Below are 72,089 nucleotides of genomic sequence, written 5' to 3'. Positions count from 1 at the left end.
AACATGAACAGGGACAGATCCTACAGAAGTGTCACTCCGAGGCCTACGGAGGACACCATGCAGGAGATAGAACTGCACACAAGGTATTGCAATCAGGTTTCTAATGGCCCACTCTCTTCAAGGATGCCCGTAAGTGTGTCTTGTCTTGTGACGAATGTCAAAGAATAGGTAATATTAGCAAACGTCAGGAAATGCCTATGAACTATTCACCTGTCATTGAACCATTTGATGTCTGGTGCTTTGATTATATGGGACCTTTTCCAAAATCCAATGGGTACACGCATATCTTAGTTGCTGTAGATTATATCACTAAGTGGGTAGAAGCTATCCCCACTAGTAGTGCTCATCACAACACCTCTATCAAGATGCTGAAAGAAGTTATCTTCCCTAGATTTGGAGTCCCTAGATATCTAATGACCGACGGTGGTTCACACTTCATTCATGGTGCTTTCCGTAAAACGCTTGCTAAGTACGATGTCAATCATAGAATTGCGTCTCCCTATCACCCTCAGTTCAGTGGTCAAGTAGAGCTAAGTAATAGAGATATTAAACTGATTCTGCAAAAGACTGTCAACAGGACTAGAAAGAATTGGTCTAAGAAGCTCGATGATGCACTGTGGGCTTATAGAACTGCCTATAAGAATCCCATGGGCATGTCGTCGTAGAAAATGGTGTATGGGAAAGCATGTCACTTACCTCTTGAGCTAGAGCATAAAGCTTATTGGGCAATCAAAGAGCTCAACTTTGATTTCAAACTTGCCGGTGAGAAGAGGTTATTTGATATTAGCTCGCCTGATGAGTGGAGAACTCAGGCATATGAGAATGCCAAGCTGTTCAAAGAGAAGGTTAAGAGGTGGCGTGATAAGAGGATACAAAAGCGCGAGTTCAATGTAGGTGATTATGTCTTGCTATATAACTCTCGTTTAAGATTCTTTGTAGGCAAGCTTCTCTCTAAATGGGAAGGTCCCTATGTTGTTGAGTAAGTATATCGTTCCGGTGCTATCAAGATCAACAACACGGAAGGTAATTGTCCGAGAGTGGTAAATGGGCAGAGAATCAAGCATTATATCTCAGGTACTCCCATAAATGTTGAAAGCAATATCATCAATACCATAACTCCGGAAGAATACCTAAGGGACATTTATCAACCTGTTTCAGACTCCTAAAATGAAGAGGTATGTGATTTGGTAGGAAAACAGAGTCCAAAACTTTTCCAATAGGAAATTTTCTCCGTTTTGGAATATTTGAAAAAATAAAAAAATTGGAAGTAGTACGGAAAGTGCATGAGGAGGCGACAAGCCTGCAAGGCGCGGGCCCACCCCCTGGTCGCGCCGTGAGGGCTTGTGGCCACCTCTTGCGCCTCCCGGACTCCGTTTTCGTGCACGGGACTCCTCCTGGTCAAGAAAAAATCATTATATATACTTCTGTTTGGTCTGACCCCTGCATCATGCAGATTTCCTCTGTTTTTTGTTTCGAGCCTGTTTTCTGCCGCAGATCTAGGTCAAGATGTCTTCTCAGGATTCATAGGGGGAGAGCTATGTGGCTGATTACCTTGCTAACCCCAAGGTCTATGGGGACTTGGAACCATATGGCTGGACCATTGATGAGGAAGAAGACTATGATCCCATGGGGAAGGAACAAACGAGTTCCGATGAAGAGGAGGCTCCTCTACCTCAACCTGGATGCACGCATGTGGAGTTCAAGAAGTCGAGCCTCCCTGACTCAAGGAAGAAGCCTAAGACCTTGTTTATCCCTTCTCGTTTCTTGCAGGAGAGTAAGTAGGAGCTTTGCCAAAGAGTATTGAAGTTGGAGGAGGCAAATGATGATCTGAGGGAGCAGAACTTTATGCTCAAGTGGAAATTAGACAAGCTCAAGACCGCTTCAACAACTCCTCCACCATCACCACCAAAGGAAGACAACTGAGCATTGGTATGGGCAATCCCCTTCGCTTTTGCCAAGCTTGGGGGAGTTGGCCCGGTATCGTATCACCATCACATCTTTTGCCTTTACCTTTGTTTTAGTTTTCCTTTTCAGTTTTTTCTAGTTGAGTAAAAGTCTGAGTGTTTTAGTCTTTTTGTGTCACCCCCGATGTATTCTTACTCGTGAGACATATAATAAAGAGTGTCTTAGTTGAAGGGCTTTCCCTCTTGCCATGATCAAAAGAGTGAGAATAGAACAAAAGCATGAAAGATCATGTAGTGATCTTATGGGAAGTGATGGCTTCACATATAAAAGGAATGAGGATTGAAACTTCTTGAGGATAGGCAAACGTAGACCTTGGTCATTATTGCAATTAATAGGAAGTGATAAAGAAGGAGAGGTTCACATATAAATATATCATCTCTGACACCATCTATGATTGTGAACACTCACCAAACTATTGCATGCCTAGAAGTAGATGTTGGATCAGGATGTAAATGGACATATCGCTGGACTATATGGGACTTGCCCGTATCACCCATGAGTATTTATACGGGATTATGACAAAGATCTTTTAACATTTATGTGGCTAATGTGGCATCCACATATGACCACTTAATATACCGAGTACAAGAGTAGTCATCACTTGTTTCCAGTGCGTCTCCATCCCCCACTATGCGGCAACAGCTCGTCGTGTTCCCAGTGCGTCTCCATCCGCCACTACGCGGCAGCAGCTCGTCGTCTGGGCAGCACGGCAAGCAGGAGCTGCAGCCGGAGGTGGTCCTCTACACGGCGTCTGCATCGGCGTCGCGCGGAGAGGGCACACCTCGGCCAACTGCTACGCCTTGCCGCCCTGCTGCGGAGGTACAGCCTTTTCGCTCCATAGCTCCTCATGGGCGGATGGCTCGTGGCCTGCCCTGACGATGTTAGGCAGCTACACTATACCGGCGGGCTGCGGCCCCTCCTCGACGGCGCCCCAAGGCCGTGTCGCGCCTTCGTTTGCCAAGCCCGTTGATCTGCTGGACCTGCGAGATGCTGGATCCGTTGCAATCCTTGTCGATCTGCTCGAAGTCGACGCCATCGCGGACGATGTGGCGGGGGCAGGTGAGGAAGAGCATGTTGCCGTAGGAACTCCAGAGCTGGTAGGTGAAGGCCCTGAGTGCGAAGAGTGCCAGCAGGAGGCAGAGCCAGTGGTCGGGGCTCGCCAGCTCCCATGCCCGCGACGCCAACGCCTTGCCCACCAAGCCAGTGTTCTTCGCAGGCTGCATCCCCGCCTCCACCGCGGTTGCCGCTGGCGGGGAGGATGGGGAGGAGGAGGAGGGCTCCACCTCAGTGTCCCCGTCCGCGTCGGGCCGCGATGGCGGTTGGGGCAGGGACGGGGCGGGGCCGGGGCTGGAACGGCACCGTAGCGCAACCAGGAGGCTGTGGAGGAGGACATGGTGAGGGGAGGGAGGGAGGGACGAACCATAGGTGGAAGGGAGGGGGGCTGGATCTGAGGATCGAGCTGCTGTTGTTGGGTGTGGGCTGGCTTTGGTGTGGCGGCCACTGGCTTATGCGGGCTTAGGTGAATTACCCATCTATTCCACTTAATCTAAATGGGAGTCCAGATATGCCATTTAATCTTATTTAAATGGATGGCATATGTGGGACAAGTGGTCACCACCGCCATTTACATCCTGAATGTTGGACAAGGAAGACAACATAATGAATTGTGATTGCTTGGTTCTGAACAATGTTATATGATTAGAGATCCCTTAGCATGTGATGATTGCTTCCACCTCATATTAGCCAAAACTCCCGCACCAAGTAGAGATACTACTTGTTCATCCATAAACCTTCAAACCAGTTTTGCCATGAGTGTCCACCATACCTACCTATGGATTGAATAAGATCCTTCAAGTAAGTTGTCATCGGTGCAAGCAATAAAAAATTGCTCTCTAATATGTATGATCTATTAGTGTGCGGAAAATAAGCTTTATACGAACCTGTGATGAGGAAGACATAAAAGCGACAGACTGCATAATAAAGTTCTTTATCAAAGGGGGCAATATAAAGTGACGTTCCTCCGCACTAAGAGGACACGCATCCAAACCTCAAAAGCGCATGACAACCTCTGCTTCCCTCTGCGAAGGGCCTATCTTGTACCTTTACTTTTTGCCCTTGAAAAAGTCATGCTGATCTTCACCAATTCCTATTTTTCCTTTGTCTTGGCTACTGTCACATGCTTGGGAAAGATCTATATTCATATGTCAACTTCGAGGTAGGCATTCATGAATTATTATTGTTGACATTACCCTTGAGGTGAGCAGTTGGGAGGCAAAACTATAAGCCCCTATCTTTCTCTGTGTCCAGCTGAAACTTTGATCTCATGAGTACCACGTGAGTTGTAGCAATTGTAGAGAACGAAAGAATGATTGAGTATGTGTATTTGCTTTACAAGCTCTTATTTCACTCATTTTGATGTTGTGATAAATTGCAATTGCTTCAATGACTAAAGGCTATCGGTTGTTACTTCTCGGTAAGATTCTTGATCCATGCTTTACTTTGTGAAGGAATTATCACTTTAGTATGAGAGATTATATGTTGGTATTGCTGTTCTGATCATGATCATGATGCATGCATGTTCGTATCTCGATTTGTCGATACCTCTCTCCCTAAACATGTGGACATATTTATTGAGCTCGGCTTTCGCTTGAGGACAAGCGAGGTCTAAGCTTGGGGGAGTTGATACGTCCATTTTGCATCATGTTTTCATGTTGATATTTATCGCTTCTTTGGCTATTATTCCACTTCACGGTACTATTCTTATGCCTTTTCTCTCTTATTTTGCAAGGTTTACATGAAGAGGGAGAATACCGGCAACTGGAATTCTGGCCTGAAAGTGGAGCAAAGTTAAGATACCTATTTTGCGCAACTCCAAACGCTGTGAAAATCAACGGAGATTTTTTTTCCCCAATTTATAAAAAATACTGGGCCGAAGAAGTGCCGGAGGGGCACCAGGGGGTGCCCACAAGCCTGCACGGCGCGGCCACCACCCCAGGTCGCGCCATGGGGGCTTGTGGGCAGCCCACTGTCCCACTGGCCCCCCTCTTTTGCTATATGGAGGGTTTCGTCCAGGAAAAAATCAGAAGGGAGCTTTTTCGTGGTTTCGCAGCCGCCACGAGGCGGAACTTGAGCAGAACCAATCTAGAGCTCCGGCAGGACGATCCTGCCGGGGAAACTTCCCTCCCGGAGGGGGAAATCGTCGCCATCGTCATCACCAACACTCCTCTCATCGGAGGGGACTCATCTCCATGAACATCTCATCAGCACCATCTCATCTCCAAACCCTAGTTCATCACTTGTAACCAATCTCCGTCTCCCGACTCCAATTGGTACTTGGAAGGTTGCTAGTAGTGTTGATTACTCTTTGTAGTTGATGCTAGTTGGATTATTTGGTGGAAGAGATTATGTTCAGATCCTTGATGCTACTCATTACACCTCTGATCATGATTATGATTATGCTTTGTGAGTAATTACTTTTGTTCCTAAGGACATGGGATAAGTCATGCTAATCATAGTCATGTGAATTTGGTATTCGTTTGGTATTTTGATATGTTGTATGATGTTTTTCCTCTAGTGGTGTTATGTGAACGTCGACTATATAACACTTCACCATTATTTGGGCCTAGAGGAAGGTATTGGGAAGTAGTAAGTAGATGATGGGTTGCTAGAGTGACAGCAGCTTAAACCCTAGTTTATGCGTTACTTCATAAGGTGCTGATTTGGATCCACTAGTTTAATGCTATGGTTAGACTTTGTCTTAATTCTTCTTTCGTAGTTGCAGATGCTTGCGAGAGGGGTTAATCATAAGTGGGATGCTTGTCCAAGTAAGGGCAGTACCCAAGCGCCGGTCCACCCACATATCAAACTATCAAAGTAACGAACGTGAATCATATGAACATGATGAAACTAGCATGACAGAAATTCCCGTGTGTTCTCGGGAGCGTTTTTCCACCTATAAGACTTTGTCCAGGCTTGTCCCTTGCTACAAAATGGATTGGGCCACTTTGCTGCACCGTTGCTACTTTTTTTACTTGTTGCTTGCTATGAATCATCTCCCCACACAATCACTTGTTACCGACAATTTCAGTGCTTGCAAATTTTTCCTTGCTGAAAACCACTTGTCAGATCCTTCTCCTCCTCGTTGGGTTCGACACTCTTACTTATCGAAATGACTATGATTGTTCCCCTATACTTGTGGGTCATCATCTGCCCGTCAACAGGCACCTCGGCAAGCTCGCTGGATGGGGTCACCGCGAGGGTCACCGCGAAATGCATGTCGACTTCAAGGGTCGACTCGCCGACTTTGAAAGAGCAAACCTAGTCGCGCTACAACACATAGACTTGGTCGATCCTTGGGTGGTAGAGCACAAAACCTTTATTGAGAAGATGTACAAGGACCGAGGCTAACAGAGGACAGATGGAGATATAATCAAAGAGCACAACTCATGTTTCACGCGTTGGTTCAAGGACAAGCTTCTGTCGTACCCTTTACACGAGGATTCTTCCACGGAAGAAAAACTCATATTCGCCTTGTCACAGGGCGCCGAGCACAACCTGATGACCTATGAGGCGTACGATATCAACGGGTACACATTCTACACCGAGGAAAAGGACATGAAGAGCGATTATCAGAACTCCGGGGTAACGATGGAATCCTACACCGGTAACGACAAGGACAGATACTACAGAAGGATCGAGGAGATGTGGGAGCTGAGCTACGCTGGAGAGAAGGTTCCGATGTTCCATGTCAGATGGGCCAAGAGCGTCCTAAAATAAGACCGGTATTTCACCACCGTGGTTACACACGAAGCCAAATCGAAGACCGCAGGCGCAAACGTCACCGCGAAAAATGAGCCATGGGTACTGGCTTGCCAAGTGGACCAATGCTTCTTCATTACCGACCCGTCAAAGCCCAGTCGTGTTGTCATGAGGAGAGGCAAAAGGAACATCATCGGAATGGATGGAGTCGCCAATGAGCAAGACTTCGACAAGTACGGCGACCCGAAGATGGAAGATGACGACGACGATGAAGTATCACACAACACAAGAAGAAGCAGGACCACCCTACCTAAAGGACGTCCGTTCAAGAGAAGAATTCAAGGGGTTCCGGGGCTAAATTATTCAACCGTGAGAAAGAAGGGCAAGAAGATCATTGTGAAAAGATAGCTAATTAAGATCGAATAACGACGTGTCGGCCGTGTGCGTGTGTGAGTGGCAAGCTCAATCTTTGATGACTGTTATTTCACGTAAGTTGATTTCAACCATGTCATGTAATTCTAAATCTTTGCACCATGTCATGTAATTCTAAACCGTTGGGCTATTCCATTACTTTTCGATTATTACATGCAACTAAAAAGTGATAACCAGAATTATTACATGCAACTAAAAATCCAAAAAAATAAAAAAAAGTTAGTAATGGCACACCAGGAGAAGGTGCGCCATTGCTATCCCTCCCCACTTATGGCGCACCACTAAAAGGTGGGCCACTGATATGCCACTTATGGCGCACCCCTAAATGGTGCGCCATTGCTAACCCTCCCTCGTTCTATCCCTCCCCGCACTCCCCTCTCCCCCGCATCTCCACTCCAACCGCACCCCTCCCTCCCTCCCATCTCCCCTCGTCAGCCACCACCGCCGCCCTCCTCGTCAGCCACCGCCGCCCTCCTCGTCAGCCCCCGCCGCCCTCCTCGTCAGCCACCGCCACCCTCCTCGTCACTGCCCCCAGGCCCCGGCCACCCCCACACACGTCGCCGCCGCCGGATGGGTCAGGCTGCCATCACCGCTGCGGAGGTGAGCACCCCCGCCCCTCCCTCTTCCCCATCTCTCCCCCACCCCTCCCTCTTCCCCATCTCCACACCGTCCTCCCCTCCTGCCACCTCTTACTTCCGCTGGCGCGTCACCCCCTGCAACCCTAGCCGTCCATCTTCGTCTACCGGCGCGCCTCCTCGCCGCCATGGAAGTACCAGTGACTATGTAGAATATATTGAATTTTGAACTGGGTTTCAGTCAATCAAAAACCACTGAATTTATTAGCACACACATATGCCCGGCCGGCCGGGGATTACGATGAATTAAACAAGAGCGGTGCACACACTGAATTTGAGTTCAGTCAACCAAATACAACTAATTTAAGTCAAATGGCATGTTGTTGATGTTGTGGTAGAATATAATTTAGTTATTCTCTATAAGGTTTGCTTTTTTTTGAAATAGTCATGACATCTAGTTTTCAGGAGACAACCAAAAGGGGTTGTCACATTGCAAAGCACATCAGGTTATTTGGGCCAACTTTTCATTCACCGCATTGCTATGAGACAGAATTAGGCAACTACTAGAACATAATACAACAAATCTTTGTGCACCTTGTATGTTTCCTCGTAGACCAAGAAAACAGGGTCTCGAAACGGGGTCTAGGAATATTTGGAGAATGAATTTTATTACTTGGACAATGATTTTTTTATGTTGATCACTGATTTATGCCTTTTGATTGTAGTGGTTATGTTAAATTTATTTCTGAAGTATTTAAATCTTCCATCTTACTATTTTTTGGTATCCTGCTTGTGCAGTAAGGTTGTAATGACTCATATTTGTTACCCCTTTCTCCTCAAATGTAGATTAATTTACGTTTCAGTTGAGAATTGGGCACTCCTAGGTCAAGAAAATTAGCAAAGGTCATGCCCAATTTTCTTGACCTAGAAGGTGCCCGATTCAACCCCGTGCAATAACTCTAGTAGCCTTTTTTCCTATTTAGAGCGAACATGGCCAACAACGATGAGGCCGACGGTTCGGGCAAGCAATTCTGGGAGCTGTCCCAGGAGATGGAGGAAGAACCTCACCTCTATGAGGACGCCGCAGAAGACACCGATCACGATTACACAACCCCTAGTGGCGTCGGGGATGACACCATTGATGGTGCCGTCGGGGATGCCACCACTGATGATGGCAGAGAACGCACAGATGGCAGCCAACTGAAGAAGCAACGGAAGGACCGGCGCCCGAACGTGCTCGGCACCGTCAGGGAGGAATTTACTGAAGTGTCCTCCAGAGGGCATCCAACGGCGCCCAAAGAATTAGTCGGTGGGTACGCGGGACAACTCGGGTGCATTCTCCGGAGCACCGTCTCGATCAACACCGAGAACCTAAGGCATCAAGGCCGAGCGAATTTGCGCAACCTCCTCTTCACGAAGTTGCACGTACGATACAAGTTCCCCGGTGACGTCGCAAACACACGCCTCACAGCGAATAAAGTGAACAGTGCCGCCCTCACGAAGATGAGAACGACCCTGGCTACTTGGAGAGCCTCGGTGAAGATAAGGATTCTAAGAGGTGATAGTTATGAGAAGATCAAGGAGACAAATCCTTCGATCAGCGAAGCTGACTACCAGGAGTTCAAGATCAAGTGTGAGAGCAACGCATCCACGGAATCTAGTCAGTGGGGGAAAGATATGCGGGACTTGAACTTAGGGGTCCACAAACTCGGTCCCGACGATTACAGAGTGGCGGAACCTAAATGGGACAAGGAGGACGCGGAGCGTGCCGAGCAAGGCCTACCGCCCCTCTTCGATAAATACCCTGAAAAGAAGACGAGGAACTATGTCAGGGTCAGGTACAAGGTGGACCCGGTAACAAAGGACCTTACCACAGATCCGAAGGTGAAGGAGCTTGAGCGTGTTCTGGTAAGGAATACACCCCCGCGTAATTAGCTCCATATGGTTGCATTCTAATTAATGAAGCCAAATTTCAAAAATGGTTCACGTTCCTTCCGCAGGAAACTAAAAGCAGTAGCGCGGGGTCTCAGAGCTCCCCGTCTGCCCCTTGGGACAACACTTTAAATAGGGCGTTGAACGTAATGAAACACAAGGATAGACTCAGTAAGCCGTCGTCAGCTGGTCGTGTGGCCGGCGAAGGCTTGTCCACGAAATGGTTGGAATACTATAAGGCTGGGCGAAAGGACAAAAAGACCAGCTCGGAAAACCAGGAGCGCGAGGTTAAAGAACTCAAGGCACAAGTGGCGCGGATTCCAGAGATAGTCCAAGAGCGAGTGCGAGACTAACTTGGAGCGACGACCACCGCCATTATGCCTTCCTTGCTTGAGGGGCTGCGGGGGTGTATTGCGAGCGGCCCACAGGGGCCGCCCCCGATTCCCAGCTTCACGGGCAGCAACTCGCACAAAACGCCGGCATCGGTGTCTCTCACGGAGGCGGCATTGCAGGTGCCTCCGGCGTCGGCGTCGGTATTTGAGGTTAATGCACCCGTGTGTGGGAAGAATACGCCGGCCGACACCTCGGCATCAAGAGGCCCCTCCGTCACTTGCTCGGCCGCCGTTGGCGGTGCCTCAACATTAGCCGAGCTCGACGCCATCACGGTAACTATAAGCCTCGGCCGATGACTTCATCTCCTTGCCTTTTTGACTGGGCATCCCTGACGCCCTACATGTTTTCGCAGGGCGCCGCCAACATTCCATGCACTCTCCTGCACTTCGTGGACGGCGAATTGATCGATGTCTCCAAGGCCAAAATCGTTTAACTGAGCAACCGCGTGTTCCACGGTAATCCGATGCCACCCACCGTGTATAGGGTTCAACTGGTTCGGGTGCTACGGGGCTGCGACGACTTGTTACCTTCGTATCGACCCGTTGGGGCCGACGAACATGACGTGATGACCCTCAGCGCCTGCTTAAACTGGTCCATGCTTTGGCCGAAGAGCCAGATTCGTTTGGGGGCGGGGGACACCACCCCACAGACAACACCGCCAGTCGTGCCGGCGCCAAGCCATGGCAAGACCGCCGCAACGCTACCGCCGTCAGCTGATCCGGACATGCATATGGCATAGGATCCGGATGACGACGACTATACAATTTCCAACGTCGATAAGTACATCAACGAACATGGGTATGGTGACGATGACGCCTTGTTCGGGCCTCCTTCTCAAGAACCCAACCGTGCAAAAGACGATGGCGATCTAGTTGGTACTGCGGAGAACCCAATTTCAACAGGCGTCGGCTGTTCAGTTCTCAGGAGACGCCTCCAGCTCCTGCCTTCACCGAGACTGAAATAGCCGAGGTGCGAAATATTATCAGCCCCAACACACTCAAGAAGGTGGTCTCTGAGCAGAATTCGATCCCATTACAGCAGAAGAACTAGAAGGGACGGAAAAGAAAAACTAACAAGGGTGCGAGCCAGCCGGCACCGAGTACGATCCGTGCTCAGGACGGGCCACCAATATCTAAGGATATTGAGAGGAGGGTGCATGTGACGGGTAGGCCGATGCTACCGAATAATATGCTCAATGCTGCAACCGGTGCTATGCGGAGTCTGCATGATGCAGTTCTTTATATGGAGAAGTGGCGTCTCTCCGAGAATGATGGGGCATACCCGGTTTTCGTGGCCAAGGTGCCAGAGGGCAAGGGCTTTGTCGATAGCAACATCGGGCGTATGATCGTCCTGCGGTTTGATGACATCTTTGCTATGCTTAACCTTTATCCGCTGCACTACACCTTCATTCGGCTATTTTCGCTCAGTATGGAGATGCGGATCATTAGAGACAAGACCCCGGACATCGTGATAGTCGACCCCTTCTACATGCGCGCCAAGCTCTTGGACGGTGCTGGGGACCGGCAAGTCGCGAGTTCATACCTCGAAAACGTCATTCTGGCGAACGCAAATAAGGATAACTTCCTCGTGCCTTAGTTTTCTGAGTAAGTCATCCCCTCATCGCCCCGTAACATATGATTTCTTAGATTTTGATCGTTCTGTTTTTTCTAACATTCCGTGTTTTGTCTAGTGACACACATTGCACACTCATCCTCTTAAGCCCGAAATATTCCATGGCCATGTATTTCGACTCGGTCCGTCAGTCGAAGAAAGACTACACAAATATCAAGAAAGTTCTTGATGATGTCCTCCCCAGCTATGCCAAATCTGGAGGCACCTTCAGGAGGCCAATTCTTAGGTATGGCAAGCACGTGTTCACCCATGTAATGACGTTCCCCTGCGTCAAGTAGCCGCCTGGCAGTCAGAAGGATGCCTACTACGCCCTCCATCACATGCGGGCGATCGTACGGGACCAGCATCACCGTATGCTACCAAATGAGCTCAAAGATTGGGCCGCACGCTTGTCGGCAATCCAGGACGAGGACATCCAACAAGAATTCTTTCGCATCAAGTCGTAGTTGGCGGAAATCATCTATCAAGATGTCCTTGCTAGATCGGGGCAGTTCTACCTAAACTGTCCACCGTCCAACAGTGATATTGACACAATGCTACAAATGCAGGCTGACAACGACCGCACATTCATGACCATCACGAAAGACGGCGGCTTCATCCATGCTCCTGTCCGTGAGTCGAGTCGAAAGTACTGATGCTATGTTGTAATTAAACTTTAATGAACTTGTATGTCTCTTTAGTTTGGACAGTCGTTGAACTTATATGTGTAGTCGGTGCTATTTATTAGTAGGACCATGAATCGTGCTATTAATGTGTTGCTTTTGTTTGTCTAGTGCATAGAGATGCCGTCGTCTGACATGTACAAGGGTGAGGTTTCCGGAGTCCACGACGACTGGGAGGAGTGTCGGAGAGAGGTTCACCGTTTCAGCGGTAACAGTTACGAAGGGTACACCACTAGGGCGGAGGCGGAAGGTAGATACGCGCGCTATCTAGCGGAGAGAGGAGGGAGCGGAGGAGGAACCGGATGAAGATCAGTTTCATCGCGATGATGCTCATCGTGACCGCAACCCTCTTCTATGTGATGGTAGTTTAGATATCGACTTGTAATGTGAAGACAAACTCGCTACTCGCGAGACTTGTAATGTTCTAACTTTGTTTGGTATTTTGAATTCGGAGACTAATATGATGAATTGTATTCGGAGACTAATCTTCTATTGTATTCGGTAAATCTGTTGTTTATATATATGTTGTGCTATTTATATTCTGTGCTATTGTGTATATTTTTATCAGAAAAAAAAATCCTAATATTCATAGTAGTGGCGCACCTACGGGAGGTGTGCCATTAGTATCTGGGATAGTAATGGCACACCAGATGGTGCGCCATTATTGTCTTGGATAGTAATGGCGCACCAGGTGGTGCACCACTGTTATGTATATTAACAGTGGCGCACCAGGGGTGCGCCATTACTATTTATTAGTAGTGGCGTGTGATGACCCACAAGTATAGGGGATCAATCGTAGTCCTTTCGATAAGTAAGAGTGTCAAACCCAACGAGGAGCAGAAGGCTCTGATAAACGGATTTCAGCAAGGTAATAACTACAAGCACTGAAAGTAGCGGTAACAAGTGATTGTGTAGCAAGGTGAAACGTAGCAAGCAAAGAGTAACAAGTAACAAGTGGTAGCAACGGTCCAGCAAGTGGCCCAATCCCTTTTGTAGCAAGGGACAAGCCTGAACAAAGTCTTATAGGAGGAAAAACGCTCCTGAGGACACACGGGAATTTCTGTCATGCTAGTTTCATCATGTTCATATGATTCGCGTTCGTTACTTTGATAGTTTGATATGTGGGTGGACCAGCGCTTGGATACTGCCCTTACTTGGACAAGCATCCCACTTATGATTAACCTCTCTCGCAAGCATCCGCAACTACAAAATATGAATTAAGACAAAGTCTAACCATAGCATTAAACTAGTGGATCCAAATCAGCCCCTCACGAAGCAACGCATAGACTGGGGTTTAAGCTTCTGTCACTCCAGCAACCCATCATCTACTTACTACTTCCCAATGCCTTCCTCTAGGCCCAAATATGGTGAAGTGTTATGTAGTTGATGTTCACATAACACTACTAGAGGAAAAACAACATACAACATATCAAAATACCGAACGAATATCAAATTCACATGACTATTATTAACATGACTTATCCCATGTCCTCAGGAAGAAAAGTAACTACTCACAAGACATAATCATAATCATGACCAGAGGTGTAATGAATAGCATCAAGGATCTGAACATAAACTCTTCCACCAAGTAACCCAACTAGCATCAACTACAAAGAGTAATCAACACTACTAGCAATCTTACAAGTACCAATCGGAGTTGCGAGACAAAGATTGGTTACAAGAGATGAACTAGGGATTGGATAGGAGATGGTGCTGATGAAGATGTTGATGAAGATGCCTCCCCTCCGACGAGAGGAGTGTTCGTGATGACGATGGCGAAGATTTCCCCCTCCGGGAGGGAAGTTTCCCCGGCAGGATCGTCCTACCGGAGCTCTAGATTGGATCTGCTCAAGTTCCGCCTCGTGGCGGCGGCGAAACCACGAAAAAGCTCCCTATTGATTTTTTTTCCAGACCAGGACGCTTCATATAGCAAAAGAGGGGGGCTAGTGGGCCTTCAGGCAGCCCACAAGCCTGCCCTGCGCCACCAGGGGGGTGGTGGCGGTGGGCAAGCTTGTGGGGCCCTGGTGTCCCCCCTCTGATAGTTCTTTCGCCTAGTATTTTTAATATATTCCAGAAAAAATCCACGTAATTTTTGAGGGCATTTGGAGATGTGCAGAATAGTGGACTAGGATTTTCTCCTTTCCCAGTCCAGAATTCCAGCTGCCTGAATTCTCCCTCTTCAAATAATCCTTGCAAAATAAGATAGAAAAGGCATAAATATGGAACCACAAGTAATATAACAGCCCAAAAAGCAATAAATATCAACATGAAAGCATGATGCAAAATGGACGTATCAACTCCCTCAAGCTTAGACCTCGCTTGTCCTCAAGCGAAAACCAAGTTCCATAAACATGTCCACATGTTGAGGGACGAAGGTGTCGATAAAACATAATACGGACATGAGGGCATCATGATCACACATAGGACATCAATATATCATAAAGATTCTTATGGGAAAGTAATAATTCCTTCATAAAGCAAAGCATGAAGCAAAAACCTTACCGAGAAGTAACCAACAATAGTCCATGAAGCAATTGCAATTTATCACAACATCAGAAAGAGTCAAATAAGAGCTTGTAAGGCAAACCCACATACTCAATCATCTCTTTTGTTTTCCACAATTGTTATAACTCACGCGGTACTCATGGTGTCAAAGTTTCAGCTAGACATAGAGGAAGATAGGGGCTTATAGTTTTGCCTCCCAACGGTTTACCTCAAGGGTAAAGTCAACAACAATAAAGCATGAGTACTCAACTCCAAGTTGATATATGAATATAGATATTTTCCCAAACATGTGACGGTAGCCAAGACAAAGGCAAAAAGGGAATTGGTGAAGATCACCATGACTCTTACAAGGGTAAAAAGTAAAGGTACAAGATAGGCCCTTCACAGAGGGAAGCATAGGTTGTCATGTGCTTTTGAGGTTTGAATGCGTGTCCTCTTAGTGCGGAGGAATGTCACTTTATATTGCCTCGTGTGACAAAGAACTTTATTATGCAGTCTGTCACTTTTATGTCTTCCTCATCACAGGTTCGTACAAAGCATATTTTCCACACACTAATAGATCATACATATTAGAGAGCAATTTTTATTGCTTGCACCGATGACAACTTACTTGAAGGATCTTATTCAATCCATAGGTAGGTATGGTGAACTCTCATGGCAAAATTGGGTTGAAGGTTTATGGATGCACAAGTAGTATCTCTACTTGGTGCGAGAGTTTTGGCTAATATGAGGTGGAAGCAATCGTCACATGCTAAGGGATCTCTAATCATATAAAATTGTTTGGAACCAAGCAAACACAATTCATTATGTTGTCTTCCTTGTCCAACATATACTCCTAGGCATGTAATAGTTTGGTGAATGCTCACAATTGTAAAAAGTGTCTAAGATGATATATTTATATGTGAACCTCTCTTTCCTTATTACTTCTTATTAATTGCAACAATGATTAATGTCTATGTTGATTTATTCTCAACAAGTTTCAATCATCATACGTGTCATAAGTGAAGTTATCACTTTCCATAAGATCGTCTCATGATCTTTCATGCTATCGTTCTTTTCATACTTTTGATCATGGCACAAAGCAAAGCCCTTGACTAAGACACTCTTTATTATATAGCTCGTAAGCTCGAATACATCGGGGGAGAGACAAAAGCAAAAGACTCAAACTAAAAACTAAAGACTTATTCTTCTAAAAGAAGAAATAAAAACTGAAAAGGAAAGAACTAAAACAAAGGTAAAAGCAAAAAATATAAGGGTGATACGATACTATGGCAACTCCCCCAAGCTTGGTAGAAGCCATGGGGATTGCCCATACCAATGCTTAGTTGTCTTCCTTCAGTGGTGATGGTGGTGTTGTTGTTGGAGCAGTCTTGAGCTTGTCTAATTTCCACTTGAGCAAAAAGTTCTGCTCCCTTAGATCGTCATTTTCTTCCTCAAGTTTCAACACTCTATGGCAAAGTTCCTGCTTACTCTCCTGCAAGAAACAAGAAGGGATAAACAAGGTCTTAGGCTTCTTCCTATGGTCAGGGAGGCTTGACTTCTTGAACTCCACATGGGTGTTTGCAGGTTGAGGTAGAGGAGCCTCCTCTTCATCGGAACTCGTTTGCTCCTTCCCTTTGGGCTCATAGTCCTCTTCCTCATCAGTGGTCCAGCCATATGGTTCCAAGTCCCCATAGACCTTGGGGTTAGCAAGGTAGTCAGCCACATAGCTCTCTCCCTCTGAATCTTGAGAAGACATCTTGACCTAGATCTACGGCAGAACAAGCTCGAAATGAAAACAGAGGAAAACTGCACGATACGGAGATCAAAACCTTCAGGCGACTATATATTGATTTTTTCTGGGCCAGAAGGAGTCCTCCGCAAGAAAACGGAGTCCGGGAGGCACACGAGGTGCCCACAAGCTTGCCCACCGCCACCAGGGGGGTGGTGGCAGAGTGGGCCCTTGTGGCTGCCTCGTTCGCTCTCCGGACTGCTTTTTATTTTTCTAATTTTCCAAAAATTCCAAGACTTAGGAAATTTCCTATTGGAAAAGTATCAGAGTCCAATTTCTTGCTGAAACAGATACATCTTCGTTTTCAAGGTCTGAAACAGGCTGATAAACATCCCTTATGTACTCCTCTGGAGTTATGACATTGATGATATTGGTCTCAACATTTATGGGAGTACCAGAGATGTACTGCTTGATTCTTTGCCCATTTACCACTCTAGGAAAATTTCCTTCCGTGTTATTGATTTTGATGGCACCGGAACGATATACTTCCTCGACAACATAGGGACCTTCCCATTTAGAGAGAAGCTTGCCTGCAAAGAATCTCAAACGAGAATTGTATAGCAAGACATAATCACCTACATTGAACTCTCGTTTCTGTATCTGTTTGTTGTGCCATCTCTTAACCTTTTCCTTGAACAACCTGGAATTCTCATATGCATGGGCTCTCCATTCATCTAACGAGCTGATATCAAACAACCGCTTCTCACCGGCAAGTTTGAAATCAAAGTTGAGCTCTTTGATTGCCCAATAAGCTTTGTGTTCCAGCTCAAGAGGTAGATGAGAGGCCTTACCGTAAACCATTTTATACGGTGACATGCCCATGGGATTCTTATAAGCAGTCCTATAAGCCCATAGTGCATCGTCAAGTTTGCTAGACCAGTTCTTTCGAGATCTATTGACGGTCTTTTGTAGGATCAACTTGATCTCCCTATTACTCAACTCAACTTGGCCACTAGACTGAGGGTGATAAGGAGATGCAACTCTATGGTTGACATCATACTTAGCTAGCATCTTGCGGAAAACACCATGAATGAAGTGTGAATCGCCATCAGTCATCAAGTATCTAGGGACTCCAAATCTTGGGAATATGACTTCTTTAAGCATCTTAATAGAGGTGTGGTGATCAACATTTTTAGTGGGGATAGCTTCAACCCACTTAGTAACGTAATCCACAGCAACTAAGATGTGAGTGTACCCATTGGAACTCGGGAAGGGTCCCATATAATCAAAGCCCCAGACATCAAATGGTTCAATGACAAGTGAATAGTTCATAGGCATCTCTTGACGCTTACTGATGTTCCCTATCCTTTGGCATTCGTCACAAGACAAGACAAACTTACGGGCATCCTTGAAGAGAGTGGGCCAATAGAAACCTGATTGCAATACCTTATGGGTAGTTCTATCTCCAGCATGGTGTCCTCCGTAGGCTTCGGAATGACACTTCTGCAGGATTTGTCCCTGTTCATGTTCAGGCACACAACGTCTAATAACACCATCTACTCCTTCCTTATAAAGGTGAGGATCATCCCAAAAGTAGTGTCTCAAATCAAAGAAGATTTTCCTCTTTTGCTGATAGGTGAAACTGGGTGGTATGTATTTGGCTATGATGTAATTTGCATAATCGGCATACCACGATGCACTAAGTGAAGTGCGGATGACATTTAATTGCTCATCAGGAAAGCTGTCATCAATAGGTAGTGGGTCATCAAGGACATTCTCTAGCCTAGACAAGTTATCTGCTACAGGGTTATCAGCACCCTTTCGGTCAACGACGTGCAAATCAAATTCCTGTAGCAGGAGAACCCATCTGATCAGCCTAGGCTTAGCGTCCCTCTTCTCCATGAGGTACTTAATAGCAACATGATCAGAGTGAATAGTGACTTTGGAGTCAACTATGTAAGATCTGAACTTTTCACATGCAAACATGACTGCTAAAAATTCCTTCTCTGTAGTGGCATAGTTTCTTTGGGCATTGTCTAGAGTTTTACTTGTGTAGTGAATGACATTCAACTTCTTGTCAACTCTTTGTCCTAGAACAGCACCAACAGCATAATCACTAGCGTCACACATGATTTCAAAGGGCAAGTTCCAGTCAGGTGGTTGAACAATAGGTGTGGTTATCAAAGCCTTCTTAAGTATTTTGAAAGCTTCCTCACAATCCTCATAAAAAACAAAAGGAACATCCTTCTGCAAGAGGTTGTTAAGAGGCCTAGAAATCTTAGAGAAGTCTTTAATGAACCTTCTATAGAAACCAGCATGACCTAAGAAACTTCGTATACCTCTGATATCTGTGGGGCAAGGCATTTTCTCAATTGCATCAACCTTAGCCTTATCAACTTCAATGCCTCTTTCAAATATTTTGTGTCCTAAGACGATACCTTCATTAACCATAAAGTGGCACTTCTCCCAATTCAAGACGAGGTTGGTTTCTTCGCATCTCTGTAAGACTCGATCAAGGTTGCTGAGGCAATCATCAAAGGAAGACCCGTAAACGGAAAAGTCATCCATGAAAACCTCGACAATCTTTTCACAAAAGTTAGAGAATATAGCCATCATACATCTTTGGAAGGTGGCAGGTGCATTACATAAGCCAAAAGGCATACGTCTATAGGCAAAGGTACCGAAAGGGCAGGTGAAAGTGGTTTTCTCTTGATCAGATTGTGCAACAGGTATTTGCGAGAAACCTGAATAACCGTCTAGAAAGCAGAAGTGTGTGTGTTTCGATAGCCTTTCTAGCATTTGGTCGATGAACGGCAAAGGATAATGATCTTTCCTAGTTGCCTTGTTCAGTTTCCGGAAGTCTATCACCATTCTATAGCCGATAATAATCCTTTGTGGGATTAGTTCATCCTTATCATTAGGAACGACGGTGATACCTCCCTTCTTAGGTACGCAATGTATTGGACTTACCCAATCACTATGAGCAACAGGATAAATGATTCCTGCTTCCAGAAGCTTTAATATTTCCTTTCTAACGACCTCTTTCATCTTAGGATTTAATCTCCTTTGATGATTCGCAACTGGTTTAAAGGTAGGATTGGTTTTAATCTTGTGCTGACATAGAGTAGGACTAATACCCTTAAGATCATCAAGAGTATATCCAATAGCAGCGCGGTGCTTCCTCAGAGTTTTTAGTAACTTCTTCTCTTTGCTCTCTGAGAGGAGAGCACTAATAATGACAGGATATATCTCCTTCTCATCAAGATAGGCATACTTAAGAGTATCAAGCAACTGTTTAAGCTCGAACACAGGATCACCCTTTGGTGGGGGAGGATCCCCAAGCAGTTCAACATGCAGATTATTCTTGAGAATAGGATATTGTTCTAAGACAATTTTATCTATCTCATCTCTCTCCTCCATATGCATATCATTTTCATGCTCAAGCAGATATTGCTCTAAAGGATCCGTAGGAGGTACGGAAATAGAGGCAAGAGCAATGATTTCATCTCTACCAGACGACTCTCTTTCATGGGGTTGTCTTCCAAACTTGGAGAAGTTAAATTCATGAGACACACCCTCGAAACTTACTGTGACAGTCTGCTTAATGCAATCAATGTGAGCATTGACAGTGTTGAGAAAGGGTCTACCAAATATGATGGGACAAAAGCTATCTTGTGCAGTACCAAGGACGAGGAAATCAGTAGGATACTTCGTCTTACCACACATGACCTCTACGTCTCTCACAATTCCCAGAGGACAGATAGTGTCTCTATTAGCTAGCGTAATAGTGACATCAATGGGTTCTAACTCAGCAGGTGCAATCTCATCTTCGATTTCATCATATAGAGAACGGGGTATTGCACTAACACTAGCTCCCATATCACATAAACCATGGTAACAGTGATATCCTATCTTAACAGAAACAACTGGCAGGCCAACTACAGGTCCGTGTTTGTCTTTCGCGTGACGTTTAGCAATTCTAGCGGAGTCCTCACAGAATTTGATAACATGCCCATCTATGTCTTCGGCTAAGAGATCTTTGATAACAGCAACACTAGGTTCAACTCTAATCTCCTCAGGGGGTGCAAGTGGTCTAATGTAACCCCTACGTATCACAGTTGGAGCTTTAGAATAATCCTTTATCCTAGCAGGGTATGGTGGTTTCTCAGTGTAAGCACAAGGAACAACAGGATCACTAAAAGCTATGATTTTCTCCTCAACTAGATTGGTTTTGGCTATGTTGATTTCTATAGGAGGATGATATTTAAACCACTTCTCTTTGGGAAGATCAACATGATCAGCAAAAGATTCACATAGAGAAGCTACTATCTCAGAGTCAAGTCCATACTTAGCGCTAAAATCTCTAGAAGTGTTTGTCTCAACAAAAGATTTAACGGAATCAAACTGGAAATTCATACCTGAGTCCTTACCTTCCTCCAGCTCCCAATCTTCAGAGTTGCGTTTGATTCTCTCCAATAAATTCCACTTGTGATCAATATCCTTCTTCATAAAAGAACCGGCACAAGAAGTGTCAAGCATGGTACGATCTTCATGAGAAAGCCGAGCATAAAAGTTTTGAGTGATGATTTCTCTCGAGAGCTCATGATTGGGGCATGAATATAGCATTGATTTAAGCCTCCCCCAAGCTTGAGCTATGCTTTCCCTGTCACAAGGCCAAAAGTTATAAATAAAGTTCCGATCACGATGTACTAAATGCATAGGATAGAACTTTTGATGAAATTCCAATTTCAACCGATTGTAGCACCATGATCCAGTATCATCACATAGCCTATACCATGTCAACGCCTTATCCTTCAAAGATAAATGAAAGAATTTCTTCTTTACCTCATCCTCGGGCAAACCTGCAAGCTTAAATAAACCACAAACTTCATCTACATAGATTAGATGAAAGTCTGGTTGTGAAGATCCATCTCCTGTGAAAGGATTAGCCAGCAGTTTCTCAAGCATACCCAAAGGAATTTAATAAAAGATATTTTCAGTAGGTACCTCAGGTTGAGGAGTAACTCCTCGTGCTTCCATTCGTGGTGAAGATACCCCGAACAAACTCCTCAAAGAAACAGTTTCCATAGTGACAAGTGACAATAAATTTCAGCACAGTATAAAAATGTTTCCTTACCAAGTTCCACTTACCAAAGGCGCTTCACTCCCCGGCAACGGCGCCAGAAAAGAGTCTTGATGACCCACAAGTATAGGGGATCAATCGAAGTCCTTTCGATAAGTAAGAGTGTCGAACCCAACGAGGAGCAGAAGGCTCTGATAAACGGATTTCAGCAAGGTAATAACTGCAAGCACTGAAAGTAGCGGTAACAAGTGATTGTGTAGCAGGTGAAACGTAGCAAGCAAAGAGTAACAAGTAACAAGTAGTAGCAACTGTGCAGCAAGTGTCCCAATCCCTTTTGTAGCAAGGGACAAGCCTGAACAAAGTCTTATAGGAGGAAAAACGCTCCCGAGGACACACGGGAATTTCTGTCATGCTAGTTTCATCATGTTCATATGATTCGCGTTCGTTACTTTGATAGTTTGATATGTGGGTGGACCGGCGCTTGGGTACTGCCCTTACTTGGAAAAGCATCCCACTTATGATTAACCTCTCTCGCAAGCATCCGTAACTACAAAAGAAGAATTAAGACAAAGTCTAACCATAGCATTAAACTAGTGGATCCAAATCAGCCCATCACGAAGCAACTCATAGACTGGGATTTAAGCTTCTGTCACTCCAGCAACCCATCATCTACTTACTACTTCCCAATGCCTTCCTCTAGGCCCAAATATGGTGAAGTGATAACACCACTAGAGGAAAAACAACATACAGCATATCAAAATACCGAACGAATATCAAATTCACATGACTATTATTAACATGACTTATCCCATGTCCTCAGGAACAAAAGTAACTACTCACAAGACATAATCATAATCATGACCAGAGGTGTAATGAATAGCATCAAGGATCTGAACATAAACTCTTCCACCAAGTAATCCAACTAGCATCAACTACAAAGAGTAATCAACACTACTAGCAACCTTACAAGTACCAATCGGAGTTGCGAGACGAAGATTGGTTACAAGAGATGAACTAGGGATTGGAGAGGAGATGGTGATGATGAAGATGTTGATGAAGATGCCTCCCCTCCGACGAGAGGAGTGTTGGTGATGACGATGGCGACGATTTCCCCCTCCGGGAGGGAAGTTTCCCCGGCAGGATCGTCCTACCGGAGCTCTACATTGGATCTGCTCAAGTTACGCCTCGTGGCGGCGGCGAAACCACGAAAAAGCTCCCTATTGATTTTTTTTCCAGACCAAGACGCTTCATATAGCAAAAGAGGGGGGCTAGTGGGCCTTCAGGCAGCCCACAAGCCTGCCCTGCGCCACCAGGGGGGTGGTGGCGGTGGGCAATCTTGTGGGGCCCTGGTGGCCCCCTCCGGTAGTTCTTTCTCCCAGTATTTTTAATATATTCCAGAAAAAATCCACTTAAATTTTTAGGGCATTTGGAGATGTGCAGAATAGTGGACTAGGATTTGCTCCTTTTCCAATCCAGAATTCCAGCTGCCTGAATTCTCCCTCTTCAAATAATCCTTGCAAAATAAGAGAGAAAAGGCATAAATATGGTACCACAAGTAATATAACAGCCCAAAAAGCAATAAATATCAACATGAAAGCATGATGCAAAATGGACGTATCAGCGTGATAATAATGGTGCACCCATAGTGCGCCATTAATAGCTAAAGTGGGTGCGCCACTAATAGGCCTTTTTCTAGTAGTGATGTGTGTGGTCCGATGAGTGTGGAGGCATGCGGCGGATATCGTTATTTTCTCACTTCACCGACGATTTGAGTAGATATGGTTATGTCTACTTGATGAAGCACAAGTCTGAGACGTTTGAAAAGTTCAAACAATTTCAGAGTGAAGTCGAAAGTCATCGTAACAAGAAGATCAAGTTCCTACGGTTTGATCGTGGGGGTGAATATCTGAGTTTTGAGTTTGGTGTTCACTTAAGACAATGTGGAATTGTTTCATAGTTGACACCCCTGGAACACCACAGCGTAATGGTGTGTCCGAACGTCGTAATCGTACTTTATTAGAGATGGTGCGATCTATGATGTCTCTTACCGATTTGCCGTTATCATTTTGGGGTTATGCATTAGAAACAGTTGCATTCACTTTAAATAGGGCACCATCAAAATCCGTTGAGACGACACCATATGAACTGTGGTATGGCAAAAGACCAAAGTTGTTGTTTCTTAAAGTTTGGGGATGTGATGCTTATGTCAAAAAGCTTCAGCCTGAAAAGCTGGAACCCAAAGCGGAAAAGTCCGTCTTCATAGGTTACCCAAAGGAGACGGTTGGGTATACCTTCTATCTCAAATCCGAGGGCAAAGTGTTTGTTGCTAAAACGGATCTTTTCTTGAGAAGGAGTTTCTCTCGAAAGAATTGAGTGGGAGGAAGATAGAACTTGATGAGGTTGTCGAACCTCTAATTCCTCTTGATGGTGGCGCAGGGCAAGGGGAAACCCCTGTTGCTGCGGCACCGGTTGAGGAACGAGTTGATGATGATGATCATGAAACTTCGGATCAAGTTACTGTCGGACCTTGCAGGTCGACAAGATCATGTACCGCTCCCGAGTGGTACGGTAATCCTGTCTTGACGATTATGTTGTTGGACAACAATGAACTAGCGAATTATGAAGAAGCAATGGTGGTCCCAGATTCCAACAAATGGCTGGAGGCCATGAAGTCCGAGATAGGATCCATGTACGAGAACAAAGTGTGGCCTTTAGAAGTACTACCTGAAGGTCGCAAGGCTATTCAGAACAAATGGATCTATAAGAAGAAGACAGACGCATACGGTAATGTGACCGTTTATAAAGCTCGACTTGTGGCAAAGGGTTTCTCACAAGTTCAAGGAATTGACTACGGTGAGACTTACTCACCGGTAGCAATGCTTAAGTCTGTCCGAATCATGTTAGCAATAGATGCCTTTTACGATTATGAAATCTGGCAGATGGATGTCAAAACGGCGTTCCTTAACGGATTTCTTAATGAAGAGTTGTATATGATGCAACGCGAATGTTTTGTCAATCCTAAGAATGCTAACAAAGTGTGCAAGCTCCAGCGATCCATTTATGGACTGGTGCAAGCATCTCAGAGTTGGAATAAGCGTTTTGATGAGGTGATCAAAGCATTTGGGTTTATACAGGTGGTTGGAGAATCTTGTATTTACAAGAAAGTGAGTGGGAGCTTTGTGGCGTTTCTAATATTATATGTGGACGACATATTGCTGATTGGAAACAACGTGGAGCTTTTGGAGAGCATAAAAGGTTACTTGAATAAAAGTTTCTCTATGAAGGACCTAGGAGAAGCTGCTTACATTCTAGGCATTAAGATCTATAGGGATAGATGGAAACGCCTGATAGGACTTTCACAAAGCACATACCTTGATAAAGTTTTGAAGAAGTTCAAAATGGATCAGTCCAAGAAAGGGTTCTTACCAGTGTTACAAGGTATAAAATTGAGTAAGACTCAGTGCCCAGCAACTGAGGAAGATAGAAAGACAATGAGTTCCGTCCCCTAGGCTTCAGCCGTGGGTTCTATCATGTATGCAATATTGTGCACTAGACCAGACGTCAACTTGGCCATAAGTATGGCAGGCAGGTTTCAGAGTAATCCCGGAGTGGATCACTGGACGGCGGTCAAGAATATTTTGAAGTACCTGAAAAGGACTAAGGAAATGTTTTTCGTGTATGGAGGTGACAAGGAGCTCGTCATAAAAGGTTACGTCAACGCAAGTTTTGACACCAATCCGGATGACTCTAAGTCTCAAACCGGATACGTATTTATTCTTAATGGGGGTGCGGTAAGCTGGTGCAGTTCCAAGCAGAGCGTCGTAGCAGATTCTACATGTGAAGCACAGTACATGGCTGCCTCGGAGGCAGCAAAAGAGGGTGTCTGGATGAAGCAGTTCATCACAGATCTTGGAGTTGTGCCAAGTGCACTGGATCCATTGACTCTCTTATGTGACAACACTAGTGCCATTGCCTTAGCAAAGGAACCAAGGTTTCACAAGAATACCAGAAAAATCAAATGACGCTTCAACCTCATCCACGACTAGGTCGAAGGAGAGGACGTGAATATTTGCAAAGTGCACACGGATCTGAATGTAGCAGACCCGCTGACTAAACCTCTTCCACGGGCAAAACATGATCAACACCAGAACTGTATGGGTGTTCGATTTATTACAATGTAAATTCCATGGCGATGCGAGGACTAGATTATTGACTCTAGTGCAAGTGGGAGACTGTTGGAAATATGCCCTAGAGGCAATGATAAATAGTTATTTTTATATTTCCTGTTTAAAGATAATCGTTTATTATTCATGCTATAATTGTATTGAATGAAAACATAGATACATGTGTGGATAAATAGACATAACAATGTCCCTAGCAAGCCTCTAGTTGGCTAGCCAGTTGATCAAGGATAGTCAAGGTCTTCTGACTATGTGCAAAGTGTTGTTCCTTGATAACTGATCACATCATAAGGGGAATCATGTGATGGACTAGACCCAAACTATGAACGTAGCATATTGACCGTGTCATTTTATTGCTATTGTTTTCTGCGTGTCAAGTATTTGTTCCTATGACCATGAGATCATATAACCCACTGGCACCGGAGGGATGCCTTGTGTGTATCAAACGTCACAACGTAACTGGGTGACTATAAATGTGCTCTACAGGTATCTCCGAAGGTGTCCGTTGGGTTAGTATGGATCAAGACTGGGATTTTTCACTCCATGTGATGGAGAGGTATCTCGGGGCCCACTCGGTAATACAACATCACACACAAGCCTTGCAAGCAATGTGACTAAGTGTAAGTCATGGGATCTTGTATTACGGAACGAGAAAAGAGACTTGCCGGTAATGAGATTGAAATAGGTATGCGGATACCGACGATCGAATCTCGGGCAAGTAACATACCGAAGGACAAAGGGAATGACATACGGGATTGCCTGAATCCTTGACACTGAGGTTCAACCGATAAGTTATTCGGAGAATATGTAGGATCCAATATGGGCATCCAGGTCCCGCTATTGGATATTGACCGAGGAGTACCTCGGGGCATGTCTGCATAGTTCTCGAACCCGCAGGGTCTGCACACTTAAGGTTCGGCGATGTTTTAGTATAGTTGAGTTATATGTGTGGTTACCGAATGTTGTTCGGAGTCCCTGATGAGATCACGGACATCACGAGGGTTTCCGAAATGGTCCAAAGACGAAGATTTATATATAGGATGACCTCATTTGGTTACCGGAAAGTTTTCGGGCATTACCGGGAATGTACCGGGAATGACGAATGGGTTCCGGATGTTCACCGGGAGGGGCCAGCCCACCCGGGGAAGCCCATAGGCCTTAGGGGTGCCGCACCAGCCCTTAGTGGGCTGGTGGGACAGCCCAAGAGGGACCTATGTGCAGGAGATAGAAAATCAAAGAGAAAAGAAAAAAAGAGATGGGAAGGAAGGGATGGACTCCACCTTCCAATCCTAGTTGGACTAGGATTGGAGGTGAACTCCTCCACCTCCTTGGCCGGTGGACCCTTGGGGTCTTGGACCCCAAGGCAAGCCTCCCCTCCCCTCCTCCTATATATAGTGGGGTTCTAGAGCTGATTTGAGACAACTTTTGCCACGGCAGCCCGACCACAAACACCACGGTTTTTCCTCTAGATCGTATTTCTGTGGAGCTCAGGCGGAGCCATGCAGGAGTAGATCCTTCACCACCACCGGAGCGCTGTCACGCTGCCGGAGAACTCATCTACTTCTCCGTCTTGCTTGCTGGATCAAGAAGGCCGAGATCATCGTCGAGCTGTACGTGTGCTGAATGCGGAGGTGCCGTCCGTTCGGCACTAGATCGGAGCGAATCGTTGGAGGGATCGCGGGACGGTTCGTGGGAAAGTTCGCGGGGCGGATCGAGGGACGTGAGGACATTCCACTACATCAACCGCGTTTCTTAACGCTTCCTGCTGTGCGATCTACAAGGGTATGTAGGAAAATCTTTCTTTCCCATGCGACGTTCTCCAACAGGTTGATGTGTTAGTACAACTCTAAATATAGGTCGATGGAAGACAGTGATGATGGCCTATGAGAGTGCGTCGGGCTGGTGTGTTCCCGGGACCCGGCAATGTGGCTTGGTTTGGGCCTTCGTTTTAGATGTTAGGCTATGGTGCGAGGTCTGTTTGATATTCGACTGGACTATCAACACCCCTTTATCAAGTGGATAGGAGTAGCGACGGATGTTTTCAAGATGGTGCCTTCAGATTTAGTGATGTATTATTTTGTAAGGTCTTTGTTAATAATTAATAAAATGACTGCATGCATTGCCCACATGCAGAGGCTGGGATCTTCCTCCTTTTCTAAAAAAACTTTGTGTAACTTTAGTATTGTATTGTCTCCGTTCCAAAATTTTGGGGATATTTTACATATTGATATTCTTCTTACGTAAATATGCCCGAACTTACGAAGTTTGACTTGCGACAAATATTATAAGCAAAGTAAAACAAAGAAAGGAATGCCAGCAGAATGACAAGTAAAAAAAGAGGGAGTACTAATTTCTGGTGATATCGTCCATTTAATTGCGGGTCATAGTGATGACCTTGTTCTCCACGGCAAGAAGCTTGGCCAAGACCTTGTTCTCCTCGGCAAGGGCTTTCCTTTCATCAATGGTGGCCTTGCGCAAACCCTCTTCCTTGAGTAAGATCCATTTTTCGTACTTCTCTTGCACTTTCTTCTCGGCCAAGTCCTTCTCCTCCAATGTCTGGATCACCAACACCTCATTTGATTGCACCATGATATCTATCTTATCACAGAAGCTTGATGCCTTCGATCCCCTCTTGATATTGTCTTTGGCCTTCTTGTTTTCATTCGACTTGTTCTTATTTCTTGGGCCATTATCATCTTCATCAACATCATCATCCATCTCGGTGAGTGAGCCTCTCTTCGGTGGGGAATTTTTGTCAATCAACTCCCACTTTTGGCTATGTTGAAGCAATTTCCAACAATACTCTAGGTTGGATGACATACCACATGAAGCTTTCATGTGCTTGTACCTTTCTTGCGCAATTTGTCCTACAAAATAAAAAGAGTGTCAAATATGATACATGCTTCAAAACATTTACACTACGATGTGAAAAAGAACTCATGTAGTCAGATTCGACGATACCACTTGGTGGTGGATTGCGGACTTGCTCCAAGCAAGCAGCCCAACAGCTACAAAACGGCTTGATAACATCCAAACCACCTTGAAGTGACCTAAAGGTGTGTCGTGTTCTATTGGGATACTTTGCCATCAAACGAATAAATTGATCCTCTATCCTTTGCCAATACCGCTTGGCGATTTGGTTAGTGTCGATGGCCGCATCAAGAGACACAACTTTCCACGCCTTGATCAAGATTTGATCTTTCAAATATGTGTAGTTCTTCGATCGTTTGCGATTTTTTGCTTGCTCTTGGTCGAAGACTGCCTTGTCAACCTCCTCCATCCCATCTTCTTCCGTGTTGTGACCGTGCATGTCACCATCGAACTCATTGTAACCGTAATTATTGAGCGGGGCTTGATCGATGTTGACGGTTGTTGTCGTCCAACAAGTGCACAAACTCGACAGACGCATTAGGAAAGCCGTCCCTACAGTTACGCTCAATAATTCATGAACAAACACAATGGCAAATAAAAGAAAACAAGCAAAGGAATGAAAGTTTCATACCTTGCGCCCATTTTGTCGAACACGTTGGACGCGGTGACATAGTCGTCGGCAGGCATCCTCGGGGTTGCTCTTGCCGATGTAATCAAGGGAGGCGTTAGCGTGGTAGCTCTTGCAGCCGCCTTCTTGCGTTTCACACCCGCCACCTTGCCCTTCTGGGCCGGTGCCGGCCTCCCCGAATTCGCATCGGCGGCATCGGCAGCGGGCACGTGTGCCTTCCCGATGAGGGCTCTCGAAGCGCCGCCCTGGACGACGATGTTGTTCTCCCGCTTGCGTGGTGGTGCGGTCGAGGGTTGAACAACGGCGGACGCGACATGGCCGGCTACGAGATCTGGCGGAGGGGTTGCGCGTGATTGGCTACAATGGTGACGGGCGACGGCTCGAAGGCTTCCATGGCAGCGACAGGTGGCCGCGGTCTGCGGATGATGGTTCGGAGCGGGCGGATGGTGATCAATGGAGGCGGAAGGAAGGGGAAGCGGGAACCTCCGCTCGAAAATGTCCCTCTTGTCAAAAAAAGTTGTCAATAGGGGGGTCAAGCTCGGGTCATCATTTCAGCCCGTGAATCTAAAGATTGAGAACGAACTTTTACCACATCTCATTTTTTTATGGTTTTGTGTTCGATATAAAGTCTGCTCGTACCATTTTTTTAGCATGAAATCGTAAAGTAACTATTATTTTACGGGTCGGAAGGGCATCTACAAAGACTTACTTAAAGATTTTACGTACAAAGTGATGTGTAGGATTATGATTGGTAATTGAGGGATGAGGGGCCCCACCCACACTGAAAATCAAAGGGAAGAGAAGAATTAGTTTGAAAGATTAAGTAAACCTTTGTAAGGTTTTGTAGGTCTAGCACTAGTACATATGCCCGTGCGTTGCGACGGGTGAAAAACAACAAAAAGATGCATCTTTTGACATTATGTGTCGTCTTTTGTATCCAACTCCAAAAAGCATCAAAAATAAGATTATTATCATCCTTAGAAACTTTGTGAAACTAAAGTTGTTTAGAAAAAAGTAAAACTACAAGTATCTAGATAAAAAAATGGAAGGAAAACTTTGTCATTCATGAAAAAGATGTCATGTTTTCTTGATTTTAGCAACTTAATGTTACTTGGCGACTCCTATGAAATGAAGACATAGAGAAAACTTCATTTAAGTATGAATAATTTTTTGGACAATTAGGCGGACTATAGGCTTTTACGCTTTCCATGTAGCTTTTGCACTAACATGTTTTATATTACGTCAATTTGAACTTGCTTGCTCTATTCAATTGCCTGGATTCTTCATTTAATTTGAGAGAAAAATGAAATTCTTGTTCGTATAATCGTTAGACAAAAAGAAAGCCGACTATCGGATTTGTATCGACAACCCTCGCATTACAAATGTGGAAGGACTAAGAATAGATTGCTAGGCTACTTTGTTTAGCATTTGAATCACCTGCTCTTTTTTCTTTATTCAATCTGTCTTTAGGCAGAGACATCGCATCTTATATTATACTCCGTTTGTTCAGTATTATCACGCGGCGTCTGCATACATATTTTCTGCATTTTCATTTATCGGGGATTAATTTGCAACAACAGAAAAAATTGACAGGTTCTATTATTAGGGAAGGGATCGACACTAAATTAGTTGTCAAATGTTTTGAATTATAGGGCAAAGGAAAAAAGCCTTATATTTGATACGGAGGGGGTTTACATATTATTAGGGGAACCATGCCTAAATTAGCAACCCATACATGGATGTGTGCATGACCACCAGAATCAAGGGCCGCTATGGATTTCAGATCTCTTCTTGCATTAGTTTGGCAAAATCTTTGTCGGAAGTGTACTCGTTTTTCTTACTGATTCACGAGGAGGTTTATTGAGTTTAATTTGCAGACCTATATAAATAGATCGATTTGTGTGTAAGGCATCAATGTGGGCCTATGCATACGAGCCCTTCTTTTTTTCTACACAGGAGCATCGTGTGCGTCAAGCTACCTAGTTTAGTTAGCACCGACCACACCATTTTTGTTGGTCGTGAGTTCCAATCCGTGTACTTATATTTAAAAAATAAACAAAAAAAGTGAGATAAGCAAGACTCAAACCTGGGTCTTAGGGGTAGATGTATGGAACCCGAACCAGTGCACCACTCCGACGTTGTTTGCAATTTAACGGCTCGCCTGTTGAAAAACCAATCACGGCGCAACTTTTTTTGAAAAAGAAACACGAATTATTATTTTTCACTTATGGATGGCATGGTGGATAATTTATGACAACTTCAGGGGCAATATATAAGAACGAAACATTTTCCTATTTAGTCACTTAAAGAGGAACGACGGGTTAATTACCTAAAAAACGAGGAATTTTTTTTACAAACAAACCACAACGTACGGCAGAAGCACTGGCTGCGTTATTATTTGGGAGAGATTATTGCCGAAGGGGTGTGGTAGAGTTGCTCTCGTAACATCGGAGATACACGGGAGTTTCACGGCAACCGGGCACGACTTCACTATAAAGTCTACACGTAGAGTTGCTCCCATTAACTCACGGGCGGGCAAGGCTTCTGGCCTGGGAGTTTCACGGCAACCGGGCACGCGAGCCCTCGGCGATACAGCAGCTCGGCCATGATGCGGTAACCATGCTGCGTCAGGTGGATGCCGTCCCAGCTGGGACGCCCGCTCGGGTCGGCGCACGCCGTCGTCCCCGGCGCGCCGCACAGCCTGTTACTCTCGAAGTTGTACGCGCCGCCACCCGCGCCGCAGCACGCCCTCCGCAGGGCCGCGCCGCCCTCGAAGCCGAACCGCGGCGCGTGGCCGAGGATCTCGAGGTAGGCGGCGAAGTAGTCGGCGTAGGCCACCGTGGCGTCCGGGTACGACCGCCGCAGCTCCGCGACGGCGCGCTGCAGGCGCTCGTTGTGCGCGCGCGCCAGGAGGTTGAAGGAGACGAGGCAGCCGTAGCTGTCGCGCAGCGATGCGGGGTTCGACGCCGTCGCCGCGCTCAGGTAGCTCGGCATGCACCCGATGGGGAAGTTGCCCGGGATCACCACTCTCGTGGCGCCCATGTCCAGCACCTCCTTGGCTGCGCCCGCTATGGTTTGCACGACCTCCGGTACGAGCGAGAGGGCGCGCGCCAAGCTCTCCGCGCTGCGGGTGGCATTGCTGATCGGGTCGTATCTGTCGCTCGTCCGCCGGGGCTGCAGGAAGACGTAGTTGTAGTCGTTCCCGCCGATCTCCCCCAGCATCACCAGTGAACTCGCTAGTTTTTTACGTATATCTGTGATGCAAAGCTAATTTTGTTGCATGTGCGTGGCGAGTTAATTAGCCAAATGATGAGAAGGTGAAAGGCAGTAGTAACGATCGACCTCGAGGGGAGTTAGTTGTGGAGCTCATGAACTGCTTGAACCATCCGAGCTGAACTCCAAGGGAGCTGTTGGTGTGGGGGACGCTGATCCCCCTGTTGGCCAGTGCGGTCGTGCTGAGCGCGGTGGCTCCGGCGACCGCGAAGTTGACGCCGTGCGTGAAATCCGCGCGCCTGTCGAGGTACGGGTTGAGCAGCGGGAGGCCGAGATCTTTAGCTGCACAATCAGAAAATGCTCACTCGTTCAAAGTCAAAGATCGATGGTAAAGAGCATCTCATTTCTTGAAGAACAAATGGACACGTACCAAGGACGTCGATCATGAGGAAGCCGTCGGAGCAACGGCCGGTGGGGCGGCCGATGGTGACGCCGTAGGGAAGACGCGTGGTGTAACGCAGCATTCCGGTGTCGCCTTCCCGGAGGAGGCTCCCCGTGTCCGAGATGGAGTCCCCGAAGTTGTAGATGGCCATAACGCCGTCTACCGTTGCCTCCGAAGGTGAGAACTGCGGCGGCGGCGGTGCAACGCAGGTGCCCGCCAGGAGCAGCACCATGAGTAGGTGCAGGCGGCGTCCTAGAGCAAGAGCCATGGCTGCCTTTGCCTTGTTCGTAGTTGCACTTCACGGGCTGGAGCTGACTATATAGCTGATCGCTGCATATATACAGTAGTTATATACACGACGTAGCTACGGCCTGTCCCTTTGTCCTCGCAGAAATACACAGATACAGTTGGTTGCTACCAGCATTTGGAACGGCAGCGCCAGCAGCCGGCGCAATAAAGTCTGCTCGCACCAAGCCCCTTGACCCGCTGATGAATTTCGGTTGCTCTTTCCCGCGGCGCATACGTACGCGGTTCCAGGGCAAATATAGCTGATCCAGTAAATTTAGCCCCCCAAACACCCTCTCAAACCTGAACTCTTTAATTTTGAGAAGTTAAATAAAGGATAGCGCTACACATCGACCAAATGATTATGTGAAAATTGACTCTGTAGCTGTTGGATGGAGCCCTGAATGGCTCGTGTTGCGGTCCGCACTTTGCAACACGAGCGTTGTTGTGCTCGCGTTGAACTTTTTCTTCTTCTGATTTTTTTCTTTGAAAAGGCCTTTATTATAGTCATAACAAATCCCACTTTTTGCAGATCGCTCAGGTTTCGACCATTGCCATTGCAACAGGACTATCCTTGCAAACCTTCAGTACAACCGGCCAATTGTTGCAAAAGCATCTTCAGCTCGTGGTCGTTCTTGTCGCCATTGCAGGCGTCTTCGTCGCGCCCGCGCTCGGAGAAGGCCCCATATCCAGGTCCGTTACAACCCTTCGGCGGTTTCGTGACCATTGCATCATCGGCGGTGTCCCATCGCCTAAGCTTGCTAGGTGGGTCTCCACAACAAGGAGGCTAGCTTAGAGCACATTGCTTGCAACGTCACTAGCCGCCGTCATGCATCAATAACAGCGTTGGTGTCAGTGCAATAACAGCGGTGGTGGTGCGTGTGTTGCAGCAGTGGTTCATCAAGTCAAATGTGAGACACTGAGGGAGGATGTGATGGGAAGAGATATGCGCTTTGGAAGCGTCGTCGCCTTCTAGTCGACAAGCTACTCTTGCACATGTGGGAATTACGCGAAAGAGACGGAAAAAAAAGGTAATGAGAGAAGACTAGTACAGGGTGGGACAAAGAGAGAAGAAGGTAGAGAGAATATTGGGGAGAGAGGTGATGTGCGGGCCACACAACCACGTGGCAACGAAGCAAGGAGGCGGGTGGAGCGTAATTGATCAGCCCATAACCTTTGCAACAAGCACCATGTTGCATTCTTTGCTTTGGTCAATTTGCATAGTGTGGATATGGCTATGAGCCCTCTGATCAAAAACAAATCTGACAGAAGCGAAGGTCGTCAATGCGGGCCTCTTGAACAGTAGGATGACAGCTAGCATTTCTCTTGATAAAATTGACTCCTAGCAGAACTCTTACAACTTAACTTCCTTATTATTATTATTATTGCCAATTCTTCTAACTTTTGGTTTACATAGCCCATTCCAACTACATATATGCACACATATTAAATCCAAACTTAATAAATAAGGTGTTTCACAAATTTCACGAACAATGCAAATTCAAGGTTTACAAATTCAGTTATTCAAATTCAAACCCACAAAAGGGTCAAATGAATTAAATAAATAGCATGATAGAAGCACAAGAATCAAGTGCTATGAAGTGCCCACAAGTGCTCAACAAGATCATCGTGGATATGGTATGAACTTCTACGATTTTGCAATAACGTGGATCTTAAATTTCATGTTTTGACTTTTTTTTGACGCCATCATCAGGGGTCCTAATGATGACCTTTAAGTACTAGTATTGTAGGGACAGATTTGCAATACATCCAAATTTCATCGGACTTTGAAACTTTTTGACAGCTTGTCGATTTGCCATGAAATTCATGCGTCGTAAGTGAAAAAAGAACTTGTGCATGTCTTTCAGCATGTCTACAAAATTCCTAAAAAATATGCAAAGGAATCACAAATGCAATGTCTTGTTTTTGGTGGGGTGATGATGCAACTAATAGAAAGATTCATTGGTTCACATAGCACAAGAGCCCGTGCGTTGCAACAGGAGAAAAGAAATCCTATTCTTTAATGACAATGACCATATTTTACTGCATCATCGAGATACACTATCACTTTCATGTTCATGAAATCGTGAACAATTTTTAAAAATCATGGACATATTTGAAATCATGAACTCAATTCACGAACATTTTCTTAACAACAACAAAATATTTTTTGGTTGAGCAAACTGCATTAATAGACCATGTGTGAGCTAGATTGATGAATGATATGTCTCGCTTTGACCTAGCGTAGCGGTGTTTTTCATAACCAGTAAAAACCATGACATCAGAATAAACATAGTTGTGTATGAAGGCAAAATAAACATTTAGTCATCTTCATATAACTTACAAAAACTAACCTATAGAAAGCTGTGTCAATTTTTTGAGGCACAACGTTGTACAAAACATGAAAACTTTTTTCTTACATTTTAAAGAATTTGATGGACATTTTATTTCAACTTACCAAATATTTTTTGAATACACGATCATTTTTTCAAAATCGTGAATATTTGTATTTCACTAACATTTTCTCGAAACACTGCAAAAAATAAAAACGTTAAAAAGAAAATAGTTGGGCCAAAGTTTTTAACATGAAAGATAATATTATATTTGAAGTGTACATATTTTTTAAGCTATTTCATATATAACTTTTGAAATTTAGAGTTAGAGTTTTAAATATATGAATATTTCAAAATATATTTGAATCTGCAAAAAATAGAAACATTAAAAAAAATTGAGCCGAAGTTGCAACAATGCAGCTCTAACTTAGAGTCAGCCTGAAATCAAGTAGAGAAAAGAAAAAAAAAACTAGAGAGAGCAAATTCAAGAGCTTTAAGCCCAGTTCCTTTAGCAGAGGAACCAAATGATGTGCCTAGCATGAGGTATACTGGATTGGTTATTGGAAGTTCCTACATCACAAGAGTTATGTCAGGCAGGTAAGAAAACAAGGAATATTGTACCCAAAGCACCCTAGTTCTTCAAATATGATGTAGTTAAATTACCCGAATCATCTGGTTCATGATATCATGTATTGTTGTCTTAACGATCAATGCCTCCTTTTTTGTTTCTGCAACCATAAGAATTAGCCTGCCTTTTCATTCCAGGATCCTACTGATAGGGAAATAGGTGGCTGGAAGACTTACCATCTAACTCAACAACTTTATCCAGTGCCTTTGCAGATCCTCTATTAAGAAGGCGAAATGTACTCTTTGCACCAACATATTCCGTGTAGTTCTGCAATGCAGAAAGAAGAAGTTAGAGCACGTCCAAGTTAAGAAACAAGAGCAGGAAATATAGGCATCTTAGGAAAACCATTAAAAAAAATTAAGCCGAAGTTGCAACAATGCAGCTCTAACTTAGAGCCAGCCTGAAATCAAGTAGAGAAAAGAAAAAAAAACTCAGTGTTGTTGGGATTTGAACTTGGGTATCCTGGGTGGGAGTTGAAGACTCAAGCCATTCGGGCTACTATCATCTGATGTATGTTAAGGGCCCGAGAGCTAGATGAACTAAACCCACTGGACCGCGAATTTTAAAAAAGAAAAACGAAGCGTTTTCTTTATTTATGGGTGGCATAGTGGGTAATTTATGTCAACTTTAGGGATAATATTAATGACGGACGACAGAAGCACTAATTGCTTTATTAATAGGTAAAGATAAAGATAAAGATAAAGATGATGGAAGATGTGTATACCAAAGAGGAAAGGAGGTATGGGCTCTAGGGATATTCATTGTTTCAGTCTTGCACTCCTTGCAAAACAAGCCTGGCATCCTATTGATAATCCAGATTCATTATATGCAACTATCCTAGAAACGAGGTACTTCCTAGAAGGAGATCTCTTGAGTGTCATTTTGAAACAAAAATCATTACTTTCTTATGAAATAAGTATTTTAACTTTGTATTATTTTTAATATAAAATTATACTGTATTAAGTTGGAGACATTTACTTATTTTCAAACGGAGTGAGTATATCGACGAGTAATGCTACACCTACAAAGGCTTACTTAAAGATTTTGTTAGGGCATAGTTTATGCCTGAGTAATTTTGGTGATTGATGACAGTACCGCAAAGGACTAACCGTGTGTGTTAAGATTTCACATAACACACGTCAACGGCACAATACGACTCGCCCCCTCTTTCATGGAACAGAAGCACGGTGTACTCTACGATTCTCTTTATTTGAGTCATAGGAAAGCCGTACTATTAAGAGGGGAACCGTAGTGAAAAGGTTTGGGTGGAATCAATCTTGCACGCGCACACTTCACCTCCTTTCCCCCTTGTCGGCAACTTTGGAGTGGCTCCCGCCTTTGTGTTTCTCTCTTCTTTGCAAATGGTCCCTCAGCGGTAGTACCGCTGGGCCTAGCAGTAGTACCGCTAGCACTAGCGGTAGTACCGCTGGAGTGCTAGCGGTAGTACCGCTGGGCCCATGGTAGTGCATAAGCACTACCGGGCCAACCACCGCCAAGAAAGTCTTCGCAAAAAGATCCGTCCAAGTACAACCGCTAGGAAGGCGGTACTAAGCGGTAGTACCGCTAGGCACGGGCTATGAGTGGGAAAACGGTTGGATTCCCCTCTCCCCACTATATAAGGGGTTCTTCTAGCTGTGGAACCTTATCTCTTACCCTCCCAAGCTCCATTGTTGCTCCCTAAGCTCAAAAGTGCCCGATCTCTCTCCCTAGCCAATCAAACTTGTTGATTCTTTAGGGATTGGTTGAGAAGGCCTAGATCTACACTTCCACCAAGACAAAAGTTGATTCCCCCACCAATCCCTTGCGGATCTTGTTACTCTTGGGTATTTGAGCATCCTAGACGGTTGAGGTCACCTCGAAGCCACATTCCATTATGGTGAAGCTTCGTGGTCTTGTTGGGAGCCTCCAAGCTTTGTGTGGAGTTTGCCCCAACCTCGTTTGTAAAGGTTCGGTCGCCGCCTTCAAGGGCACCTATAGTGGAATCACGGTACCTTGCATCGTGCGAGGGCATGAGGAGAATACGGTGGCCTTAGTGGCTTATTGGGGAGCATTGTGCCTCCACACCGCTCCAACGGAGACGTACTTCCTGTCAAAGGGAAGGAACTTCGGTAACACATCCTCGTCTTCATTGGTTCCACTTGTGGTTATCTCTAACATTTACTTTGTGAATGCTTATGTTGTTGTCTATCTCTTACTTGTCTTAGTAGCTCTCGTTGTTAGCTTCATTACGGTTCACCCCATTGTTGTTATATTTGTGAACCCGTATGTTGTTTACCCTAACTTGCTAAGATTATTTAAAAAGTGGTCGTTGCCTATTCACCCCCCCCCCTCTAGTCAACCATATCGATCCTTTCAATTGGTATCAGAGCCACGTCTCTTTATTAAGGGTTTCACCACCCGAAGAGTATGGAAGGCGAAGAGGGAATTACCCATGGGCAACCCGAGGCCATGGACTTGACTTCGGTCACAAGGGACGACTTGAATACGGCTATGGCCGCCCTCTAGACGTCCTTGACGAACGAAGTCAAGACCATGCTTAAAGAGTTAATTAAGGGATTTAAAAGTGCACCCGAACCGGCGTTAGTGGTTAAACCGACCATCACCAATTCGGAGGCCAATTCCTCTAAGGAAGCGGCTAAAGGTATGCGACCTTCCTCATCTCACGAAAAGGATGGGACTGGAACCTATGCCTCAGTTCCACCCCCATGGTCTATGGAGGATCCGTTCCCCCACCGCGTCTTAACCCTGTTGGACCTCCTCCTAAGCTTGTGAAAGGTGACTTTGCTAACTGGGTATTTTCTATTAAGTCTCATTTGAATCACGGCTCAACAAATTTGTGGAGAATCATCGAGCAAGGATATTATCCCCATGATCCAAGCAACCTCACTCCAAGAGAAGATGCAGACAATCAATACAATCACACCGCTTTGTTTATTCTCCAGTCCGCAGTGCCACCTGAAGATCTTCCTCACTTGCGTCCCTTCACTTTGGCCAAGGATTGTTGGGAGCATATTATGGTGTTGTACAAGGAAAGCTCAAGCATTCAACGATCCAACTATGAAGTGATACTTGATAAGGCCGATGAGTTTGTGATGAAGGAAGACGAGGACCCTCGTGATCTCTATCGGAGGGTGACTGCTATTGCTGTGGCACTCAAGGATCATGGGAGCAAGGATGTGGATGATACATGGGTCAAGCGCAAGTTTCTCAAAGCCATCATGCCTTTCAACAAAGCCATGTCATCTGTCATTCGTCAGCGACCAGACTTCCACTCCTTGTCTTCCAGTGAGGTGTTGGATGAATTTATTGCAATGTCAATCATGAACGAAACAGCTGACAATGCACTTGCTCGTGTTCGCTCAAAGAAAACTTCACCCAACCTTGCGTTAAAAGCAAAAGCAATGTTTGAAGAAGAAGAAGAGGATGAGGAAGAGGAGAGCTGCCCTGAAGACATAAAGTATGTCTATCATGAGCACATGGCTCTTGCGTCAAGGCAATTCTGGGGCAACAAGAGGAACTCAAGACCCACCTTCACCAAGAACAACTCGAGTGGGTTCAAACCCAAGCAACGAGTGAGGACATGTTATAACTGTGGTAACGTGAGCCACCTTGTGGCCAAATGTCCCTATGAGAAAAGGGAAGACAACGGAGGCAAGCTCATTCGCAAAGACAAAACCAAATCATTTCCAATCAAGAACAACTTTGTGAAGAAACCCCACCCAAAAGGGATGGTGGCCCTTGAAGAGTACCCTTCTGATGATGATGATGATGATGATGATGATGATGATGATGATGATACAGTGGCAACGGCAACTGTTGCTATTGCCACTACCTCTTCCCAGAAGGTGTCTCTCTTCAACGCCCCCAACGAGAACCACATCACCAAGTGCCTCATGGCAAAAGGTATCAATCAGGTAACCCCCATCATTAAGACCAACATCGCTACTGCTCCTTCATTGTTAAATTGTGTTGATGATAGTGATGTTGGGGAACTTAATGAGCATGATCTTGACAAGTTTCTGTGCACTATTAAGGGAGAATCCAAGAAGCACTTTGTTGCTCTCTTGGAACAGCTGGGTGAGGCCAATGACCTCATTGAGTCTCATGAGGAACCATCTTCGAGCTTCAGGGACACAGTCGTGACTATGCCGATGAAATTGTTGAATTATCTATTGCTCTAGAAAAGAAGCGCACTCTTCGTTTGGCTCCTGAGGAGTCATATAGCGATGACTGCGCTAAAATGCAAAAGAAACTAGATCATGATACTGTTCTTACTCGTATGCTTAAGTCTGAGAAGTATGCTCTTGGGGTTGGCCATGACAGACTCAAAGTGGAGTTTGACACACTTGACAAGGCCCACAAGGTCTTGAAAGGTGTTCATTTCTCTGTGAAAGAGTCTCATGATCAACTCCAAGCAAAGCTTACCAAGGAGATCTCTACGTGTCCTCCCTTTGTGTTAATTGATAATGCTTGTGCAACTAATCCCTGTTGTGAGCATGTACATCTTGTGGAGGAAAATGCCAAGTTAAAGGAGAAACTTGAGAAGGGCCTTGTGGCATGCATACAAGGTGAGAAGAGCCTGGACGACCTCTTGAGCACTCAAAAGGGTGTTGTAGGAAAGGAGGGACTTGAACTTACCTCCAAGTCAAAAGGTAAAAGGAGGAACAAGAACAAACGATCTCCTACCCTCATGGACATCTTTGTCAAAGAAGGTGAGGGGACTCGGGAGGTGAACAGGAACAAGGTGGACGATGGAAACGTCAAGAAGGGCAAAACCATTCCTACTAACACAGCCGACAAACTCAATTCTTCTTATGTCTTATGTCATGCTAGTGATGGGCATGTTTATGCCAGATTTGTTGGTTCCTACTATGAGTACATTGAATGGGCTATCTGGGTTCCTAAGACCCTTGTCTCTAACATGAAAGGACCCATTAAAAAATGGGTACCTAAAACCAAGCCTTGATCTATTGCAGGAGTTTGCTTCTGGTGGGGTGTCATGGTTGCTCGATAGTGGAGCAACAAATCATATGACCGGAAGCAAGGACTTAGTGGTGGATGTGCATCCTTCTCCATCTATGACCACCCATGTCCAATTCGCCGATGCATCCTCGTCAAAGGTATTGGGATTTGGTAAGGTGGTCGTCTCTCAAGAGTTATCTATTGAGAAGGTCATGCTTGTTGAGTCACTTGCCTACAATTTACTTTCGGTTCGTCAACTTGCAATTATGGATTTTTCCACATTCTTTAATCTTGATATTGTGGTCCTCCTATGGAGCAAGACTCTTAAAGTAGCCTATGTTGGATATGTCGAAAATGGTCTTTATGTGGTGAACTTCTCAAAGCGACCCACTAAGACAGTGACGTGTTTAATGGCTAAAGTTGATGTGGGTTGGCTTTGGCATCACCGATTAGCTCATGTCAATATGATATCTTTGCAAAGTCTTCTAACAGGGGACCATATTCGTGGACTAACAAATGTGAGTTTTTCTAAAGATCGTGCTTGTAGTGCCTGCATTGAAGGAAAGATTCATGAAACTGCTCATCGTCCAACGACTCTCATCTACACTAAAAGGCCATTGGAGCTCCTCCATATGGATCTTTTCGGCCCTCCATCATTTGATAGTCTTGGAGGCAGAAAGTACTGCTTGGTGATCGTTGACGACTACTCAAGATATACCTGGGTATATTTCTTCAAAAGGAAGAGTGAAACTCAACAAACTGTCATCAACTTTGCTAATGAAGCTCAACGTCAACATGAAGCAAAGATCTTGATGATTAGAAGTGACAATGGCACCGAGTTCAAGAACTACACCTTGGATGAGTTTCTAGGTGATGAGGGAATAAAACATAAATATTCAGCACCATATACCCCTCAACAAAACGGCGTGGCAGAAAGAAAGAACCGGACCTTGATAGACGCTGCAAGAACAATGATGGCGGAATTCAAATCTCCATATAACTTTTTGGCAGAGGCCATCAACACAGCATGTCATGCGTCCAATCGGCTCTATATCCGCAAAGGCTTGAACAACACTACATATGAGATTCTAACTGGAAACAAACCCAATCTCAAGTACTTCCAGGTATTCGGTTGTAAGTGTTTCATTCTCAAGAAAGGTGCACGTTTAGCTAAATTTGATTCTACAACACATGAGGGCATCTTTGTTGGTTATGCTACAAACTCTCATGCTTACCGTGTCCTCAACAAGTCCACCGGACTCATTGAGGAGACGTGTAACGTGGAGTATGATGAAAATAATGGCTCCCAAGTGGAGCAAAGTGCTCTTTGTGATGTAGGTGATGAAATTCCTCCCCAAGCCATAAGAAGAATGGGGATTGGTCAAATACTCCCCATTGAGGAACCCCTTGTGGCCGAAGGAGAAGGACAATGCTCTACTCAAATGGATCCATCACCCCCACAAGCCCCACACGCTTTCGATGAACAAAGAGAAGACTCTCAACAAAATGAACAAGCTCAAGGTCAAGATAAATTGCCCAACAATGATGATGTGTCCCATGATATTCAAGCACTCACCCAAGGCTCCGAACTTGCTCATGATCAAGATCAAGTGCAACCACGAGATCCATACCAAGTAGAATCACAAGATCAAGTTCAAGAGCAACCACAAGTACAAGGACAAACAAGTGAACCTGCTCAAGTCGAAAGTCAAGATGATCAGGATACTGTCTGACAATTCCCTTCTGCAGCACCAACAGTCGGTGCCAAGGGAGGCTCAAGACGCAAGGGCAAGCAAAGTAAACAAGTCGATGCTCCCCAGTTATCCAATGAAGAACTCTTGGAGCGTCGAGCAGCCAAGATTGCGAACAAGCTGAGAGTCAAGTCACATCTTATGAAGAATGTACTTGGCAGTTTAAAAAGGGGAGTATCCACCCGTCAACATATTTGGAATTATTGTGAGCATCACGCGTTTGTTTCGTATTGTGAACCTCAACAGGTACAGGAAGCGCTCGATGATGAGGATTGGCTTATGGTCATGCATGAAGAACTTAACAACTTCGAGCGTAACCAAGTCTGGGATTTAGTGCCAAGGCCAACGGAGGAACATAATGTCATCGGGACCAAATGGATATTCAAGAACAAGCAAGATGCCAATGGGATTGTGATTCGAAACAAGGCAAGATTGGTGGCTCAAGGCTACTCCCAAGTCGAGGGTATCGACTACGGTGAAACCTTTGCCCCTGTTGCTCGTCTTGAATCTATTCGCATGTTGCTTGCATTTGCTTCTCACCATAACTTCAAATTACAACAAATAGATGTGAAAAGTGCCTTTCTTAATGGTCCTTTAAATGAGTTGGTCTATGTCAAACAACTCCCGGTATGCGAACATCCCAAGCTCCCCAATCATGTGTACAAACTTAATAAGGCACTCTATGGCCTTAAACAAGCCCCACGTGCGTGGTATGAGTATCTTACTGAGTTGTTACAAGATCGTGGGTTTGAAATTGGGAAGATAGATCCCACTCTTTTTACTAAGAGGGTTAAAGGGGATGTGTTCATATGCCAACTATATGTTGATGATATTATCTTTGGCTCTCCTAACATTTCCTTCAATGAAGAATTTGCTGCACTAATGACTGAGAAATTTGAGATGTCCATGATGGGAGAGTTGAAGTTCTTCCTCGGGTTCGAGATTAAACAAGGCTTAGAAGGGACCTTCATCAAACAAGCCAAGTACACTCAAGACATGCTCAAACGGTTCGAGCTTGAAGATGTCAAACCGGTCAAGTTCCCCATGCCAACAAGATGCAAGCTTGACAGTGATCCCAATGGTAAAGCAGTGGATCAAAAGGTATATCGCTCCATGATTGGATCCCTCCTTTACCTTTGTGCATCTAGACCAGATATTATGTTGAGTGTAGGGATATGTGCACGGTTTCAATCCGCACCAAAAGAAAGTCATTATATGGCTGTTAAGCGAATCTTTCGATATTTGGCTCATACCCCAAACTTTGGCCTATGGTATCCCAAAGGAGCAAACTTCAACCTAGTAGGTTATTCTGACTCAGATTGGGCAGGAGATTGTGTGGAGAGGAAGTCAACTTCTGGAGGTTGCCAATTCCTTGGTCGCTCACTGGTAAGTTGGTCTTCAAAGAAGCAGAATTGTGTCTCTCTATCATCCACCGAAGCTGAGTATGTGGCAGCTGCAAGTTGTTGTGCACAATTGCTATGGATGAGGCCAACTTTAAAGGATTACAGTGTCACTTGTGACGAAAGGCCTCTTCTATGTGACAATCAAAGTGCTATAAAGATTTCCCTCAACCCAGTGCAACATAGCAAAACCAAGCATATTGATATTCGCCATCACTTCATTCGTGAACATATCAAGCTAGGTGATATTGAGGTTCACTTCATCCACACTGAAGAGCAACTTGCAGATATTTTCACTAAGCCCCTAGATGAAGCAAGGTTCCCGGAGTTAAGGCATGAGCTAAATATCATTGATTCAAGTAATGTGGATTGAAGCTAGGCACGTTGCACCTTACTATGCATTCTATCTTGTTCTAGATGTAGGCATGGACATAGGGGGAGTGTTGTTCTCTCAATGAACTCTTCCTCCCCCCCATTATGCATAAATCGATCTAGTCTTTCACTTTAGTCATTGCCAAATGACACTTGTGCTTCAAAGACGAGCGTTGGTCATGAACCCAAGGATAATTCTTCGCGGTGTCATACCTTTGTCTCAAACATAGGTGGCCTCGGCCACCCCCCCACCCCCACCTTTCTCTCATATGGAAGAAAGGATACAAAATGACAAGTCAGTGTTTCTTGCTGGTGCTATCTTCTTATTTTCACTAACTTGTCATTTGCCCTCGTCCTTCTCATCTCCTAGGTCCTGTTGTGACATTTGCAGCGGTACTACTGCCAGGGGTAGCGGTACTACCGCTAGGACCCCAGTGGTACTACCGCTAGGGGTAGCGGTACTACCGCCAGGACTCCAGTCTACCACGACCTAACTAGGACATTTTTAGGGTTGTCTCAAGGGGGAGCGGTACTCCGCCAGGGGGAGCGGTACTACCGCCAGGACCCCAGCGGTACTACCGCTGGCCCGTACCCCTTGGTCTATATAAAGGAGGGGGAGCCCGTTTTTCCTGCCTCTTTCTTCTTCCTCGTGGCTCCTCCCTCCTCAACCCCGAACCCCCGCTATTTGGATCTCTATCCGTGGAGCCCCTTCTCTCCGTTGAGTTGGAGGGTTTTCTCCACTTCTCCTTCTTCCTCCAAGTGTCATGGATCCCGGTAAAGCTCCTCCCTTTCTTCTCTTGGTTGATGTTTTCTTGTTCTAGGGTTAGGAGCATTGGTGGTTTGGATCCATGTCTTTGATATTGTGCTTTGTTCTTGGATGACATGAAGGAGATATTCGAGGGGAGTGTAGGTCATATGAATCTTTGCTTTTATATTGCCATGCCCTAGGATTTTCATGTTTTAGATCAATCACTTCTTCTATTTTTTGGATTAGATCTAAAACTTGCATTCTCTTGACTAGGCATGTCCTTATTTAGATGGTACTTGTGATCCTCATGTGGTTAGGGTTGTGGTGGACTTCTTAGTGATTATACACAGCCCATGGCCCTCGTAAATTCCATGTAGCCATCTCGATGGGCTCTTTTCATATTCAGATCTGAAAATCAAACCCCAGCGGTACTACCGCCAGGGGTAGCGGTACTACCGCCAGGACCCCAACGGTACTACCGCCAGGGGTAGCGGTACTACCGCTCGGACCCCAGCGGTACTACCGCCAGGGGTAGAGGTACTACCGCCAGGAGGATACTCTGTTTCTTCTTTTTCATCTGCTTGGCAATGTGTGTTTACTTTTATGCCTCTTCTTATTCATTGCCTTGACTCCTTCTGTCGCTCTTTTTCGGTGTGTGTTTTGCGTCACAGGTGGTGCTCGCCGCTTGAACCCCCCACGGGACACACAGTCAAAGCATTATCGCAATCCAGAGGCTCCAGAGGGCTCCGCCTCTTCAGGTCTGTAATCCAAAAAGAAGTCCTTCAAGAAGGCCGCTCACAGGGACAAGAGTGTCAACGTTCGCACTATGCCCCCTAAGGATTTTCTGCAGTTTCGCAACCAAAATCACTATCTCCAAGAGAGGGCTGTGATCAGGAATGTCGAGCATGTTTGGGCAACGGATCACTGCAGGATCTATCGTGACATCATCAAGCATTTCAAGAAGAGTTTTGTTCCAGTTCAGTGGATTGACTTGGCTCACCTTCAGCGGAACCTGGATTACTTTGGTGACGCTCTCTCTCTGATTGACAAGCTGGGCATTAAGGAGATCATCTCCTTCAAGAAAGACTTTGATCCAGATGTTGTTGCCCAGTTCTATGTCACGGTTTTACTTCTCGCCTAATGACGAGCGCTCCCTGGTTTGGATGACTGGGACTCAGAAGATGACAGGTTCCTGGCGTGAATTCATGGCATTTCTCAAGATTGATTTTGAGGGAGCTGACACTCCACTTGGGTCGTGTCCTCATGCTGCAGCTCCCACTGATAGGGCCCCCGCTAAGGACAGGTTGCAGCAACTCTATGTGAAGAAAGGTGTGCTCCCCAGGCATCTGGATATCATGCATCGGATCTTCCGCAACACCCTCTTTCCTCGTATTGGCAACTTCGACGAGGTACACGACTCTCTGGCTGAGATGCTTCTGCTTTGTGAGGAGGCTATGACTAAGGAGTCTGCCCCTCTCGATATTTCTGATGTGATGTTCACTGAGCTCTGGAACTGCATCATGATGCGCAAGGTTCCCATCTACGGGCCCTACTTGTTTGCCTATATTCGTCAGAAGTGGCAAGACACCTATCCGCTTGAGGAGTTCCACCTTCAGGCTGATTACTTTGTGCACGATCCTATCAAGCTCCGCATCAAGGACAAATGGGCCAACCCACCAACTTCATCTCAGCACATGGACACTGACATAGAGACTGCTGCTGACAGAGGAACCGCTTCTCAGTCCCGCTCTTCTGCCATGCCATCTTGGGCCGTGAAACTACAGGATAAGATGAAGACTCTCTTCTGTATGCAGGCTAAGAGACAGTATCAGACGCACGTGGCCCAGAAGGAGAACCGTCAGAGGCACAAGCGTGTCCTGAGGACACTTGATGTTGACATCTCCAGCGGATCATAGGACGACATCACTCCCGAGTCTGCCTGGATGCGGGCTCAAGGTTACCAGTGGTCTGATGCAGAGGAGGAGGAGGACAATGAAGAGGAGCAGGACGATCCGGATGCTACGGACGAGTCTGGGGATGATGAGGATGAGGAGTGACCACCTGTGTCGTTAGGTGTACCCCTTTTTGGTGTCTTATGCCAAAGGGGGAGAGAGTCTAGGAGCTGGATTTGATTTGAGAGTTGAACTTTGCTTAGTTTTGCTTACCTTTCGTGTTTGCTTTGAACTTGGTTTGCTTCTATTTTGCTATCTTTGCTTTGTGTGACGTGAGACATGAACTAGTGTGAGATTTATTTCCATCATATTAGTAGGTAAAGATAAAGATAAAGATGATGGAAGATGTGTATACCAAAGAGGAAAGGAGGTATGGGCTCTAGGGATATTCATTGTTTCAGTTTTGCACTCCTTGCAAAACAAGCCTGGCATCCTATTGATAATCCAGATTCATTATATGCAACTATCCTAGAAACGAGGTACTTCCTAGAAGGACATCTCTTGAGTGTCATTTTGAAACAAAAATCATTACTTTCTTATTAAATAAGTATTTTAACTTTGTATTATTTTTAATATAAAATTATACTGTATTAAGTTGGAGACATTTACTTATTTTCAGATGGAGTGAGTATATCGACGAGTAATGCTACACCTACAAAGTCTTACTTAAAGATTTTGTTAGGGCATAGTTTATGCCTGAGTAATTTTGATGATTGATGACACTACCGCAAAGGACTAACTGTGTGTGTTAAGATTTCACATAACACACGTCAACGGCACAATACGACTCGCCCCCTCTTTCATGGAACAGAAGCACGGTGTACTCTACGATTCTCTTTATTTGAGTCATAGGAAAGCCGTACTATTAAGAGGGGAACCGTAGTGAAAAGGTTTGGGTGGAATCAATCTTGCACACGCACACCTCACCTCCTTTCCCCTTGCCGGCAACTTTGGAGTGGCTCCCGCCTTTGTGTTTCTCTCTTCTTTACAAATGGTCCCTCAGCGGTAGTACCGCTGGGCCTAGCGGTACTACCGCTCGAGTGCTAGCGGTAGTACCGCTGCAGCCAGCGGGAGTACCGCTAGCTGGCGGTAGTACCGCCCCTGGTCAGCGGTAGTACCGCTCCAGGAGCTTAGTACCGTCTTCCTAGCGGTTGTACTTGGATAGATCTTTTTGCGAAGACTTTCTTGGCGGTGGTTGGCCCGGTATTGCTTATGCACTACCATGGGCCAAGCGGTAGTACCGCTGGAGTGCCAGCGGTAGTACCGCTGCATCCAGCGGTAGTACCACTAGGCACGGGCTGTGAGTGGGAAAACGGTTGGATTCCCCCCCCACTATATAAGGGGTTCTTCTAGCTGTCGAACCTTATCTCTTACCCTCCCAAGCTCCATTGTTGCTCCCTAAACTCAAAAGTGCCTGATCTCTCTCCCTAGCAAATCAAACTTGTTGATTCTTTAGGGATTGGTTGAGAAGGCCTAGATCTACACTTCCACCAAGAGAAAAGTTGATTCCCCCACCAATCCCTTGCGGATCTTGTTACTCTTGGGTGTTTGAGCATCCTAGACGGTTGAGGTCACCTCGAAGCCACATTCCATTGTGGTGAAGCTTCGTGGTCTTGTTGGGAGCCTTCAAGCTTTTATGTGGAGTTTGCACTAACCTCGTTTGTAAAGGTTCGGTCGCCGCCTTCAAGGGCACCTATAGTGGAATCACGGTACCTTGCATCGTGCGAGGGCGTGAGGAGAATACGGTGGCCTTAGTGGCTTATTGGGGAGCATTGTGCCTCCACACCGCTCCAACGGAGACGTACTTCCTGTCAAAGGGAAGGAACTTCGGTAACACATCCTCGTCTTCATTGGTTTTCCACTTGTGGTTATCTCTAACCTTTACTTTGTGAATGCTTATGTTGTTGTCTATCTCTTACTTATCTTATTAGCTCTCATTGTTAGCTTTATTACGGTTTACCCCATTGTTGTTATATTTATGAACTCGTATGTTGTTTATCCTAACTTGCTAAGATTATTTAAAAAGTGGTCGTTGCCTATTCACCCCCTCTAGTCAACCATATCGATCCTTTTAGATTTTACATATAAAATGATATGTAAGATTGTGATTGGTAATTGAGGGATGAGGGGCCCCACCCCACTGAAAATTACAGGGGAAGAGAAGAGTTAGTTTGAAAGGTTAAAACCTTTGTAAGTTTTTGTAGGTCTAGCATTTGTCCCCTCCGGTGGAGCGAGCCACCGATGGCCGCCATCCACCTCCGCCCATTCCACTCCCTCGCGCTCCCCGCGGCCAAAACCACCGCTAGTTCCAACTGGCTCCACCTCTCGGCGAAGGCAAGGGCGAGGAGTAGAAGCGCCCGCCTCGCCCTGCTCGTGTGCTCCGCTTCCAGCCCCGCCACGGCGCCACGCCCGCAGCCCCCTCCTCGTCGTCGTCCTCAGGGGACACGAATGGCGCAGCGTCGGCCGCGTGGATCCCACGCGCGGCGGTGGGCGGGGTCAGCGAGAAGGTTCTCAGGCTCATCTCCGGCGCTGCGGCCACGCCCATCTGCCAGTTCGTCGACTCCGCACCCACCTTCCTCCACTCCGTCGACCCCCGCATCAAGCTGGTAATTAGCTCGCCTCGCATTTCGTATAAACTGCCATGCCGGTACTGACTAGAGAGGGTTCACGCCAGGTCCTTGTGAAAATGCCTCCCCTGGGTTATGAACTAGTGCATGAAGAATTTGATGCATCACTCTTGTTTCCTCGCGTTGTAAACATCACAGCAGGTTCTTGGATGAGCAATTGCCGACTTGTGGTTCTATAGTTCATGATAATATAGCAGAAAAAATATAAGTAAACACTTCCTCCGTTCCTAAATATAAGTCTTTCTAGAGGTTCAACTAGTGAACTACATAGGGATGTATATAGACATACTTTAGAGTGTAGATTCACTCATTTTGCCCCGTATGTAGACCCTAGTGAAATCTCTTAAAAGATTTATATTTATGAACAGATGGAGTAACTCTTAAAAAAACTATAAGTAAACAACTATAGCAGAAAAACTATAGTAAACAACTATAGCAATTGTCAATTTAGCAATTCATGCAGGTTTACTTATAGCAATTGTCGACTTGTGGAGTAGTTGCCAATATATAAATTATAGAAGAAAAACCGAAACACACAGTGAAACTAATATATCTGTACTTAATCTGAGTGCAAAGAGAAGCACAAGAGACTGCCACATCTTTAAGTTTATGTCTACAATTCTTGTCCCAGGAATAGAAAATATACACAAAAGGACATTCAGTAGACCATAGTCATCACACATCTATAATGACCTTCTTAATGGCACTCCTTAAACCATATATCAACACATTTAAATGGAACAATAAAACTTCAATATACAAATAGATTATAATAGAATTGCCACGACAACATGCAGACACAATCCTAGTATTGTTCTAAAGCTAAACCAGCACTGTGTTTTATGTTGTACTAGATCTTGGTAAACACCATACTAAGGAGAGTCCACTGTCATGGCTGAAGGGGAGGGATATTAGATCCTTAGGAGAAATATGAGACCATAGACTGGGGACAACACATTAGATGCGAGATTCCAATGTTCATCTTAACAAATCTGATAGCATGGCTCCTCGCTTATATACAGGTGCTAGAACGTAAAGATACGATCTGTTTAAAAGGAAAGATGAAACATCATTCATCCTAGTATCCTTATTAATTCTGCTGTCATATGCTCTGACTTGCTCCTGTTGCTGGCTGGCTGGGGCTCCATATGGTCATGGCAAATTCAAACCAATACTCTCAACATAATAAAGTGTAGTGAAATTACATTGGTTTTTTTATGCTATATTGGGCTTTAGGTTGGCTGATTTCCACGATCCATGATTTCTTATGTAGTTATCCTCCTTATCCCTGATTTACCCATGCTACTCATAGCATTTATTGTCTTGTATATTAAATATATTCTTCTTGAAACGCACTTGCTACCCATAAATCAAACTGTATTTACTCTGTAGGATCAACCTTGGAAGGGTTACTCTTCTTTCAGGCATCATATTCATAATGCTGGGATTTGGTTCCGATGGCACGCCTTCGCTAGTCCAGACAAGAACCCCCCCCCCCCCCCACACACACACACAGACACACACATCAGTTCTAGGTGTGCTGAATATCCCTAGTTCCTTTAGTGGATATTCTTAGACAATCATGAAAGTAGGTCCTTCATTTTATCAAAAAGTATTTGCCAAAGGTTTTCTCTTACCCCAAATCTTCATTATCTTGTATTTTCTAATACCTTTTGCATTCGCTAGCTGGTCTTTGCCCTTTTATTTCTTTATCTTTATCTTTTCTGTTCTCTACAGCTTTGAGTATGAATTGAACTGAGCTTAAATAATACCAATTAAAATCCTAAAAATCTGAAACTAGCACAAAAGTAGTAGGGCTATTATAGATCATAGGAAAAATATTTCCAGCCCTGATGCATGTTTGAAAAATCATTTCAAATGGATATAATATGGACTATTACATAAATCCCTTAAATGATTTAGGGTTCCTAGCAAATTAATTCGAAGATTCCCAAAATTGCACTGAAAATATGTTATGCATATGAATGATATATTCACATCCTAATTTGAATTTTTTGGCATGTGACACTACCAAAACAAAAAAAATGCATTTAGGGGGAGCCCAGATCTTCTAGGCAATGGGGTTGATGGGCGAGTCGGTGAGGCTGACAAACTGCATGTCATGGGCGGACCTAGCGGTGTAGATGCCATCGGTGGTGAATTTCCAAGAGATGGTGTCCACAGCATCAGGGATCCGATGGACGTCGCCAATCATCTACCATAAATGATAGAACTCCAGGATGTAGTCTATAGAAAGGCCATGGCTCATGTTAATCCAGGAAGTCCACTTATTGTTTTCGGGCATTCTTGACTGTCTCCTTCTTTGAGGACAGCTCAAAAATATTAGGGGCAATGTCCCTGGGCCTGAGGCCATGGAGACACCACGAAAGCCAATAAAGCTATCCTTCTCCTTCGTTTTGATACCTCTCTTGTACGGACCTGTGAAATCCTGCAATGAAACCCTGAATCCTGTGTATCTCGTTGGCGTGTCGCCTCCGTAGTGTAGGGAACGTGACATATGGATGACTACAAATGATAGATGTAAATGGTCATGACGTGCCGTACGTGGTACATAACCCGAAAGGAGATGAACAGTTCAGGTTTGTTGATTCAATCATGTGCCAATCAATGATGATTGAGTGTAAAAAAATGATAGATGTAAATAGCAGTGGCATATAGCCATCGATTGACTATACTATTAAAACTCTGATAAAACTGTTTGGCAAATAAAATACGCATTTGAAAAAAAAAACGACCCTATGCATGGAGATAACTTGTTTGTCACTCATCATTGAGGTGGCCGTACTAAAAAGGCAGTGTTTTTGGCGTGATCAATTTTCTTGGATAAATTTGTAAATTCAGTTTTGAGTTGTGTCATATGAAGCGCTCATACTATACGAGTGTTTGTGTGGTTGGTGTTTCACACAATTTAGGAGGCATGTGTATGTGTCCCTCTCTCACACACATAGCGCGGTTGGTGATTTCCCCTGAAATTGCGTTACCATCCGGCCGTATGGTCTCTCTTCCTCTGCACACTGGCAATCCCAGTTACACACATAGTCCATTTCCGTTTGGTTGCTTCCAAGCGGTCATATCTGCTGCTCCACTGACTTCTGCGCTTTCTTTTCTCTCTGGTCTAGTAGTTCGAAGCAAACAATATCTGCGATGCCGTCATCCTACTAAACTCTCTCGCTCCCTCACACTCTTTCTCTCCCTCCAGATTCCTAGCCACTTTCTCCTCCAAGCAGAAGCGACAAACAAGATTATATCTTCTGCAATCCGCACCGGAAACAGAGTCATCTATCACCAGGTAAAACAAGTGAAGCCGTGCTTTGTTGATGAGTTCCTTGCTTGTCTCGCGGTTGATCGAGCAGTCTCTCCAATTCTTGGCGCACACATTCAGCACTTACTGCCGTGCGTTGCGCCTAGCCGTTTGCTGCTGCTGCTGCTGTTGTTGCTGCTGCTGTTGTTGCTGCTCTTTTTGTTCTGCTGAGCAGCTTGTACTTGGAAATGAAAATGATGCTCCTGCTTAGGTTGTTGCTTGTGCAATCACGCCTGCAATGATTAATCAATCAATCAATGGTACAGCGTCGCCCGCGATTTTCTTAGTGTACTTTGTTCCTTTTGTCCTGAATCATCATATAGGTCTTTCTGATGTTGTAAGCAGAAAGTGTTGGAGAAAAAAAAATGCTATCAACAGAAGCATGTTTTCTAAAACCGTAACAAATAGGAGCCATGAAAAAATTATTGCACTAGTTCCTTTCATTTGCTAGAAATAAACATTTGAAACTGCAATATCTATATATCTGGCTGAAGACCTAGCCCACTAATTCTGTGAATGACCTGCAGTGCAGTGGCGTCAGCCGTGTTTTCAATGAGGACGAAGACTTCATGGCGCAAATGTGGAAACCAATTAATATTCAATTGATGCAGCATAAATTCTATGGTATTGCAAGCAAAAATGGTAATAAATTTCATTTCTTTGTTCCACCTGTTCAATTTTTGCATCATGTGATCACTGAATCTCGTATGTATATATTTGCAGATCGTGTACTCATCTAAAAGCTCAAAGGGAACGTTGTTTCCTCTACGATCAATGCTTGTCTTCTTCATTGCACTATTTGGTTTCTATGTCTGCTACTTCTCCTTCACTCAAATAGCCTTAGAAAATGAAGAAGAAGAAGAAATGAACGGAGCAGAAGAACGAACAAACGTTCTATGCAAAAGACCTTCAGAAATTCCATATGAGCAGATGCAGTATGTGCACTTTCCAAGACCTATGAGCTATGACAGGTAACTTTTGTCGTAACTTCCTCTGTACACAGACAGATTGCCTCTCTTCTGCACTTGACCCTGTTTTTGTAGAATGCAGTGCATATTTATGTGTTGTGTTTTTACTCTTTCCGATCCATTCATGTTGCTAAAATCGCAGGGGAGAGTGCGCATGCACTCCGGTCCGTTTCTTCATCATTGTATCTATGCAAAGATCAGGCAGCGGGTGGTTTGAGACTTTGCTCAACAGCCACCCCAATGTCAGCTCAAATGGTGAAATCTTCTCGGTGAGGGAGCGCAGAGAGGATATCGCGTCGATCTTGTGGACTCTTGATAAACTGTATGATTTGGATTGGCGCACCAGCGCAGCAAAAAATGAATGCACGGCTGCATTTGGATTGAAGTGGATGCTAAATCAGGTACGCCATCGTCCAGTTATTTAACAGCTATCTCTACTGTTGTTGCTATTAAACGGATAAAGTTTAGATGCGGAAGTCAAGTATTTTTTAGGTAGAATGATGGTAATAAAGTACTCCCTCCATTCCTACATATATGACCTTTTAGTAATTTCACTACGGACTACATACGGATGTATATAGACATACTTTAGAGGATAGATTCATTCATTTTGCTCCGTATGTAGTCCGTAGTGTAATATCTAAAAGGTCTTATATTTAGGAACGGAGGGAGTACTCTATTATGGAGTTTATGAATCGGTGCATGCATGTGTTTGCAGGGCCTTATGGATTATCCTGATGAGATTGTGGATTATTTGAAAAAGAAGGGTGTGATGGTGATATTTCTCTTCAGGAGAAATACATTAAGGAGGCTTGTCTCTGTGTTGGCTAATGACCATGACAAAAAAACGAAGCAGTTGAACGGCACCCACAAAGCGCATGTTCACTCACAAGAGGAGGTGACTCTCTCACATGCAATCTTCGCAGATCCGATACCCACCCATCTGTTCTTGTTGCCTAGAGTGAAAGAAGAGAGTAAAGCTCTTGTAAATTATGTGGTGTGCAGGCTGAGATCCTAGCGAGGTTCAAACCGGATGTGGACGTGTCATCTCTGATCCCAAGCATGAGAAGCGCGGAGCAGTCCATGGACGCCTGCCTGCGCCGCTTCCGCGCCACGCGCCACATGGTCCTCTACTACGAGGACGTAATCCGCAATGACAATGTAAACTCCATTGCCGTATCATATATCATATCATTTCATTTCATCCATCGGGGTAAGTGGGTAACGAAACGAAGCATTGTTGCTGGAATGGTTTGGTTTGCAGGTGCTTTCTCGGGTGCAGGAGTTCCTGGGACTCCCGGTGAGGAGGTTGTCCAGCAGGCACGTCAAGATCCACACCAGCCCACTCCCGGACCTGGTGGACAACTGGGAGGACGTGAAGCACACGCTCAAGCCCACAGAGTTTGCTCGTTTCCTTGACGGCTGAAGACTAGACCATGTCGATTCATCTGTTTTTGTTCCGGTAGGCTCTTTCCTTCTGTTTTCTTTTCTTGGGACTACACAATGGGATTGGAACTTGTTGTTCAGCCGTTTTCCTCCTCGAATGTACTAGTAGCATTCTGTGCAAAGGAGGAAGAAAATATGATTGAGACTGAATAAGTTCGCTTTTCGGAGTGCCCAGATAATAAATAAAGTATTCAAAAGACTAAACTATTGATGAGGTGTGTGTGTTTGGGGGGGGGGGGGGGGTAAATCCAGGAAAATGCAAACATTAATGGCAGTTCTAGGACTTAAAAACCTTGCTGGCCTTTTATTCATTTAAAGTGGATATTTGTGGAGTAGAGCATTTTGGAGATTCAAAATGTAAACTTCTCAGTTAAAAAAACCTGAATTTTTATACAAAGATGTGATGTGTATGTGTGTAAAATTTCAGGATGAAATACGTTGTGCCAATTTTTTTTTATGGAATTTGAGGATGAACTCAAAAGGCGTAAATTTGTTTTTTTTATGTAGCACATATTTTAACTTATTTTGTCATGAAAATTTATACACTTGTATATTTTATCTCTTAAGTATGTGTATTTTTTTCAAAAAAAAATTGAAACATACAAATGTGAATTTTGATCATTTCAAATTCGGCCTCCATGGAGGCCAAGCTCCATTCATCATTTTTTATATTTGTGTTCTTTGTTCTTGTGGGGAAGTGGGTATTTGTGACTTGAAGTACCCTCTGATTCGCTAAAATTGATGGCATCATAATATTCATCAAAATGAGCTATTAATGATTTCAGGCTAAATAATTAAACAAGAGATGTTGGTTCAATCTCTCGAATATGCTCATAAGGGTAAGGTATACGTGTGTGCATTTGTGGGTATATGTATTTGCGGGTAAATCTAGGAAAATGCAAACATTAATGGCAGTTCTAGGACTTAAAAACTTTGCTGGCCTTTTATTCATTTAAAGTGGATATTTGTGGAGTAGAGCATTTTGGAGCTCGGCCTTCATGGTGGCTGAAATTTTTGAAAAATTCAAAATGTAAACTTCTCAGTTAAAAAAAACAGAATTTTTATACAAAGATGTGATGTGTATGTGTGTAAAATTTCAGGATGAAATATCTTGAAATGCGTTTGCCAATTTTTTTATGGAATTTGAGGATGAACAGTGCATGTACTCAAAAGGCGTAAATTTGTTTTCTTTATGTAGCACACATTTTAACTTATTTTGTCATGAAAATTTACACACTTGTATATTTTATCTCTAAGTATGTGTATTTTTTTCAATCTTTTTTTGAAACATACAAATGTGAATTTTGATCATTTCAAATTCGGCCTCCATGGAGGCCAAGCTCCATTCATCATTTTCGATATTTGTGATCTTTGTTTTTGTGGGGAAGTGGGTATTTGTGACTTGAAGTACCCTCTGATTCGCTAAAATTGATGGCATCATAATATTCATCAAAATGAGCTATTAATGATTTCAGGCTAAATAATTAAACAAGAGATGTCGGTTCAATCTCTCGAATATGCTCATAAGGGTAAGGTATACGTGTGTGCATTTGCGGGTATATGTATATGCACGTGTAATGAGTGTATGTACTGTGTTTCAAAAAAAATAAAAATAAAACGAACACCAAGAATTATTTCATCTTTGTATTGAATCACTAACCCGCCAACCGGTGGAGAATCAACTTCATCTTACCATGTGTCTGTCGTGTGCTATTATGTCGGGGGGGGGGGGGGGATAAATAGTTGAGGAGGAGGACGCGGCGGATGAGGAAGAATCCTCTAAAACGATGGGGGCTCTGCACGCGACCTCCAATAAGGAGAGAGGGGCGAGGGAGCCCCTCGTTTGGAGATGCTCCTCCTTCTCCCTCGATGAGATGGAGAGGTTGGAAGGATTGGATGTATTCCCTCATGATCTTCAGTGGCCCTGTCGTAGGGAGGTGATGGTCTTTAGCCCCATCTTTGAGAGAGGATTCTCTCGCACGGTCCACCCCTTCCTTCATGGGATGCTGCGGTATTATGAGTTGCAGCTCCACAACCTGAATCTCAACAAGGTCCATCAGGTGGTCGGGTTCATCGCATTCTATGAAGTCTTCTTGGGGATCGAGCACGGCTTTGCTTTTGTGGAAAGCCCTATTTTTCGCCAAACTCTACTTCTCCAAGGAAGAGCTCTCTCGGATGCACTTGCTTCAATAGGAGGAGCATCAAGGGGGTGCCGCAGATGCCACAGATCGTACCGCGTCAACCCAGGCCCTGTCCTAATGGAGTTCGGCATTAGTGAGCCAACAACTATTAGCTCCTAGGGGGAGTCCCTTCTCAGGTGGGCCAACAAGCGGCCATGACTCTAGAGCCTCTCATCTCGGCCATGGCGAGCCAAGTGCGTTGCGAAACATGTCAAAAAGGTGCGCTAGACCAGCAACCATGAGCCGCCTAAGATGGCACGCGCCTTCCTGGCAAAGTAAGGCCGAGACTTCCTACTCTAGGATTGTGTTGGTCTCCTGCCTTCCACGTGCGCTAACTCTTTCCTTTCGTTGGTTAACTTGAGATCTGGGGGTCGGCACGCATGGCAGCCATCGCGGCCTCATCTGCGCATGTGACCGCGATTCGCTTCTCCGTTGCGAGATGCTCCTTGAGATCCCGGTTATACTACGTGCATCATGTCTTTTTGGCGGTGATTATGTGGGGGGGGGGGGCTGATGATTTTGGTGGAAGGTGTCACGTCGGTAGTCGAGGGATGTGGAATGGAGGTGGAGGGGGAGAGGATATGGGGAAGGTGTGGATTACCTGACTAGATGGAGGAGGCCGAGCAGTAGGAAGGAGCGTCGCTGGCAAGGAGGCGATGCTCCAAGCAAGCAGTGAAGGTTTGAACTTAGGAAAAGAAGGGGGAAGCAGGGGAGAATGTGGCTTTTGGTTGGTACGAGGGGCGGGGGATGTAGATATTTGCGCGGCATCCCGAAATTTTGTTTGGTGCGGCGAAAAACCAGCATGCATAGTCACATCGTACACATCCCTTTTACCATAACTATGTGCAATATCCAACAACACAAAGGAATCATATAGTTTATCTCGTGTGTGATGAGACTAGACGTAGAAATTTTGGTCTCCAAGCTTTCGGCGTGAGATGTCGGATACTACATTGCACACGGTACTTGCATTTCATTTTCATTTGGAAGAGAAATTAGGGATATGGCGATAAATTTTGGTCCGAATTTTCCTCGTTACAGTAAAACGGTCGGAGTGAGTGTGGCAAACTGGCCGACGACGGACTGTAGCCGACGAAGCTTCTAGCCTAAGCCATGCATGTATGAGGATTGGCCCAAGATATTTTGCAGTGCACCACACATGATTCGTGATCATGAACTGTTTGTGAAAGACTTGATTTTCAAATGTTTTAAAAACAAAAAATAAGGTTAGTTCGACAAAGGACGTTGTTTGGATTGCAATAAGATTTATATGCAGTGAACACTGACCAATAGCAGTGTCGTGCTAAAATATTGAATTATTCACGGTTTGTTTAGCATTTTTATACATTAATTGAGTCTTCTAGACATTTAATGTGTATAAGTAAAATTTGAACTATTGTCCCGATGTAAGGAGCATCAAAATGGGTTGAGAATCATATTGGTGTCGATTGCTTCATCTTTAGGTCATGGGCAAGAAATGGGAATGAATTTCAAACATCTCTTCATCTTGGCTCGGCCACAATTTTTGAGAAACTTGGGTTTTAAATTATTGTAAATAAAAAATGCATCAAAAATTCGAAAAACTTGGCATGTTGTCATGACATGGCTCATATGTGCCATGGTAAAAAAATTGTCCAATTTGGGACATGTTTAGGCACAAGTCCCTTACAAACCGAAGCTTCTCACAACAAGCTTTGTGGTTCCGATAGGGAACACGTCACCTTGCATGGGCAAAATGACATCCGCTCATCTTCTTGTCTTGAACTTTTTTTAGAGGCAACATAGTGTCTTGCTAAATTATGGAATTATTGAGGGTTATTTTTGCAATTTTTATACATTAATTAAGTTTTCTAGGCATTTAAAGTGGATAATTAAAAATTGAACTAAAAACACAAGGTCTAGTGCATCAAAATGGGACAAAAAATCATATAAGTGTCCATGGTTGCATTCTTTGGGCCACATGCAAGATATGTGAATGAATTTCAAACATCTCACGGTCTTGGCTCGGCCACAAACATTGAAAAACTTGATTTTAAATTCATGTATAAATCAAAAACTCGTGAGAAATTCTTGAAACTTGGCATGGTGTCATGACATGGCTCATATGTGCCCTCGTAAAAAAATGTCCAATTTGGGACAAGTTTTGGCACAAGCCCTTACAAACCTGGCCTTCTCACGGGAAGCTTTGTGGTTTCGATATGGAACACGTCATCTTACATGGGCGAATCGACATCCGCTGCCTCTTCTCGTCTTGAACTATTTCTAGGGACAACATATAAAAAAAAATAAGTGTCTTGCGAAAATATGAAATTATACATGGTTTGTTTGGCCCATTTATACATTAATTGACTTTTATATGCATTATTTAACGAGCATAATTCAAATTTGAACTAGAATCACAAGGTCTGGTGCATTTGATGATTGGGTCGAAAAATCATACAAGTGTACATGCATATTTAGGTCACATGCAAGATATATGAATGAATTTCAATATCTCGGGGTCTTGGCTTGGGCAAAAAAACATTGAGAAACTTGGATTTTAAATCATCTAAATCAAAAAGTCATCACAAGATTCATGGAACTTGGCATGGTGTCATGAACATGGCACATATGTGCCGTGATAAAATAATTGACCAATTTGGGACAAGTATTGGCACAAACGCCCCTCACAAACCAGAGTTTCTTACCGAAAGCTTTATGGTTCCGATATGAAACATGTCACCTTATGTAGGTGAATCGACATCCGCTGCCTCTTTTCATCTTGAACTATTTCTAGAGGCAACATATACCAAAATGAGAGTGTCGTGCCAAAATATGAAATTATACATGATTCGTTTGGCCCATTTATACATTAATTGACTTTTATATGCATTATTTAACGTGAATAATTCAAATTTGAACTACAATCACAAGGTCTGGTGCATCTGATGATTTGGTTGAAAAATCATATAAGTGTACATGCATATTTAGGTCACATGCAAGATATGTGAATGAATATCAAACATGTCGGGGTCTTGGCTCGGACACACAAACATTGAGAAACTCGGGTTTTAAATCATGTAAATCAAGAACACGTTAGAAGATTCATGAAATTTGGCATGGTATCATGAACATGGCACATATGTGTCGTGGTAAAATAATTGACCAATTTTGGACAAGTGTTGACACACGCCCCTCACAAACCAGAGTTTCTTAGAGGAATCTTTGTGGTCCAGATATGAAACACCTCACCTTACGTGGGCGAATTGATACCCGCTGCCTCTTCTCGTCTTGAACTATTTCTAGAGGCAACACATACCAAAATGAGAGTGTCGTGCCAAAATATAAAATTATACATGGTTCGTTTGACCTTTTTATACATTAATTGACTTTACATGCATTATTTAATGTGCATAATTCAAATTTGGACTACAATCACAAGGTTCGGTACATCTCATAATTGGATTGAAAAATCATATAAGTGTACATGCATCCTTGGGTCCCATGCAAGCTATGGGAATGAATTTCAGACATCTCGGGGTCTTGCCTCGGCCACACAAACATTGAGAAACTCGGGTTTTAAATCATGTAAATCAAAAACTCGTCAGAAGATTCATGAAACTTGGCATGGTGTCATGAACATGGCACATATGTGTCGTGGTAAAAAAATTAACCAATTTGGGATAAGTATTGGCACAAGCCCCTTACAAACCAGAGTTTCTTACTATAAGCTTTTTGGTTCGGATATGAAACACGTCACCTTATGTGCGTGAAACGGAATCCGCTGCCTCTTCTCGCCCGAACCAATTCTAGAGGCAACATAGACCAATATGAGTGTCGTGCTAAAATATGAAATTATTCACGGTTTGTTTGGCCCTTTTTATACATTAATTAATGAAACTTGGCATGGTGTCATGACATGGCACATAAAGACACCATATCATTTTATTTTCCTATTTGAGACTCGTTTTTAACATATATTTTCTTCTAGAGCCAACATTGAGGATATTACTTTAAATAATAGTAAATCTAGAACTCATACAAAATTCAAGAAATTGGGCATGACGTCATGATATAGCACAAATATGTTGTGGTATTTTTTTGTCCACTTTGGGAAAAGGCGAACACATTAATAGCGAACAAAAGCTTTTTGAAACAAAGAACTGTCATGTTTCCACGCAAACGGTTCCATTATTTCCAAACCGTGGGCGTTCTACTGCCCTTATGTGTTGCCAAGGGTCACACTCTTTTATTGTCTAGGGCCTAGGAGGTGTCGTGCAAGCAGCTGCTTGAATTGACGGGAGGCGTACGAGCTGGCCTCTGCTGCATAGGATCACCGGGAGGCGTGCAGGTAGTATGTCGCAGGCTCACAGGAAAGCAAGCCCTTTGACCTCCATATCCGACTTCCTTGCTTCCAACCTGTCCATCAATGGCGCCCGAGCCGATGTTTTATAGGAGGCTTTACTGCCCACTCACTCACAATCCTCTATATATCTTCGTCTCCCATTCCCCTCCATCAAACCTCTACGGTGACCTATGCCATGGCGCACAAGGATCATATGCCACTATTCTTCCAGTTTGGTGAAGTCGACACCGAGTCGGAGGAGATATAACATACATACGAGTGGGACACCATGGACATGGCTCTCGAAGAGCTGCATGCCGCACCGGATGCTGCACTGGCGCACTCTCCAGCAACCATCCCCGCGCCCTTGCCAACAACCATCCCCATGGCATTTACGGGCTGGTCACCGAGCATCATCGTAGTGCTGGAAACCGCAGACGTCACGAAGGTCCCCAGGGACCCGCATGAGCTCGTGTACGTGCAAGCGTAACGCCTCCTCCTGTGTCCATGCTCGTGTGCGTCCCTGCACATGCCACGTCGGTCCCCGTGCGCGTGCCCGCACCCATGATGCACATCCCCGTGCACGCACCATCACCCACTGTGCTCGTGCCCGTGCACACACCTGCACCCGTCATGCCCCCCTCAGCGGATTGGGTCGCCGCTGTCGACAGCTTCCTCGCAGCAACTCTAGTCGCCCCCCCCCCGCCTCGCGTCCGTCGATCGTGCGATGACCGACTCTTTGATTGGGAAGTCCATAACATTCTGGTCTTGTTTGATGAACTGAACAACTGCGCCTCAGAGCACGACAACGCCGGTGAAAGCCGCTGCAACTAGTTTTCTTTATATTGTATATCTGTCGTATGAATGTAAACTCAAAGCTTGACTGAAATAGTTTGATGAACTAAGTATTTATCACTTAATTCACATAGTAAACAAAAACTATCATTATTTTCTCTGAATAAACACTCTCACAAATGGTTCAGGTTGAATACCCGTTCACAGATCAACAAGTATCTTTCCTTCATGTTGGAAATATGCCCTAGAGGCACTAATAAATTAGTTATTATTATATTTCCTTGTTCATGATAATCATTTATTATCCATGCTATAATTGTATTGATTGGAAACTCAAATACATGTGTGGATACATAGACAACACACTGTCCCTAGTGAACCTCTAAGGACTAGCTCGTTGATCAAAGATGGTCAAGATTTCCTGACCATAGACATGGGTTGTCATTTGATAACTGGATCACATCATTAGGAGAATGATGTGATGGACAAGACCCAAACTATAAATGTAGCATATGATCGTGTTAATTTACTACTACTGTTTTGTGCATGTCAAAGTATCTGTTCCTATGACCATGATATCATGCAACTCCCGGACACCGGAGGAATGCCTTGTGTGTATCAAACGTCACAACGTAACTGGGTGACTATAAAGGTGCTCTACAGGTATCTCCGAGGGTGTGTGTTGGGTTGGCATGGATCGAGATTGGGATTTGTCACTCTGTGTGACGGAGAGCTATCTCTGGGCCCACTCGGTAATACAACATCACAATAAGCTTGCAAACAATGTGTCTAAGGAGTTGGTCACGGGATCTTGTATTACAGAACGGGTAAAGAGACTTCCCGGTAACAAGATTGAACTAGGTATGTGTTGGGGAACGTTGCATGGGAAACAAAAAATTTCCTAAGCGCATACAAGATCTATCCATGGTGATGAGAATCTACGAGAGGAGAGATCGGAACCACATACCCTTGTAGATCGCTAAGAAGAAGCGTTAAAGAACGCGGTTGATATAGTGGTATGTCTTCTCGATCCAATCATGATCCGTGTCATGAACTCCCGATCAAGCGCCGAACGGACGTCACCTCCACGTTCAACACACGTACAGCTCGATGACGCCTCCACCTCCTCGATCCAGCGAGCGAGGGCGGAGTAGTAGATGAGTTCTTTGGCAACGCGACGGCATGGTGGCGATTGTGGTGGTGCTATCCTAGCAGGGCTACGCCTAGCGCTACCGAAACTGCAAACAGAGGAGAAAACAATCTAGGGAGAGAGAGGGGTGCCAAGGGCTTCGTGTGTGCTCTTGGGGCACCCCGTCCTCTCTATATATAGGTGGAGGGCATGGGAAACAACCTCTCCAAGCCCTAGGGCACAGTCAAGGGGGGGAGGTGGAATCCTAGTCCCCTTCCTTCCCTTTCCATACAAAGGTGGACTTTCCACCTTTCCCAACTGCATGGGCCTTGAGGGACATGTGCGCTTGGCCCAATAAGTCCACGACGTCTTCCCTAAGCCCATGCAAACCCTTGGGACATGGTGAAACCCTTGGTGGACTTCCGGACTCCTCTGTAAGTTTCTAGAATCTTCTAGAAGCTTCCCGGTACAATACCGGAAAAAACCCGGAACTTTTCCGGTAGCCAAAATATGACTTCCCATATATAAATCTTTACCTCCAAACCATTCTGTAGCTCCTTGTGACATCTGGGATCTCATCCTGGAATCCGAACAACCTTCGGTTACTACCACACATAACTCATTAATACCAAATCGTCACCAAACCTTAAGTGTGCAGACCATGCGGGTTCGAGAACTATGCACACATGACCGAGAACTCTCCGGGCAATAACCAATAGTGGGACCTGGATGTCCATATTGGATCCTACATATTCTACGAAGATCTTTATCGGTCGAACCACGATGTCAAGGATTCAATCAATCCCGTATACTATTCCCTTTGTCAATCGGTATGTTACTTGCCCGATATTCGATCGTGGGTATCTCTATACCTAGTTCAATCTCGTTACCGGCAAGTCTCTTTACTCATTCTGTAATACAAGATCTCGTGACTAACTCCTTAGTCACATTGCTTGCAAGCTTCTTGTGATGTTGTATTACCGAGTAGGCCCTAGAGATACCTCTCCGTCATATGGAGTGACAAATCCGAGTCTCGATTCACGCCAACCTAACAGACACCCTCGGACATACCTATAGAGCACCTTTATAGTCACCCAGTTACATTGTGACGTTTGATACACACAAGGCATTCCTCCGGTGTCCGGGAGTTGCATGATCTCATGGTCATAGGAACAAATACTTGACATGCAGAAAACAGTAGCAATAAACTGAGATGATCACATGCTACATTCATAGTTTGGGTCTTGTCCATCACATAATTCTCCTAATGGTGTGATCCCGTTATAAAATGACAACTCTTTTCTATGGTCAGGAAACCTTGACCATCTTTGATCAATAAGCTAGTCCATTAGAGGCTCACTAGGGACGGTGTGTTATCTATGTATCCACACAAGTATTTGAGTTTCCAATCAATACAATTCTAGCATGGATAATAAAAGATTATCATGAACAAGGAAATATAGTAATAACCAATTTATTATTGCCTCTCGGGCATATTTCCGATAGTATGGAGATATCGATGATCGAATCTCGCGCAAGTAACGTACTGAACAAAGGGAACAACATACGAGATTGATTGAATCCTTGACATTGAGGTTCAACCGATGAAAGATCTTCGTAGAATATGTAGGAACTAATACGGACATCCAGGTCCTACTATTGGTTATTGACCGGAGAGTGTCTCGGTCATGTCTGCATAGTTCTCGAACCCGCAGGGTCTGCACACTTAAGGTTCGGTGACGTTTCAGTATAGTTGAGTTATGTATGTTGTTGGCCGAAGGTTATTTGGAGTCCCAGATGAGATCCTGGAAGTCAGGAGGAGCTTTGGAATGGTCCCGGAGTAAAGATTGATATATAGGAAGTTCCGTGTTGGTCACCGGAAAAAGCTCGGGCGTCACCGGTAGCGTACCGGGGGTGCTGGAAGGGTTCTGGGGGTCCATCGGAAGGGGCCACCAGCCTCGGAGGGGCCACATGGTGTGTGAGGGATGCGCACCAGCCGCTGGTGGGCTGGGTGCACCTCCCTACCTGAGGCCCATGCGGCTGGGCTGGTGGGAGGCCAACCCTAAAGGGCGGCGCCACCCTAACTTGGGGGCCAAGCCATCCCTAGGGCAGCCACCCCACCTCATCTTGGGCGTCGCCCCTCCTAGGGGGAACCCTAGGGTGCAGCCACCTCTCCCCTCCCCTATATATATCTAGATGGGGAGACAAGGATGTAACCAACCCAAGGCCACGGCACAACCCTGTCTCTCCCACAGATCAACTTTCTCCATTAGATCGGTTCCGGTTTTGTTGGCGAAGTCGTGCCGGAACAGCTCCACCAACACCGCCACCATGCCCTTGTGCTGACAGAGAACTCATTTACTTCTCCACCCTCTCTGTTGCTAGATCAAGGAGGTGGAGATTGATACGTCTCCAACGTATCTATAATTTTTTATGGTTTCATGTTATTATCTTGTCAAACTTTGGATGTTTTATATGCCTTTTATATCTTTTTGGGACTAACTTATTAACTCAGTGCCAAGTGCCAGTTCCTGTTTTTTCCGTGTTTTTGACCCTTTTCATAGGAAGATTTGAAAGAGAGTCTAAACGGAATAAAATCCCCGAAAAGATTTTTTTCCGAAATAGAAGAAGATCGGGAGACTAGAGAACCAAGGCAGGGGGTCCCCAGGGACCCCACAAGCCCTCTAGCCCCGGCCAGGAGGGGGGGCTCACATGCTTGTGGGACCCCCTGGACCTCCTCTGCCCTAGGTTTTGCGCCTATATATTCCCTATAATCCCAGAAAAAAATCAGGAGATCATCGAAAGTACTTTTCCGCCGCCGCAAGCTTCTGTCTCCGCAAGATCCCATCTGGGGCACGTTCTGGTGCCCTGCCGGAGGGGGATTCAGACACGAAGGGCTTCTTCATCAACATCATGACCTCTCCGATGATGCGTGAGTAGTTCACCATAGACCTACGGGTCCATAGCTAGTAGCTAGATGGCTTCTTCTCTCTCTTGGATCTTCAATACAAAGTTCTCCATGATCTTCATGGAGATCTATCCCATGTAATCTTCTTTTGCGGTGTGTTTGTCGAGATCCGATGAATTGTGGATTTATGATCAGATTATCTATGAATCTTATTTGAGTTTCTTCTGATCTCTCTTATGCATGATTTCATATCCTTGTAATTCTCTTCGACTTGTGGGTTTCGTTTGGCCAACTAGATCTATGATTCTTGCAATGGGAGATGTGCTTGGTTTTGGGTTCATACCGTGCGGTGACCTCACCCAGTGACAGAAGGGGTAGCGAGGCACGCATCATGTTGTCTCCATCAAGGGTAAAAAGATGGGGTTTTCATCATTGGTTTGAGATTATCCCTCTACATCATCTCATCTTGCTTAAGGCGTTACTCTGTTCGTCATGAACTCAATACACTAGATGCATGCTAGATAGCGGTCGATGTGTGGAGTAATAGTACTAGATGCAGAAAGTATCGGTCTACTTGTCTCGGACGTGATGCCTATATGTATGATCATTGCCTTAGATATCGTCATGACTTTGCGCGGTTCTATCAATTGCTCGACAGTAATTTGTTTACCCACCGTGATATTTGCTATTTTGAGAGAAGCCTCTAGTGAACACTATGGCCCCCAGGTCTACTCCACACCATATTTTCAGCCTTACACTTTTTCTTCGTTGCACTTTCCGCCTTCAGATCTCACTTTGCAATCAATATTGAAGGGATTGACAACCCCTTTATAGTGTTGGGTGCAAGCTCGTTTGTGTTTGCGCAGGTACTCTGGACTTGACGAGATTCTCCTACTGGATGATACCTTGGTTCTCAAACTGAGGGAAATACTTACTGCTCCTGTGCTGCATCACCCTTTCCTCTTCAAGGGAAAAACCAACGCAAGCAAGTCTCCGTCAACGTGTCAATTTCTGGCGCTGTTGTTTGAGAGGTAGCAGAAGGATTCCTGGCGCTATTGCTTGGGAATGACTTTTATTGCCGTAGCAGAAGAATTTCTGGCGCTGTTGCCAGGGAGGATCAAGTCAAGAACTCATCCAAGTAAGTGTCGCAAACTCATCTCTTGCATTTACTTTGTTTGCCAGTTGCCTCTCGTTTTCCTCTCCCCCACTTCACCAATTTGCCTTTTTCATTCACCTTTTCGTTCGCCCTTTTCTCTCGCCTGCTCTTTGTTCGCTTGTGTGCTTGCTTGCTTGCCGAAGTCACCATGAATGAAAACACCAAACTTTGTGACTTCTCGAATACTAATAATAATGATTTTATTAGTACTCCCATTGCTCCTGCCACTAGTGTGGAGTCATACGAAATCAATGCCGCTTTGCTGGATCTTGTTATGAAAGAGCAATTTTCCGGCCTTCCTAGTGAAGATGCCGCATCCCATCTCAATACCTTCATTGAGCTTTGCGATATGCAAAAGAAGAAAGATGTGGATAATGATGTGATTAAATTGAAGCTTTTTCCTTTCTCGTTGCGAGATCGAGGAAAAACTTGGTTTTCGTCTTTGCCCAAAAATAGTATCGATTCTTGGGATAAGTGCAAAGATGCTTATATATCCAAGTATTTTCCGCCGGCTAAGATTATCTCTCTCCGTAATGATATCATGAATTTTAAGCAACTTGATCATGAACATGTTGCACAATCTTGGGAGAGAATGAAATTGATGATTAGAAATTGTCCCGCTCATGGCTTGAGTCTTTGGATGATTATACAAATCTTTTACCTGGCTTGAATTTCGCTTCTAGAAATATCTTGGACTCCGCCTCAGGTGGAACGTTCATGGAAATCACGTTAGGAGAAGCCACAAAACTCCTAGACAATATCATGACGAACTACTCTCAGTGGCACACTGAAAGGTCACCTACTAGTAAGAAGGTACACGCTATAGAAGAAATTAACTCGTTGAGTGCTAAGATGGATGAGTTAATGAATTTGGTTGCTAGTAGAAGTGCTCCTTTAGATCCTAATGATATGCCCTTGTCTTCCTTGATTGAGAGTAGCAACGCTAGCTTGGACGTTAATTTTGTTGGTAGGAATAACTTTGGCAACAACAATGCTTTTAGAGGAAACTATGTTCCTAGGCCTTTTCCTAGTAACTCCTCTAATAACTTTGGCAACTCCTACAACAATACTCATGTAAATTACAATAGATTACCCTCTGATCTAGAGAGTAATATCAAAGAGTTTATCAACTCACAAAAAAAATTCAATGCGTCCATAGAGGAAAAACTACTCAAAATTGACGATTTGGCTAAAAGCGTTGATAGAATGTCTAGTGATATTGATGCTTTGAAAGTTAGATGTGCTCCTCCCAAGATCAATATGGATGAAACTTTGAAAGCTATGCGTGTTTCCATGATTGAGAGCAAAGAAAGAACCGCCCAAATTCGTGCTAGACATGAATGGCTTAAAAAGGCGTGTTCTTGTGATAAGAATCACGAACATATTAAAGTGCTTGGTGTGACTCCCATTGAATATTTGTTTTCTTGTGTCAAACCTAATGATGATGGGGCTGGATATGAATCAACTTTGGTTGAAAAGAGCCCCAATGATTCGGAGTCCATCTATCTTGATGCTAAAAGCATTGAAAGTGGAGTAGAAGATATTAAAACTTTGAGTAGTAATGAAATTACTACTTTGGATTTCAAGGAATTCAATTATGATAGTTGCTCCTTGATTGAATGCATTTGCTTGATGCAATCCATGCTAAACTCTCCACACGCTTATAGCCAAAACAAGGCCTTTACCGATCATATCGTCGAAGCTATGATAAAATCTCTTGAAAAGAAACTTGAATTGGAAGTCTCTATCCCTAGAAAGATTCATGATGAGTGGGAACCTACTATCAAAATCAAAATCAAAAACTATGAATGCAATGCTTTGTGTGATTTGGGTGCTAGTGTTTCCGCGATCCCAAAGTCTTTATGTGATGTTCTGGGTTTTAATGAGCTTGAAGAGTGTTCTCTTAATTTGCATCTTGCGGATTCTACTGTCAAGAAACCCATGGGAAGGATCAATGATGTTCTTATTATTGCAAATAGGAACTATGTACCCGTGGATTTCATTATGCTTGACATTGATTGCAATCCTACTTGCCCTATTATTCTTGGTAGACCTTTTCTAAGGACTATCGGTGCTATCATCAATATGAAGGAAGGGAATATTAGATTTCAATTTCCTTTAAAAAAGGGCATGGAACACTTTCCTAGAAAGAAAATAAGATTGCCTTATGAATCCATGATGAGGGCCACTTATGGTTTGAGCACCAAAGACGACGATACGTGATTCTATCGCTTTTATGCCTAGCTAAGGGCGTTAAATAATAGCGCTTGTTGGGAGGCAACCCAATGAATTTATCTTTTTCTTTATGTTTTGTTGCGTCCACACCATCATAATTCTGTTGTGATTGTGTTTTTTTGTGTTTCTTTTTGTGTTTGAGCCAAGCAAAACCTTTATGATTAGTCTTTGTGAGGGTTGTTTGATCCTGCTGGAAAACGACAGAAACTTTTCGCTCACGAGATAATTTTTCATTTTTATTCAGAAAGAACTGTTGAGTTGATTCTTTTTTTTGCTGGTTTATATGCCTTTTTCCCACGCAGTCGTAATTTTTCAGAATTTTTTAGGTAACATAAGTATACAAAGTATACAAATTGCTATAGACTGGTCTATTTTTGATAGATTCTGTTTTTGTTGAGTTGGTTGCTTGTTTTGATGAAACTATGGATAGTATCGGGGGGTACTAGCCATGGAAAAGTGAGAATACAGTAACCCAACACCAATATAAATAGAATTTAAGTTTGCTATAGTACCTAAAGAGGTGGTAGTTTGTTTTCTTGTGCTAATGTTATCACGAGTTTTCTGTTTAAGTTTTGTGTTGTGAAGTTTTCCAGTTTTGGGTGATGTTCTCATGGACAAAGAGATAAGAAGTGGAAAGAGCTCAAGCTTGGGGATGCCCAAGGCATCCCCAGACAAATTCAATGACACCAAAACGCCTAAGCTTGGGGATGCCCCGGGAAGGCATCCCCTCTTCCGTCTTCAATCCATCGGTAACATTACTTGGAGCTATATTTTTATTCACCACATGATATATGTTTTGCTTGGAGCGTCTTGTATCTTAGGAGTCTTTTCTTTTTGTTGTGTCACAATCATCCTTGCTGCACACCTTTAGAGAGAGACATGCACTCATCGTGATTTTGCTAGAATGCTCATCGTGCTTCACTTATATCTTTTGAGCTAGATATTTTGCTCTATGTGCTTCACTTAGATCTTTGAGAGCACGGTGGTGCGTGACTTGGTAGTTGGCTTATGCTATGAAAGAAGTCCCAAAGGTGATAGGTACCCAAAGAGGATACAAAAACCTCCATCTTCATGTGCATTGAGTAGAAAGAGAAGTTTTGATTCCTCTCAATTAGTTTTGAGACATGGATTTGGTAATATTAAGAGCTATGTTTGTAGGGTGTTGTGAATCTAGAAATACTTTGTTAAAGTTAGTGATTTCGGTAGCATGCACGTATGGTGAACCGCTATGTTAGGAAGTCGGAGCATAATTGATCTATTGATTGTCATCCTTTGTGTTGAGGTCGGGATCGCGCGATGGTTAACACCTACCAACCCTTCCCCTAGGAGTATGCGTTTAGCACTTTGTTTTGATTACTAATAAAAACTTTCGCAACAAGTATGTGAATTCTTCATGACTAATGTGAGTCCATGGTATAGATGCACGTTCACCTTCCACCATTGCTATCCTCTCTAGTACCTCGCAATTCTCGCCGGTGCACAAACCCACCATATGCCTTCCTCGAAACAGCCACCATACCTACCTACTATGGCATTTTCATAGCCATTCTGAGATATATTGCCATGCAATTTCCACCCTTCCGTC

The 72,089-nt window shown here is 44.5% G+C and overlaps 3 protein-coding genes across 3 annotated transcripts; 1 reads left to right on the top strand and 2 right to left on the bottom strand.

Annotated features, from left to right (window-relative positions):
• Nucleotides 1–31,539: 31,539 nt before the first annotated feature.
• On the bottom strand, nucleotides 31,540–33,313 carry LOC123412601 (GDSL esterase/lipase At5g45910-like). The gene is made up of 3 exons (XM_045105557.1): nucleotides 32,972–33,313; nucleotides 32,671–32,883; nucleotides 31,540–32,582 (listed from the first exon to the last, which is right to left on the bottom strand). The coding sequence occupies exons 1-3, from the start codon at nucleotides 33,249–33,251 to the stop codon at nucleotides 31,849–31,851; spliced, it is 1,227 nt and encodes a 408-aa protein (XP_044961492.1). The 5' UTR covers nucleotides 33,252–33,313; the 3' UTR covers nucleotides 31,540–31,848.
• A 2,638-nt stretch (nucleotides 33,314–35,951) lies between these two features.
• LOC123399892 (sialyltransferase-like protein 4) lies at nucleotides 35,952–36,517 on the bottom strand (the record flags this gene model as incomplete). The annotated part of the gene is made up of 4 exons (XM_045094278.1): nucleotides 35,952–35,968; nucleotides 36,072–36,171; nucleotides 36,265–36,329; nucleotides 36,406–36,517. Coding segments are annotated over 4 exons (294 nt in total), but the record flags the coding sequence as incomplete, so codon positions are not given.
• A 13,413-nt stretch (nucleotides 36,518–49,930) lies between these two features.
• Nucleotides 49,931–55,981, top strand: LOC123441818 (nodulation protein H-like). The gene is made up of 7 exons (XM_045118037.1): nucleotides 49,931–50,020; nucleotides 53,891–54,005; nucleotides 54,087–54,334; nucleotides 54,474–54,732; nucleotides 55,050–55,229; nucleotides 55,337–55,492; nucleotides 55,596–55,981. The coding sequence occupies exons 2-7, from the start codon at nucleotides 53,985–53,987 to the stop codon at nucleotides 55,755–55,757; spliced, it is 1,026 nt and encodes a 341-aa protein (XP_044973972.1). The 5' UTR covers nucleotides 49,931–50,020; nucleotides 53,891–53,984; the 3' UTR covers nucleotides 55,758–55,981.
• Nucleotides 55,982–72,089: the final 16,108 nt, after the last annotated feature.

This window comes from Hordeum vulgare, chromosome 1H (assembly GCF_904849725.1).
Source record: "Hordeum vulgare subsp. vulgare chromosome 1H, MorexV3_pseudomolecules_assembly, whole genome shotgun sequence".
Classification (NCBI taxonomy): Eukaryota; Viridiplantae; Streptophyta; class Magnoliopsida; order Poales; family Poaceae; genus Hordeum; species Hordeum vulgare.
Note: the sequence above shows the minus strand (reverse complement) of the source record. Positions and strands in the feature narration are given on the sequence as shown.

What these genes read in the sequence shown, in the direction of transcription:
- LOC123441818 (XM_045118037.1), top strand. Translation starts at nt 53,985, where the DNA reads ATGGTATTGCAAGCAAAAATG. An exon ending in TGAAGTGGATGCTAAATCAG is followed by an intron (nt 54,733 to 55,049) that starts GTACGCCATCGT and finishes ATGTGTTTGCAG; the next exon opens with GGCCTTATGGATTATCCTGA. An exon ending in ACGTAATCCGCAATGACAAT is followed by an intron (nt 55,493 to 55,595) that starts GTAAACTCCATT and finishes TTTGGTTTGCAG; the next exon opens with GTGCTTTCTCGGGTGCAGGA.
- LOC123412601 (XM_045105557.1), bottom strand. Translation starts at nt 33,251, where the DNA reads ATGGCTCTTGCTCTAGGACGCCGCCTGCACCTACTCATGGTGCTGCTC. An exon ending in CCTCATGATCGACGTCCTTG is followed by an intron (nt 32,884 to 32,971) that starts GTACGTGTCCAT and finishes CTGATTGTGCAG; the next exon opens with CTAAAGATCTCGGCCTCCCG. An exon ending in CACAACTAACTCCCCTCGAG is followed by an intron (nt 32,583 to 32,670) that starts GTCGATCGTTAC and finishes TTTGCATCACAG; the next exon opens with ATATACGTAAAAAACTAGCG.